General features: G+C 43.9%; 2 protein-coding genes across 4 annotated transcripts in view; both read left to right on the top strand.

Moving 5' to 3' along the window:
• Window positions 1-15,042: 15,042 nt before the first annotated feature.
• Window positions 15,043-41,939, top strand: ppp2r3a (protein phosphatase 2, regulatory subunit B'', alpha). 3 transcript variants are annotated; one of them, XM_084381638.1, is made up of 12 exons: window positions 15,043-18,607; window positions 33,897-34,181; window positions 34,620-34,723; window positions 34,838-34,940; window positions 35,855-35,929; window positions 36,801-37,044; window positions 37,485-37,533; window positions 37,646-37,735; window positions 37,832-38,007; window positions 38,120-38,238; window positions 38,911-39,017; window positions 39,178-41,939. In XM_084381638.1, exons 1-12 carry the CDS (start codon window positions 15,836-15,838, stop codon window positions 39,272-39,274), a joined length of 4,221 nt encoding a protein of 1,406 aa, XP_084237764.1. In that variant the 5' UTR covers window positions 15,043-15,835; the 3' UTR covers window positions 39,275-41,939. The 3 variants fall into 3 exon arrangements, with proteins under 3 accessions (XP_084237764.1, XP_084237766.1, XP_084237765.1); XM_084381640.1 differs by lacking the exon at window positions 15,043-18,607 and adding an exon at window positions 31,534-31,782; XM_084381639.1 differs by lacking the exon at window positions 15,043-18,607 and adding an exon at window positions 31,534-32,140.
• Window positions 41,940-51,748: 9,809 nt separating this feature from the next.
• Window positions 51,749-72,089, top strand: part of fndc3ba (fibronectin type III domain containing 3Ba) — a 96,344-nt gene continuing 76,003 nt past the window's right edge. The window contains exon 1 of the mRNA XM_084381819.1: window positions 51,749-51,838. The gene's annotated coding sequence lies outside the window, so the exon portion shown is untranslated. The remainder of the gene's footprint in view (window positions 51,839-72,089) is intronic.

Raw genomic sequence — 72,089 nt, 5'->3', positions numbered from 1 at the left:
CTTGGAATTTAAGTCTATAATAGTTATGATATACCTTGTAACAAAATAATCTAAGCTCAGTGGTCTTTCTAGCTTTTTGAGCTTTTTGGAGTCTTCATTCAGCAACTGGATCGTACGATGACACCTGAACAAGCTCCATTTGGTGAATAAAGGTCTTGAAATGTGATTGAAAAGATCTGAGAGCTCGCCAGGACCTCTAATCTAAGATTATTCTGTTATATAAAGGTCAAAAATGAACTTCCGTGCTCAAATGCAAGTTTTCTTGGCTCCCTCTGGCTCCTCGTCAAATTCTGAATTCAGTTGAAAGTTCTTGTTCTCTCTGTCAGAGCTCTGCATGGCAGGGGGCTGCCTCCTACAGTATGTTACTGAGTTACCACAGCTCCGTTATCACAAGTACAACACTTATGTCCTCTGAGCAGGGCTTGCTTGATGTATTTCTGCAGACTTGAAACCATAAGTCTGGAGCTCAGTTGTGTTCCCATGGTTGCATTATGTCATGTGGTCTCACTTTAAAGGCTCTATACTATCTATTAAATGTACTATATATAAATAACATGACCTTCCGAGCTTTGGTTTCGTGACTTCACATGGTCCATTACTGAGGATCCTGTAATAGTCCGAGAACTGACGTCACTGTTGGCCAGTTAGGATTAGCGTGCGTGACTTGCCAGGCTATCGGTCAGTGTGTTAGTATGATAAAAAGTGACAGTAGTCAGTGTGATGGTCCAGGCTTGTAGCCAGTTATACTCATAGTAACAGCACCGCGTTCCCACTCCGCCTTTGAACTGCTGCTATGCTGCTATAATGAGGGAATGTTCTTTTCTAAGCCTAACCCAGGGGAGGTTGTTTGTGTGTGTGTGTGTGTGTGTGTGTGTCTTTGTAGCAATGGTGAGTCATATGTGCTGCGGCCATTGTCTTTGTACTCTTGACATGCTGGCCTGTAACCAGAGGCCTCGCTGTGTTCCTCCTCCAGGTGACAGAAACAAACCCGGAGAAAGTGTGTGTCCGTGAGCGCGCATGTGTGTGAATATACGCCGCCCGAGGGTAGATACTTTCCTTATACATGTAGTCTCATATGAGATCACGGTTTTCGTTCCACTTTGCAAGATTTGGCCGACGACGCCGGGCGGCCTGTCAAGAATCTCGGCGTGTGTATTTGCGCAAACGTGTGTGTCTGTGTGTGTGTGATGACAGCAGAGACAGGTAGCCCCCCCCCCCAGCTCTCAGTTAAGTCCTGGTTTGACATTATTGGAGTCTAATAAGCCATACGCGAGTCAGCTCATGTAGTAAATCTTTGCCATTGTGCTTCCATATTACAAACAGATGTGCACACTCACACACACACTGTAGACACACGTAAATACAGCCCGCAGCTATATTTGGAAGCCAGAAAAAACAGACTCTCTCCCTCAATCTCTCCGTCCTGTCTTATGTTTGCTTTGAATCTCTGTTGAGGACAAACCCAGTTTTCTAACCTGGTTGAACAAACAAGCTCTTTTCATTATGTCGGATTATATTATGCTCATTCTTTTTTTTTTTTTCATCCAACCACCATCATCGTTTTACTTGTGTTTTGTTCTGCGTGCCAATGTCCTTTTGTTCACGCTGTCTTTACTTTTGCTTCCCTTCTTCGCCTTTTATTTCAACTGTCAACTGCGTCTTGATTTTAACCAGAGTTTCCCGACCTTTTTTGTTGAGGATGAAGAAGCAAAAAAATTTTTTGTTTTTGTTTCTTTATTTCTTCCTTGTACTCACCTGGCTCTGGTTTCACAAGCTATTCTGAAATAGAGTCCCCTCTAAGTACTCTGCAGGATCGTTTCTAACAAGTGGTGTACTAAATCTGGTTGCTCCATTAAAACCTAAGAAATGTTTTAATTATAAACATCTAATCGAAAAAATTATTGCCAAGATCCAATTGTAGCTCCGTCCAATCAAAAGAATCAACAGTGTAAACAGGAAGTCACTGTAGCACAGCTTCAGTATTAGGGAGGCAAACACTAAATTAAACTTAACTGCCAATGTTTTGTTTTTGCTTTATGTTATTAAGATCTGTATGAGCACACTTGAACAAGTATGTGTGTCAGAGTTGTATTAATGCCGTTGGAAATATCTGATCATGTTGACCTGCCTAACGTTATCAGCATAGTGTCCCAAAATTCATCATTATTCATTAATTAATATTATTTTATCAAGTATCACTCAGATGTGTCAACAATATTAGCAAGCTAAAGTTGGTCGGCTCAGTTGGTTAGCTAGCTATGTAACAGAGCTACCTGGCATTTACTCACTGTGAATATTTAGTAAAAAATAACGTCTATATTAGAAGTAGTTTGTGTGGAACGATGGGTTTTAATGCATCGAGAAACAGATGACCACTTTAGTTTAAACTCGGCTAAGTTTGAACTGGTGCGACCAGCTTCTGGCCAGATGTTTTACGCTGAGATTAACCCAGTTGAAGCACAGATCTGAGGTTTTGTCTCCGTTGCTATTTATGTTTATTTTTCTGCACATTTGCACGGATCCATAAGGATTCATGTACCGTATGTAATATCCCAGACTTCCACTGCTGCGTGCTGTGCGAGAGGGCTGCTTCTCATTAGTAAAGTCTAGACCTAAACCCTGGGCTTATAGTGGCAGAGCCACAGCCACATGCTCAGCTAAAACCCACATCCCAGGCCTGCACTTGGCATACACTGAGGGTTTATGGGTGAGGGAATGAAAAAAGCCCTGCTGGTGCGCGATGATGTCTCAAACAGATTAAATGAATTGTCAAGGAAAGCACCAGGAAAACATGAGTACACAAAGGAGGAGAGGAGAGAAACTGTCTGTTTTTATCTTTCAGGCTCCTGAGGGGGGTTGAGATTCACAGAGTGGATATAACTAAATAGATGCTGATTAAGAGATGAAAGATGGAAGAAGAGGCGGATTTCTCTGGAAGTAGACAGTAGAAGAAACTCTGAGTGGATGTAGTAGGCAGGTGTTGGGAGGTAAAAGCAAGGTATCAGAGGGACAGTTTTGGGGGTGATGGGCCAGAAGGTGTTAACGTGACCCCGTCTCTGTGGATCAGGTTGTGTGTGACGCACTCAGAGACAGCGAGACTCACAAACATGTGCACACGTTCGTTCCCTGGGATGAAAAGGCAGCCGGACATTTGACCGTGAGCAGCGACGGGGGTCACCAACACAACTCCAAGAATAGACTCTAAACACTAGGGAAGAAAATAACCCAGTAACAGAGGATGTGACATGTGTGTGAGGGAGCGAGAGAGGCAGATTTCTGTGAGTTTAGAAGTGTGTTTGTGCCGTGTATTTGTTTGTAGGGTTAACTGAGCTTATAAATGAGCAATCCAGTTACTTTTTCAAAGTCTCGCTTTCATCTCCTCGCTGTAATGAATCCCATAAGACGTTTAATATCAATTAAATCGTCATGTTGTGCCCTAACTGCTTGTTCCCACTAATTTTCCCTCAGTTGAGGTTGTGCACAGCCGCAAGTTTAAAAGATGGGAGGGAAGAGAGTTGAGGGAGAGGTGAGGGGAGTCCAGTTTTATAGTCTTGTTTGTATGACGGGTTGTAAATACCCCCCTAACAGGCTTAAAGTGGCAGCTGGTCCCACATACTATCATAGCTGGTGTGTTGTACTGTATAGTAAAAGCATTTTGAAACTAGGCCAGTGGATTTTGGGGGCTCTTTGAGGAGGCGGGTCATTCTTCAAATTCAAAAATATACATGACATACGGTTTTCAGTAAAGACTTGAAACCCACAATGCCTCACGTGCCTCTTCATGAATAATATGTAAAGTACAACAAGAACCAGACACTGAGTCAGGGTCCTAGAGGTAGATGAAATCCACTAATAGTAGGATATGATTTAGGCTACCAACATGCATCATGGAAACCCTGATTACAGGGTTGGACAGGCACGGTGGTCAGCAAAAATTAGCTGCATGAGGTGTTCAGAAATGGCTTTAACAGCCTTCTCAACATGCGAAGCGGTGACGTTTTGATCTTCAACTATGCGTGCAGTATGTGGAAGGTAAAAAAATTGTGCAAATCAGAAAAAGAGGTTGCAGTCACTGCCACATTTTGGGGGAGGGGGGTGGTGAGAAGAAGTAAAGAATGAATGAGCTTTTAGTTCTTTGCATTTTGTTTGATTACCTTTAATTAACTGAATATTCATAATCATGCTACTTTTTTAATACTTTTTCACGCTTTTTGAACACATAAGATACATTGGTCAATCATTTTGCAGCTAGGTCTCTTGCAGGGGTGGAGGAGGGCTTGACTCGCCTTAATTAAGGACTCGACTTGATTTACTTAACCTGTGACTTGACTCGCCCTCGAAAAAATGACTTGGACCAAAGGACTTGAGTCACACGTCTGATGTATAAATACACTGGTGTTGCACTGGGGAACAGTCTCCCATTAAATATGAAGTTGAAATAAACAAGAGGGACCTTAAGAGGTCAGGTCAGAGCCATTTGGGGAATAAAGTGACATGTTGTTAATGAAATAGTAATCAAGCTGTAAACCATTTTTTGTATGTATTGTTGCTTTAGTTTGCACTGATGTATGACTGTAGTCTTAAGATACCTTACATCTTGGGACCCTTTTGGAAGTAATTGATTCAGTATCAATGATGAAAATATTGATTAGTTGCAGTTAGGGCTGACCTGAATGCTTATTATTATTGATCAGTATTAGTATTTTGTTTGTTTGAAGAGGAAACAGAAACAGGCTGTGGGGGGGCGGGCATGAGGTGGACAGTAGTTGATCTCTCCCCTCCTGTCATTGCCTCTCATTACACTCATAATTACAATAATAGCAAAGTATATAAGTAAGTAATGACGGCTGGTTTCAGGAAAGTATGATTGCTTGCGTAACCACCCACAGTTGCAACCCTAATTTGGCCGATGGCATTCACCTGCTCCGGCTGAACTCATGTGATTGGTCGAGATGCCGAGGCTGCAGAAGGGATGACGAACATGCGAGACCACAAAGTCCTGATTTAGATGTGGTTTTTGTGTGTGTGTGTGTGTGCGTATTTGTGTGCACGGCGGCGAGATAAGGCGGCGTGAGTCAGTGGCGGTTCGGAACACGATGACTCCCCTTGCCTCCTCTGTGACGACGGGCTATGGCGACAGGGGTTTGCGGTTAGAAACCCTATTCTGCTCCTCATATGACCCTCTGACGGACAGGGACAGCAGTCAACTCACACATATACACACACTTAGACACACACACACACACGCACAGACAGCCCCTCAGACTAGTTAGTCTAGCTTCGGCTCTCCAGTCTAAACATGCTCTTATATGGATTTCTGTTAAAATCTGGACATCTCTACTCTTTCTTTCACTATAAACACACAGTGCTGCTGCCTACATGTAACTGCCCGTTGAGCACAAACACGTCTGAAAGACATCCAGAAGACATTTTTAGGGGAGTGAGAATAAATGTTTTTTTATACATCGTCCTGTGACACTGTATAAACTGAACGTCATTGATGAGGCGTCTTTAAGATGTTAGTTTTGGACCTTCAAACCTTCATTTCCAGGGAGGCCAGAAGTGTTGAAAGCGTGAACTCAGAACAACTTTAAGACTTATTGAGGAGAGTCAACAGTATTTTATATCTAGTATAACATCTTTTACCTCTTTTTTTTTTTGTACATCTTCAGAAAAAAAATGAAGAAAAATAGGAAAATCACTTGTTCTCTTAGAAGGCTGTGGCAGATTGCAGCTTTGATTTGGGCCTCTGTTGCATCCGATAAACTGAACGTCACTGATGAGACGTCTTTAAGATGTTAGTTTTGGACCTTCAAACCTTCATTTCCAGGGAGGCCAGAAGTGTTTAAAGTGTGAACTCGGGACAACTTTAAGACTTCTTGAAGAGAGTCAATACCATTTTATACCTTTTATAACATCTTATACTCTTTTTTTAGTCCATCCTCGTAAAAAAAATGAAGAAAAATAGGAAAATCACTTGTTCTCTTAGAAGGCTGTGGCAGATTGCAGCTTTGATTTGGGCCTCTGTTGCATCCGATTGCGTCAATAACTGAGAAAGTGATCGGATATCATGTAACGGAGCAACTGTCTGCTCGATCTTTCTCTCGTCTGCTCCTTTGACGCTCCCTCTCTTGTGTCTGACTCACCCTTGGTAGTCTGTGTGTGTGTGTGTGTGTGTGTCTGGGTGTGTTTGTGTACAAAAATTATGCTGTAATTTCACAATCTGTTGTGCCACACCTGCCCACTAGGCACACACATACATTTAGACTTAAATGGTGGCAGCAGTGATGCCACCCATGATCCTCTTGTCAGGTTACTGCTTTACTACCTTGGTTGTAAGTGTTGCGTGAGTGTGTGAGTGAAACCCTGTATTGCAGTTTTTTGACTGGACGTTACTCTTTGACTGATGTCTGCTAGTGTAACGGCTCTGTGGTATCTGGGGAATGTCTGAGTCCATAACATTTTTTGGAACAAGCCATTCAGTTCTTACCAGAAGTGGGTCTGGAACTTGGTCTGGTTCTGGCTCCTTGTTGTCTAGTTTTGGTCTACTTCTTTTCCTTTTCGGGCTCCAAGTGTGCCTGAACACTCAACAGCTCATAGTTAATTGTGTTCACCCTTTTTTACTGCTCTGTGATATATCGTTACTAGATTACACTATAGGATCAAACGCAAGGATAAATATATGTACTGTGTTGTAGGAAACCATAATAATTAGTTAAGACTCCATAAAAGAGCTGCTGTACTGTAGAGGAATGTGATTTTCTGCTGTTATATATAATCTAAATGGGATTGACTTTGCTAGTGTGTTCTTCACATCTGTCAGCAGAATGATAAGAAGATTATCCCAGCATTTGAGCTTCCCACCCTGAGCGTGACGTCCTGAGAATATTGTTTATTGTGGGTAACGTAGGTTGCCAGGTTTTGATAAGAAAGAAGAATACATGGAATAAAAAAAGACGATATCTCTGGTTTGGATGCATGAGTCTGATCTGTGACAATGTGATAGGAGTGCAACGCTAAATTGATGGGATGCTCTTTTAAAGGACGATGGAAATCGAGGCAAAAAACTGACTTAGAGTTCCTGATGTTATATTGAATATTAAAGTTTTATAGTCGTACAAATCAAAATCAAGTGAAGCAGCCTAATAATAGTCCAGACACATTATTCAGCCAGAGCTGCTGACCATTTGGAAAAAAAATTGGTCAGCAGCCAATTAAAAAGTTAATCTGTATGTGATGATTATTTATTTTTCTAAATTCTTAAACGAACAGCGTGTAAATATTTCTCTTCATCCATTGAATTGTACTCTGATGAACCAACTGATGCGTCACTGATCTGTTAAAATAGACTCGGTAGCAATGATGTTTACGGCTGAATCATTCTTTGGCTCATTAATTCTCCACCGCTCCAAACACAGAACCGTTGCCTCTCTGCTGTATTTCCTCGTGTTCACGTATGATATTGGATGTGGTTGATGTAAGCTGGTCGCCTTCGGGTCTGGATTGTAGGTGGTAGCAGGAATAAACTGTTGACTGGCTGAATCCAGGTCAGCTGTCTTTGCGCATTACATTAGATTTATTTGTGTGTCCTTTGTCTTCTGTGCCAGCGTGCGCTCATGTGCGTGTGCGGCATGTCTGATCTGTGTGTCTCCATGTGCATGAGCACAACACGGCCAGTAGCATGACATCACCCAAAATTTAAATTAGCAGCAAATGCAGAGATCGGGTCATAGTGAGCTTCAGGCAAGGCAGCATGGACAGATGTGTGTGTGTGTGTGTGTGTGTGTGTGTGTGTGTGTGAGAGAGAGAGACTATGTTTGTTGTTTATGTGCAGTTATGCGCTTATGTATCTTTGCATTCATGTGCATGTTTGTGTCTGTATGAATGTGGTGCAGAGGTATATTTTACTGTGTACGCATCTGCAAATGAATACTGCAGGTTTGGATGTTTTGAAGTAGATACCAGCTTTCATCATCGTTGCCTCCTGTGGCCTGCAGTGTTGCGTATTTACAGCAGGTTTTTTTTTTCTCCCGCCCTTTGCAGTGGAACAGCAGGATCTGTGTTTGTCTCTGTGCGTGCGTGTATGTGTGTGTGTGTGTGTGTGTGTGTGTGTGTGTGTGTGTGTGTGTGTGTGTGTGTGTGTGACCCACACTGTGTGCTGGCCTTATAAGGCCAACCAGGAAACATTTAAGGATAAGAAAAGATGTGAGTCACTGTTTTCCCTCATCTGCTCAGAAGCACAAAAACATCCTCTTCTCTGCCCTCGGTGACTCCCCTGAGGGGATTTATAAATATATATATATATATATATTTATGTGCGTGTGTGTCCTGTAGTCCTCTGGGTTACTGTCTTGTTCCTAATGAGGTGCCGAGCTATTCACACAGCCCGCTTTCCCAAGAGATGTGAAGAGCGCCAGGGGAACAGCTGGTACAGCACTGGAGGTGTAGAACTGTGGAGGGATGCCTGTGCTATCTCGGCCTGTAAAGTAGGAGCGTGCGGCCAGATAAAGAAGAGGAGGAATGAATTAATTAAAGGAGGGAGGGAGATAATGAGAAGAGGACGGAGTATGAGGAGAATAAGAAGAGGGAAGCAGCAGAAAGGCGAGAAGACTCTTCACCTCGTTCATTGTACATATTGGTGGCTATTAAGCTATTGTCATCCGTGCTGAAGCCTCTAAAGCACACTCTCGTCTTCTGTACTGGCCTGCGGAGACCACTGACTTTGCTGCCTTGTAGACAAAAGTAATAGAAAACAAATGAATCACCTTCTGTCATAACATTAAGATGAATACCGACTATACAAATATAAATCAATACTGTCTTTGTCCTGTGTTTCCTGTCCCTGTTTACATTAAAATGCCTTCACAGTGAGTGTCCCTATAGGCCCGGACCTGCCCGCACGCGGCTTAGTCCTGCTCAGCCCCGACTGCTGTTCTGACCTATAAAGACCAGTGTTTTTATTCTGGGGCGTGCTCTATCAGGCCTGCAGACGGGGTTTCATCATGAGCAGCTGTGTGTATGTGTGAGTGTGTGTGTGTCTCCGGAGTGCTGTGATTTGTGCTCTCAACGGCCTGGGTCTCATCCAGACAATAAGTTTGGCAGACATAACTAGAGAACCCCCGAGTCTCAGCGCCAGACACACACAAACGCACACACACACACACACCTACAGACACACACAAACACACACACACACGCGCACACATGTTAATTCATGTCCCTTTTGGTGACTTCACATAGACTTACATTTATTTCCTGGAGTCATACCCTAACTACTACCTCCCTTAACCAATATTGCCTCAACCTAACCTCATTTTTTGTATCTTGTCCTGTCCCTCGTCTTTTTTTCCCCTAACCCTTACCTTATTTAACCTGTACGGAAGAGGATTTGGGTCACTGAAAATGAAAATCTGTTTGACTTTTTTCCTCTTCTGTTGTTTAACCCTAACCTGACTTACTGTATCTTCAATTGTCCCTCACCTCTTTTCCAAACCTTAATCTTTTTTTTGCCTAAACCTTACCTTTATTATAATTTTAATTTGCCCCTAGCCTTTTTGCCCGTAACCTTGACCCTTCCAACTTACATTGCCTAAATTAACCCTTATTTCTGCCATTTTAACCTGCCCTTAGCCTCTTTCCCTCAGCTTAACCTTTCAGTTTAAGTGTATCTTTACATCGATATTTTCCTTCCGGTTTTTTTTCTTCTTTTATTATGTTTTATTACTCATTTCTTCTCTTTTTGGGCCTGAGTATATCAGGGAGTGCCTGTGCAGATTCATCACTCCCTAAGTGTTGATTGTTGGTACAATAAAAGAATTTTGGTTAAAAAACATTCAAGAATTCAGTAAATCAACAACAGAACGATGTTATGATGTCTATGTATTGTGTTGCAATGTTTAGCATGTGTGAAAACAAAAGAAAATTAACTGTAGGAACGCACGTTTGTGTGTGTGGGTTTGTAAGCACACCTGCGTTGTTGTCATCTCTCATTTTAGTGATATTCCTCATCCATAGATGTAAGAAAATGGTTTTGCTTTCCACCGTTAGTGAAATCTAAACAAACCTTAACCGTCCATTAATCCTTAATTGTGTCAGATATCCCCTCTGATCCTTCTCCAGCCTGTGTTTTGGCTCGTGTACAGACGTCTGGTTTGCATAGCAGCTCCCTGCTCATCTCTGTGTGGGACCTGGCAGGGCTTTTCTAGTTTTTTTTTTTTTTTTTTTTTTTTGCAGTCCAGACCTCCAAAAACTCCAGTGGTCCTCCTCAAGAAAGACTGATAGCCTTGTGCATCTGGCATAGTCAACAGAAACCTCCTGCTGTGTTTTAAATGTCACATATTTAACTTGCTGAATTTTAGGGGATTTTCTGCCTTATCAGACAAAAGACTGGGAAGAGGGAAATGATTTTGGTATTCAGGCCTAGAGGTTTTTAGTCTGTTGGGTCTGCAGAACTCTCTGTAAATAGTCTGATGCTGATTTAATATTTAAAGAGACAAAACAAACAGTAAATTCCCTGCTGTAGTTTGCTGTTGCTATCTAAGTTTTTTTGCCTGCACAAGTAGGACAATAGTTCTTCTTCTTCCCATTGTAGACGATCTGATTGCAAGCCAGGCCGACTTTCTCCCCGTTTCTCTCAGTCTGACTTTCTCTGCAGCTGTAGCCGACGTAGAAAAGGATGATGATGATTGTGAAAGCGTGGCCTCGGTCTGACGAGGACAGAGCTGTCTGCCAGAATATCTTCTTATCTGTCTGCACCTCCGTCTCAAAATGACAGCCAGACAGTTGATTGATGCACAGCTGATGAACCACCGACGCTTCAGAATAAGTTTGACTCTAATTTTCAAGAGAATACGACTGTGAGGTCCGTGTGTGCTTGTGCCTGTGTGCGGAGGCAACAGGCACTTAAAATTCAGAGTAAATAATTCATGCGAGGATTACAGAAAGGAGCAAAGAAGTGGGTCAGAACTGCAGTTAGGTCTTTCGGACATTTGTAAAGATCAGAGTGTGGGAGAGGGGGAAAAGCATCGGTCGATGAAAGAAAGAAAATCGCATTTTTAAACAGCTGATCAATGCTTTTGTAGTGACTGAGCATGAAAACTGCACACTCTTGCACAGTTTTTTTCATGTTTGTGTGCTTTTGCTTATGGTTATGCGTGTTTATGCTTCTCAGAGGAGAACAACATTATATAAAGCCCTCTTTAATCCCTCTTTCGTAGCCTCTGTTGTCCCCCATTGTAGGGCAGAAGTCACAAACCACAGAGCCTCTAGTATCTCTCTCTCTTGGTTCGTCTGTTTAGTATGTGCATGGCGTAGCAGAGCTCTCTGCTTTTCTGTGTGATCTCAGTAGCAACACTGAAGTTGTGCATCAAACTGTGTGTGTGTGTGTGTGTGTGTGTGTGTGTACAGTGAAAGGGCTAGTATAGACCTGTCCTCCTTCCCTGGGGGGATGTTTAGGGTTCCTATTTGGGCCTTCTTCTTCACAAAGACTCACTTCCCCTGGGAGGCTCCCCCCGGCCCCTTGCTTTATACGCATTAACACACACACACGCTCAAACAAACATGCAGGCATTAACGAGTGCAAAGCACACAGCCTCCTTTCGTGCACGTTTGCTCTAACATACTTTTAGCGGCTGGTTTTAGAGGTTGTGACAGAAGCGGCCTCCGGTGATTAAGTGCTTCCTGGTGAAGGTCAGGTTGAAGGGAAGACTGTTTTAGTCGGAGGAGAGGATGGGAAGGAGAGAGGAGGGTTGTTGCAAATAACCACAGGGAAACTAAATGAGCACAACCAACCCATCTACCTCCTCCTCTGTTCTCTTCTCGTTCTGCTTTTGAATCCATTCACTCAGAACGAGAGTGCAATAAATCCTGTGAAACGAAATACAAAGTGGAAGAAGCAAAGGATAAAGGAGACCGCAAATTGCATTATGAGGCCCTTTTTTAAAGCATCGAGAAGAATCCTTCACAATCAATAGCATGAAATTTTTTCTCAATTGAGTTTTTTCTCATCTTAGCAAAGCGATAACACATTAATAGCTCATGAGCGCAAACAAGCAAACGATCATGTTTTGTTTATTTCCTTGCAAGATTTCTTAAAAATAAACCCACATTTTTCATCTCTAAAGACATTCCTGATTTCAGCTGTAAGCTTTGGCTTGTTGACGTTAAACTGAAAGCTGATACGTCCACACATTCTCAGCTAAGTCGCCCATAAAGTATTTCCAAAAAAAAAATCCCCCAACACTTTGCTACCACTAAATCATCGCAAGGCTCGTGTGTGTGTCTGTGTGTGTGTGTGTGTGTGTGTGTGTGTTCGCTAGTGAATCATCTTTTTTCTCCAATGTGTGTCAGTGAGGCATGTGTAGGCATTCATGAGTGGGTGTATGCACGTGCATGTGTGTAGAGCTCAGTGTTATAAACACCAGTGGAGTTTGTTTACATGCTCAGTATCACTTTGGGAAGCTGTCCTTTAGCAGGATATACACACAGATACTAAGAGTGTGTGCAGCCACAAGGAAGGGTATGTTTGTGTGCATGTGTGCGCGTGATCATTATCCTGTAATAGTCTATTTCTAACTGTCTGTCCAGATTTCAAGTGCATCTTGCCAGGAAGTGTAATTTCCTGCTCGAGAGACTGATTCAGCAGCATCCAGCTGTTGTGTTTGTGTGGATAGAAAGGGAGACCGTAAGATGAGGTGACCGTCTGTTTTTTCCATACAACTCCTTAATAGTTGTTTTTCCAGGTGCCACAACCCCCCTCCAACCCCTCCTTGCCAGCCACTCTCCCCCACCCACAAGCCCACCAATCATTCCTCCCACTCTCCCCAAAGTTAGGGTCTTTTTCGCACTTTTAAGCAGGGAACTCCGGCTCCATAATTCCCACGAGAACCCACTAAAGATCATATATCCGTGCTCTCAGACTTAGTTGTAATCACCTTGAAATGTTGTTCTTTCTTCCTGTGGTTATTCTGAACATCCTGCATCCCACACGTATGAACTCATGTAAACTCAGCTTTTTGGTCTGCGTTGGCAGGGTGTTAATGAATGCTTATAAAACCTGAAAAATTCTCAAAATCAATTATTTGAGTACACGACCTTGGCTTCGCCAAAATCTTACTTTTCGGTCTTCTTTTTTAATCCTTTATAGATTCAAATTTGCACAGTCAAAAAGTCTTACATCAGATATCCTGACAGTTTCAGTGGATTTACAGTCTGTATAGTTTGGATTCAGCTTGAGGTTAGATTGCATGTGTGTGGTTGTGGTAATAGTAATGCCGTCTCACCGCAGTACAGTAAATGTACGGTATATGTATGTATGTATAAATGGTACGAGCGGGCATGCATGTGTACAAGGAGAACAGCTCTGAGGAATGCTTCGTCCTTGTAGAGGGGGAGGGAAAACAGAGCGAGAGACGGGAAAAAATGGTGCAAGACAAAAACTGAGGCAAGAAGGCATTTAAAAGTAATTGATTGAGGGGGAGAGAGATGTAGAGAATGTCAGAGAAATGTAAAAGGGAGGGCGAGAGTGAACTGGATCCTTACGGGTCGAATCTTTTCTCTCCTTTAGAAGGACTTTAAAGGTGACATATCACACATAAAAGTGACATTTTAATGTTCGTATTTTTATTTTGGGTTCCCTCTAGAATAGGTTAACATGCTTTAGTGCTCCGAAAACACATCACTTTTCTCTTACTGTGCAGTGCTGCAGCTCTGTATTCCCCCTCTGCTCTGTTTCAGCTCTTGTTTCTTTAAGGCCCCCCCTCCCAAATACCCACCCTCATCTGATTGGTCAGCTCACACATGCCTGAGCCAGCACTGCCAGAAACAACAGAGCAACTGTGCTAAATCAATTCTTACTTGCTAAACTAGCTGCAGTGTTTTCTGTGGGAGAGAGGAGCTTCTGTTGGTGCTGTATTTGGCCTTTTTAACTTTCAAGATCTTTTACCTGCACAAGAATCTATATAACACACTGAAGAAAAGTAAAAACGGAAAAGGCATTATAAGTCTTATTTAAATCACTTTTCCGATCAGTCTTGCTTGCATGTTTACTGCACAATGTGTTTACCCTTTTGCTCGGTTACTTCCTGGTTTGTGGCATGTTACTGGTTTATTGCCTGACTTATTTTCCTGTACGGAGCTGTCTCTCCTATGTGAATCAAAGTCCAAACAAAAATGATAAAAATCTGTTGGTGCTTAAATTCTTGAACATGTTTCACTGTTAGCTTTCAGTTGTAAAAAAAATAACTTTTAGAGCACCTGTAGGTTTAAAAGTCAGACTTTATAGCCCTGTGAGGAGTAACTGATTTATAAAGGCTTATAATAAAAGGAGCGCTGATTGTTGTCTTAGTTGGCAACACATTTGTGTATGTAATTCAGGTCACACTGTAACCCAATTTCACAACTTTTGTTGCGTCTGGCAGTGCGTTTCTGTCTGTGCGTTATCTGCTTCAATCTTTTTGTTTCTTCTGAAGCACTAGGAGTTGAATAAAATGAAATAGAATAGAATAAAAAAAGTAGAACAGAAAAGTACCTTTCAAACATACAAACATAGGATCTGCACTAGAGCACAATGAATGTGAAAGCGACAGGTGTTTTCTCCTTCCAACTACTGAGTCATGATTCCTCAGCAGGGTTAAAGAAAACTCTTTGTAGCCGTGCTGTGAGGAGAGAGGGAGTCACATCTTTTTTCTCTCCCCTGCCTGTTTAACCTTCCACGCTTCAGTCTACCTTCCTCCCCTCCTTTTGATCTGTGTGTGTATTGAGGTTAATGTGGTAGGAAGTTATGTGCGGTTTTGCAGGTTTTTTGATGATAACAAAGCTAAACCCTCATATCAGCTGTCATCTGGATGATAGCTGGAAGGAAAAGTGTCTTACTCATAAACAACTCCATATGTGTGCACTCTCATGCACTCAGATTCACAAGAACCCACTTCTTGATAACTGTCTTAATGATTTACTTTCTCCTCCTCTGTTTTCCCCTTCCCTCCTTCTCACCCTCTCTCCTCCCTCCCCCTCTCCCTCCCCTCCCTCTGTGCTGACTTGCAGGTGGTGTCCTCCTGTCAGAAACACACACTTCCTCTGACACATGGCTGACAGCAGGAGACGGAAGGGGTGAGAGAGACTACGGGATTGACACACACACACCGAAAGAAAGAGGCAGTCGGCCATCTGCGGTCGGTCCCCTGCTATTCTGCAGCTGTGTTGGAGTCGGTGTACAGTTCTCAGCTCCGTAAGGACTTCAGAAACAACAGAGTGAGTTAAGGGGGTTCTTCCAACATCTCTTTGCCCAGGGGATGAGCCGAGGTTGGGCCAATGTTGAGGCCTCGCTGGCCTTGGATTAGGCCCCTGGGGCTGCTTCTTTGGAGGGACGGGTGATATCCCAGCTGGGTCTTCTGCTGTCGCCATCCTCCACGGCTGTCATTAGTGGCTAATGAGCTGCTGCTAGAGAGGAAACGGAGAAGGTGCCTGTGGAGAGAGGAGGAACCGTACAGCTGTTATTAAGAGGCCCAGAGATCTCAGACAAGGAATTTTTCTGCCTCTGCAAGAGAGTGGAAACCCTTAAAAGCTCTTTTGGATGCAAGCATGAAAGGATATTGACTTTGGAAGTTGTTGTTGTAGACATTTACTTACGGGTATTTGCTACAGCATTGTGTCTTTGGAAACTGGCACCATGGATTTAAAAGTGGGATGATTCAGTATTTAGATTGTTTTTGTCCCTAAACTGAAGGAGTTTCAGCAAAACATTATCAGCCAGAAGGATTTTTTAAAAGATATTTTGTTTTTCATTTACACTTTCAATATTTTTTGACCTTCCTATGCCCTGAAGGAATTGGTCACCATGGCAGCAGCCTATCGTGTAGTGGTGAGCAGTGTGAGCTGCTACAACAGTGTGGTAGTGGACCGGCGCACTCACTCTCATGCTGTGCACTACTGCTCAGGGCCATGTGGGGCGCTGTCCCAAGGACTGGACTGTACTGTTGCACACCGCGGCACGTGCTCCGAGCTGCTTATTGCACCTGACCCCACATACCCTGACCCAAACAGCTCACTCATACACTCCCACAACATTATCACTCAGCAACTTCCTAACCATGGTAAAATAAGTGTGACCATGGATACTAGTTATAACGGTGGTCTAGAGAGGGCAGGCAGCAGTGGCAATTTGTCTTTGGGGGAGGACAGCCCTACATGGCGTGGTAAAAAGACTCCCAGTGTTGTAGGATCGACTGGGAACTTGATTTCCTCTGGCAGTTTGAAGGACATTACTGAAGAAGCCATCAACCTGGCCAGTGGTAAGCTCAAAGAGTTCTCTTTTGACAAGCTCCGCCTCTCCTCCTCCAGCCACGTCACTTTCAGGAAAGGTCGTAAGGTCCGTCCTGACTCTTTCAGCCGTCGCTCGACCGACCTTGAGATTATCTATGGCCAATTCAGCTCCCAGATCACCACGAACGGAACTACTAATGGCATTACAAATGGCATGGCTACTTCCAATGACGAGAACCTGCCACCATTTGTGCCAGGGAAAGGAACAGGCCTGGAAGAGACAAAGCTAAAGGGAAGCACAAGCACCTTGGCAGCCATCACCAAAATAGGTGGTGGATCAACAAGCAGTCTATCGAGTATTGGGTCTTTGGACCAAAGTCTGAACACAGTGGCCTCCCTGTACCTCAACACCCTGGGAGAGGAGAACCTGATCGCCCGTTTGTTGGAGAAGACACGAGCAGAGGCGGTCGCTGGGGGAGCAGGTGGGGAAGACATTCGTGCCTGCCTTGACATCCTGCTTAAATGTTCTGAAGACCTAAAAAAATGCACTGACATCATCAAGCAGTGTATTAGACGCAAGGCTGGTGGAGGGCCAGAGGATGGAGGAGCCAGTCCTGACAGTGTGTATCGGGCCATGATGACCCGACTCAGCTCCTATTTGAAGAGACTACCTCTGGAGCTGGAGGGAATTGGAAGTTTGGGAGGCAGTGTGCAGGGTGGTCAGGGTGGGCCTGGAAGCGGGCACAGCGATCTGGCTGAGCTTGTCAACACTCTTCACTCCATCCAACAGGGGCCATTCTCTCCAATATTTGGCAATGAGCAACCTCCTCGCTATGAGGATGTGGTGCAGTCACCGCCTATCCCGAAGACTGTTCCTCATTCTGCATCTTCTACTCCCTCTTCTGTTTTATCCTCCTCAGACTCTATCAATACCAAACCAGTCCAAAGCTCCCCGTCCAGAGCCACGCCACTTACCAATGGACTACAACATCTGCATCCTTCTTCTATTACACAAAACACACTCTCTCCCCCATCTGTCACTCTCTCTCCATCCAGAACCTCTCCAACACACTCCCCCTCACCTCTTCGTACCTCCCCAACACCACCGTACACACAAACTCCTCCAGCATCCCCCATGGAGGCTCTTTATATTGAGGAGGAGGAAGCAGATGTGGACACCACACCAGAACAAATCTCACAACAGACACACACTCCTACCAGAGGGGTGAACACTACCCAGAACATAAACGGGATAACACTGGGTCAACACATACACCTTTCCCATCCACATACACGCCATAACTCTTCAAATACTTTGTCGACCAGCTCTGGCTACAGCCCCTCTTGGCCTTCCTCTGCCTCCCAAACAGTCTCAGCACCCAAAGCTGTCTCGCACAGGAATGATGATATTGACAAGCTGCTGATGGACTTAGAGAATCTGTCTCAGAGTATGAGCCATCCCAGAAGCACTGAGCCTCCACTTCCAGCCAAAACCAGGAAGAGAGAAGGAGGCAGGGGAATCACTTCTAGTGAAGCCCTCACTCAGTCCAAAATGGCCCAATTCCAAGTCCAGAAGCCAGACAACCACCTAACCATGAATGGCCCCACTTCCAGGACTCCCCAGAGTCTCACTCCTCCCCAGATAGAGAACAATGAATCTGTGGTGGGAGAGGAGGAGGATGGGGCACTGCTGCTGAGAATCCTGGAGAGCATTGAGAGTTTTGCCCAGGAGCTGGTGGATTCTGGCGCAGGGAGCACAGGGAGTGCTGAGAGGAAGTGTGGGAAGGAGCGGGAGGTGATGAGGCTCCTACAGGATACACTGGCCACCACCGGCCGGGCTGACACCCCTCTGGAGAGCCCGATTCCTCCAGCTCCTCCCTCTATTCCATCCATGCACTCAAATGCAGTCCCAGCAATACCGCCAAAACAATCCCCGGCAAATATAACTACAGTTTTAGCTGCACCGGCATCTATAACTGCAGTACCTGAAGTTGTGGTGTGCGAACCAGCACCTAAACCTACACCTGATACTGCCCCCAAGCCTCTGCCTATACCTATACCTATACCTGAACCTATAACTGAGGATACAAATATAGTTTCAGAAGCCTCTGCAGGTGAGACTGATCCAAAATCCATCCCTGCCCCTGGAATACCTGCACCTGCAAGCTTGCATCCCTCCACGCAATCACCTGAACCTACACCTGTGGTTGCCCCTGAAGCTCCAGCACCTGTTGCCATCTCAGTTGTGGTAGCGACAAGAGATGATGCCATTGCCGTTGGTGACCCTGCTGCTGTGAGGGACACTGGTGCAACACTCCTCATCCAGCAGACTCCAGAAGTGATCAGAGTAAGTGAAAGACACACTTACACATGCACAAGCTAATGGACAGCCAGACATTCATTCATTACAATGTCACACTATTACAGCTGTATGATTACCCAAGTATCAACACATCATTTGAGATTTTATTGTGCACAGTCGGCTTTTAAATTTAAAGCTCGTCTGGGAAATAGAGGAATAGGAATTTCAAGAACTTTAATTATAGTTATAAATTGCACATCTCAGAGCTGAATTATTTTTCCTTTTGACTGGTTATAAAAAAGTCATTATTGAGTCCAACTTTCTCTGGATGAAACACCAGCTGACTGCTTTGAAGAAGACAATGTCTGGTATTTGGAGTATGGTACTGCACAAATCTGTAGCAAAATCAGCGTCTCATTCAAGGCGGATATCAGCAGAGGACAATTTGCATTTTGTGATTTTTGGAGGATATTTGCATGCTTTGATTTAACTCACTGTGGTTGCACATGATCAATAAAGCAGCATCGTATTAGTATGTATTTTGATTGGTAGTCTTGCAATGTATTAAGAAGTGATTGACAGCATTAGACTGGGAACGTACAATCTGAAAGAAAGCCTTGCTTTCAATACATGTCACATAAACACCCCGGGCGAGAACATTATCGCTGTGACACAACGGGGTTGATGCCATTGTAATTGATGGTCCGTGATGAATAGTACTCATTAACTGCGATGAACACGCTGATACAGTTTCCCCATCTGGGCTTGAATAAAAAGGCTGGCGCTCTGAATCGTGGAAAAGAACAGCTCATTGTGTTAGGAGTGGCCCTTTGTTGACTTTTCCCTGGCTTCTAACCTGTGTTTTGAACCGTCAGTGTGTATATGTGAGTTTTTGTGCGCAGACGTGTGTGTGTGTGTTGGCTCTCCTTCCCACCCCGGGGAATATTTAAAGGTAATTTAGGGTTGTGCTACAGAGGGAGAGAGATGCAATTGGAGCTTGTGTTTCTCTGTGTGTGTGTGAATTGGTGTGCATAAGGCAATGGCACTGCAGTAAATAAACTTAGAAGGGGGGAGTTACCTCAGCTTGTATCTGTTGTGGGTGTTCAACATCACATTGTAGATTTAGGTAATTACATTTGACAGACAAACACACATTAACGCCTACACAGAGTATCAAGTCATTACTGTTGTCAGTATTTCCTGTCTCTCTCCCTCGCTCACTTTGATTTTTTGCTCTCAGTAATTTGCTTATTTTACTCAGCTCTCCCATCATCCCTCCTTCTCCTCACCAGCCTCCCGCTGCTGATTGTGTGTGTGTGTGTGTGTTTATTTACTGAGCTGTGTAACCTTATGCCCTAAAGATATGTAGGGCACCTATTTATGAGGTTACCATGGTAGCTGCCACAGTCAGAACAGAACAGCCAGCACCCGAACACATCATTACGCGTTCTCATTCCTCCTCCGTCCTCTGTCTGCCTAGCCATCCCTCCCTTCTCTCTGTTTTTGTTTTTTTTTTTCTGCTCCTCTGCCTCCACATTTCTTGTTATCTCTTGACATTCTTTCTCTCTACTTTTCCCTTTCTTTCCTGCCTCCGTGTCCCTTTTGTTTTTCTTCTTAGTGTCCCTCTTTCACCTGCAGTCAAAGAGTCGGTCCACGTTGACCGCCGCTTCTTTTCCCTGCCCTGCGATTGGCCGCTGTGTTATTTTGGGAGCGGTGAATAACAGTTGTTGCTGTGTGGAGGGCAGAGCAGCCCAATGAGAGGTGCTGATTGGAGCACAGCAGGAGTGGGGGTGAGGGCGCGGTGAGGTGAGGTGGGGCAGGGTGTGGGGGGCATCTGTTGGCACACTGAGTGTTAACGGTATCGTTACCCTCCAACCCTCTCTACCCCTGGCAGAGCTAGGTGTGAGGGAGGCCTAAATCTGTCCGCCCCTTGGTACTATGGCATCCCGCTAACAGACTCACTGTCGCCACAGTGTAAATGGATCTGCATATGTGTGTGTGGGGGTGTGACGGTGTCCATGTTTGTTTGTGTGATGTGCATGCATCCTAGCTTTCTTACACATCAAGATGTTCGTGTATGCGTGTGCATTTACATGTGTTCATGCATGTGCATACGCATACAGGTGTATTCATATGAATCCCATGTGGTGAATGTGAGTGTGATCGAGCATATGTGTGTGTGTGTGTGTGTGTGTGTGTCTGTTTGTTGGCCCGAAGGTAAATTGACCCAGTGCTACTGTGGGTCACAGCTGAGTTTCGGAATAGCTCCCCGACACCCAATACCAACTCTGGCACTCTGGGAATTATGCTAATATTCCTCAGCGCCAACCCCGCCTCCTGCCTCAGTCGCACATTAAACTGCCAATCAAACTGTAAACAAGACAAGTCCACTCACACACAAGTGAGAAAATGCCCTTGCACTCTCACGCACAGTGTCTTTCACACCTCACCTTGGAGATTTGTAGCTGTGTTTCCTTTGGCACTGCCGTGGCTTTGATGGGAAGCTGTGCTAAGCCCTCCGGGATGACAGTGGCCTCAGGCAGTAGCATCCTCATCTGCGCGTGCGTGCGTGTATCTGCACACGTGTTTATTGTTGATTCTGCTGCTGACAGACTAATACAGGGCTTTCTGCACCTGTCAGAGCCGACCCATTAATCTCCATGGAGACAAGGAAGCCAGCTGATATAAATCAGCAGGGAGACGTGGCAGCAGTGATGCTGCGGGTAGAGTTGGATAAATCTGTTAGTGGTACTTCAGGTCAGTGGCCTTCCACTGGCTTCCAGTCAGTCTTTCTCTTCCTCTGTCGTTTCCCTGCACCTAAATTTGACCTGTATGTTTTTGTCTCAGTACAGCCAACGGTGACATGATTTACAGACACACGTACACCCATGGCTGTATCCAGAGCTGCCATTCTGATGGCTTAATTATCAAGCTGCTGATTTGAGTGTTTTTGCCAACTGCTGTGGACATGTTGCTAGGAGAGAAGCGGGCATACAGTTTGGAGTTGGACATGTGGGAGGGGTTTCCTTTTGGAAATGTGTGAGGAGCTGCTAGAGCTTTACTTCACACGTTGTCCATACCTGGATCTTGACCATAATCCTCTGCTGAAAATGTTATATTTTTTTGTCCATTGCCAAATAGCAGCATATGACACTGTGTTGATACATTTATTTTTCAGTCAGAAAACAAAGTAACATACTGTCTCCTAGTAACAGGTACTTTTCTCAGCTCCTGTTGAGCCCCATTAAAGTTGCATGTGGAAATGTGCAGAAACACAGACAACCCAGAACCAAGAATGAATAATAAGTCTGTACCTGTAGCTGTGCAATCGTCCCGCTGGATATATATCTGTGCTCCACAGTCATAGTTACCTTCCGCCAAGAGGTCATGTTTTCACTCATGTCCATTTTTGTGTTTATTGCTTGGTTGGATTGTCAGCAGGATTACAGAAAAACTACTGACAGGATTTCCACAAAACTTGGATGGAGGTTCGGTCTCGGCCCAGAACAGACCCCATTAACTTTTGGTGCAGAACTGGATAAAGTGATGGATCCAGGAAATTTTTGCGGGATCTGCCGGTTTTCAACAATTTTGTTAATTCCTCAGGGAATAATACACGCATCTTGATGAAAATAATCAGTCATATTCAGGTGGCTGGTAACTATAAGTATAATTTGATGCCATCAGTGTGCAGCTGAGGACCTTGGCAGTGGTATATACTGTACCGAGTGCCATTCTAGTTCAGCATATCCTCATCTGTAAATAACAGGCCTCTTCTGTGAGTCACTTTTCCCTTTTTTTTACTTTATTAGCCAGTTGAGGAAAGAAACTGTTGACCTTTTTAGATCTGTGAAGTTTGAGGCTTGATAAAAGGATGAAAAAAGAGTGATAAAGAAAAGTGTGGAGATAGAAAGGAAAAAAAACAGGAAGACAGGAAAGCCATATGAATGAATGAATGTCAGTGACAGCAGGGGTGAGGGAGGTTTTTTTGTTATCTGAGAAGTTGACTTAGAGAAAAGAGGAATTCATAGGGAGTTAAAGGAAGAAAGAAAGAGGAAAGAGGCTCATGGTACTGGGGGAAGGGGATGGAGTTAGCGAGTGGGGGGGCTGAAGCATACAGTTGTTGACTCTGGGTTGGCGGAGGGTGACATCATTCCTCGGCTGCTTCCACAGGAAATAAGGTCACAGCAGGAACCTCGGCCAAGCGGGGAAGGACGCCTGCTTCAACCTAGGTGCACAAGCACGCAGATGAATGCATTCATTTACACACACACACACACACACACATACTCACACACACATACTCACACACACAATGCACTCCCAGACTGGGGGCTGTTGCTATGTGTGAGAGGACTTTTCCAATACAGTTCATACCATCCAAGGTTAGCCTGGACAATGAAATATTCACAACCCAGCCCTTCGACACACACACACACACACACACACACACACACACAGAAGTGGTGCTGTTCATTAACTTCACACATTTGGCTGGGAGATATTCACGCACACACACAAACACAGCGCTGACATCATGATTCACCACTCCCAGCAGTGCGCTCTGTCGGAGTGTGCAAACTAAGCCAGACTTTTTTTTTTTTTTTTTTTTACGCAAGCCACTTTTTCATCTGAAAAGTTTTATCTCAGTGGGAGGCGTTGCTTCGTAACTCTTTGCGCCTCCCGTGTGTCTCCATGGAAACCACCACAACATGTTTATAAGCAGTAGGTAGCTGGTGGGACTCCCCTACCCCAGAATATCCTTTGTGCAATCTGATTGGGGGCTCCCTTGCAGAGATCAAGTATAAAGGCTGGATTTGTTAAAGGTTTATTTCAGAATAGTGACTGTGTTCATGTGGGTGTGGCCAGCTGTGTGTACGTGTCTGTGTTTGTGCATGTGTGCGTGTGTGTGTGTGTGTGTGTGTGTGTGTGTGTGTGTGTGTGTGTGCTTGTTTCCATGTTTGCAAATGTTCCAGAACATCATGAGTCCGTAAAAGCTTGTGTGTCACCCCCACCCACCCCCCTCACCCATCTACTTTCAGTCTCCCTCTCCCTTTGATCTCCCCCTTCACCCAGCTCCACCTAAGCTGGGCCGGGGGTTTCCTCCGCCAGTTAATGGAGACGCACATGTTGGGATTCAGTCTCTGAGAACATTTTCAGGCCTTTGTCCTAAATTTTAATGCACAAAAGCATCAGCAGACTTTATATTATATTACTTATATTAAGAGCTTCCCCTCTTTGGTGATCTATGAATATGTAGCTTTCATCCTACGAAACTCTTACACCATCATCGGAGGTGATTTCATGTATTTTTAGCCTTATATAACATGAGATGAGGGATCAAAGGGAGCATCTTCTGTCAGATGAGGCTTGGGTGTTGGACAGTTCAGACAGAGTAACAAGCAGAGAGCTGCTACCCTCTAGTGACTCTCAGCCCCTACTGTACCACAGGGAACTGTGTGAGCTTGCAGGCCAGCCTCACCTCTGTGTTTTAATGTGAAGAGGATCTGTAGCTCCATCTACAGGATGATCTGAGAACTAACACAGATGTTTTGGTGTTATTACTCAAGTATGCATACACATGTTCTTCTTTTAGATAAGCTGCTTTCGATGCTTTTAACTGATTTATTTAGATAAATTAAAGGAATTGGCACAATCTATGAAATGAATGTAATATGACTAAGTTAGTTTGCTGGGAAAATGTTGCTCAAGATGCATGGCAGATGTTGGGATATTAAAGGAGAAGTTCATCCAAAAATGCAAATTCAGTCACTATCTGCTCACCCCCATGCCGTTGGGAAGTCAGATGAAGTTTCGTAGTCCACAAAACAGTTCTGGAGCTTCACAGCTAAACAGAGTCGCAGCATTCTCCTAAACAACTGAAGTAGATCAGGACTTGTCATAAAACAAAACAACGGAAAGAAAACGTAAACCAAGTCTGTGAGAGCGTCAAGATGCCAAATTGATTTAAAAAGAAGTTGTTTGCGCACTTTTTCAAGCCGACATCTTCACTGTAGCTGCTAGGTTAAAGGTGTAAGCGTCTCCCCCCCGTCTGAAGTGGGAGTATGAGATCAGCCACACATTGTAAAACAAATAAATATTGTCTTTTCAAATCAATTTGTGAGACTTCTGGGGACCTGGATTATACTGGATGAGCAGTTTTTTGTGTTTTGTTTTAAAACAAGTCCCAAGTTGTTTTGTTAAATGCTTCAATGCTCTTTTGCTGTTAAGCTCCAGAAAGTTTTTATAGACTACAGACCCTTTTTGTGTCTTTCCCTCGGTATGGAGGTGAGCAGATAATGACTGAATTATCATTTTTGGGTGAACTTATCTTTTATGGTAGTTCATTTGTTCCATCTTAATGGTCTGCAGGGTAGGATCATGACTTATGCAACATATTTATGTGCATTCTCCGGTGTTATTGGACCATCTCCTAAGATTTGTTAATAGCGCAGGGCTGCATCTGAATAGGTAATGGCTTATGCAGTAGCTACTTCTTAATTCTCCCTCTTAACATTCCTGTCTATCTTTACTCTTCTCTCTGAAAAAGAGAGGTAACGGGAGCTCATCTGCTCCGCCATTGGCTGTGTGAAGTCCCTCACTGCACTCTAGTGACAGCTCTGTCACTGCAGCCCCAGGCTGAGCCCCATCACCACTGCTGATGTAGGATTAGCTCACTTACTCTAACTCTTAAGATAGCCATGGGAAGGTAATGCAAAACTTGCCCCGATAGCTGTGTGTATAAATATAAAAAGCCGCGCTGGCCAATGAAGTCCTGCAGTTTGTTGTGATTAAAGATTACTTGATGACAGGCTGCTGTTCCTGCAGAGAGAGGTGATTTACTGGGCAGTTTTTTGGTGATGTAGCTGGGCAACCCTCCCAGAAATAGGCAGTAAAGTAACACATTAAGTAAAGAAATCCATAAATCGTTTCAAAGCATGAAGCCTTTTCCCCCTGTGATTACCGAGGCAGCTCTATTACCTAAAACTTCTGGGTTATTTTTATGATTTTGTGTGATGCAATTATTCAGAGTGATGTACTGGGAATGTGAGTGTAGAACCAATCCTGATGTTTATTTACAATAGCTTTCAGGTAGAAAAACCTACATCACGCACTCAACTTGGAGACCTAATTTACCTGTTGGGCCACGGACTAAAGAAAGTGACGGCTCGAGTTTTCCCCAAACTAGCAGTTAGTCCGAGATGTCGCTGTTGGTTAGATATCAAAGATGCTAACAAAGCAACACAGAACATTAAATAAGGAAAGCAGAAACAGCTCAGATCATCGTCTTTTACTTAAAAAGTAACAGTAACGGCTGAAAATGACCACAGAAATCAACAAGTTTGCCGATTTTACATAACTTTACATAACTAACACTGTTGTTGTTAGGGGGACATTATTTTGTATTTATTATTGACAGGTTTATGTTCATCAAACTGTCACTTACCTCAGTTCAAGTTTGTTCTAGCTCCTTTTAGAAATATGGAATAGAAGAGAAATTCAGATGATCCTTACTGTACTACTATCTTGTTATTTACTGTGTTGTTTACCTGTAGAATATATTTACTCAAACATATATTTTCTCCTGCAATCACGATGCAGGAGAGTTTCACTTACACTATCGCTAGGAAGAAACAAAGTATCAACAGTGAAAGAACAGTATTAATGCAGTATTTCTGATTATGATTCTAGATATGAGTCTTAAAGGAACTGTTTGGTATTTTGGAAAATATGCTTGTATTTTTCATGTCTCAATAGCATCTACAGCCGGCAGCTGGTTAGCTTAGCTTAGCATTAAGACTTGAAACAGAGAAAAACTCTCTAAAGCTCACTACTTAACACGTTCTCATTTTTTTAATCCATACAAAAACTCAAATGTTTTACACGAGGGTTTTCTGCCAGACTACCACTTAGCTTGGAGCAGTAACCTCCTGGAGTTTCTCCTTGGCAACTGCTCAGAAACAATAAATAGTCTGGCATATAAATCCCCGCAAAACGGTTAACTGTTGTTTTTTACAAAGTAGAATCCAGGGGATCAAATAAAGAAGATATAATGCGGGCTTCTGGATGTTGCCTTTGATATGATGGAGAGCGAGTGCTACAGGGCGATTGTAATTTAGACTAGACACTGCATACTTTTTAGATACTGGGACGATGGTCCCTGTCTTGAAGTATAGGGGATAGTCACCTGTGAGAGTCATATGTTAAAAACGTCAGTAATTATTACAGTAAGTAGCTGATGGCACATGTTTTAGTGCACAGCCAGGGGTGTTATCAGGCCCAGCAGCTTTAATCATATTCACTCTCGGCAGGATTTTCGTCACATCCACTGTGTATACAGACAGTGGCTGGTCCTCTCGAGGCGGAGGAGACTTTACAGCTGACACTTTGCTGAGGAAATCAAATTGAGCTTAAACTGTGTTTGTCTGTTCTCTTGCTTTTGTAGCCTGTGATGTTTTGAATCTCCTCCAACATATTTTTAGTGCTGTTTGTGTCTCCGCTTTGCCACCCTGATACTTCGTCTTACTTACTTCCTTGTCACCTGAGCGTTATTATATAGAAAGAATATCACCAGATATATATTTTTTCAAAACAGGGCTGTTCGCTGCTGTGTTACTTGAGCTCGTGATGTTTATTAGGGACAGCCTCTGCTCCCAGACAGCTCAAGCAGCTGTGTCTTTAACGGTTCCCATGTTGTCCTCCTCTGATTCGGATGTGAGCTAGACCGTGGCCAGCGCTGATTCACTTCATCTATCACGGAAGCAGCACTTGAACTCGGTTCATTCTCTGCAGTTTAGGGAGGAGGTTCCCGAGGCAACTTTGCGTGTGTGTCTATGTTTATCTCTGTGTGTGTCCTTCTTGAGAGGAAGTGAGACCGGGAATAAAGAACAGGGCAGCGGCGATGTGAACCGCGTTTCCTGCTGTTGGCACCGTAACCCTGGGAGCATTCCACCCGCCACTCAATCCAGGGAAAGGGTTATCGCCATAGAGATGGCATTTGGCAGGCATGGTCTAAAGTGAGTGCGCGTATAATCGCAGCGACGGGGGAGGGGGGGAGTCGCCTATTTCATGTGAGATCAGGTTCAAGTTTAAACTTTATTTGTCCCAGTGGGCAGTTAGTTTCAGTGCAAGTATTAAAAATAACATTACATAAAAATATAATGCATTTCAGCCTTATGTTTTTATGTAATGTTATTTTTAATACTTTCAGTGCAAGTATTAAAAATAACATTATATAAAAATAAAAGGCTGACGTGCATTATAACATGCACTTGCCAGTGCAGTAATCATCTTCTTATTAAAAAATAGTTAGTAGTTAATAGTAAAATATATGTAACAATAATTTAAGAATTTTAACATTTAACTTGTTTAAAGGGTCCAAAACTTTTTTTAATAACTTCATATCATAGTAATTGGTTTACTGTGATTGAGCAGTCCAATTAAAAACCTGATCATAACTCCAGCAAGGTAACAGCAAAACAGCCTGAAAACAAAATGATGTTTTCAGGCTTTCACAACCTTAAGCAAGGGTGTGTTTTGCCACGTGTTCATCCACGTCTGAAGTCTGCCTGGTGCCTGAGGCAGGAATAAACATGAAATCAGCTGCTATATTTACACAGATAATTTTACGCCCCGCAGACAGCCACTTTTACTGAGCAGGTGTGTGTGTGTGTGTGTGTGTGTGTGTGTGTGTGTGTGTGTGTTTAGGAAGTTGTTATGTTCACACTATTCAACTTCTCTGGAAGCCTGGAAGAAGCAGTTCCTGTTAGTCAAATCCATTGAGGCATGGGGGCACACCCAGAAACACTCACGCAAATGATATGCCTGACAAATTAGACACATGTGTCTGTGCTTGTGTGCTAATTAAACCCTAAGGAGGCCATTTGTGCACGTCCACTGTGTATTTAACAGTTGGGCGAAGGTGACAGTTGTTGTTGTTGGACAGCTGATCCTTTGCTTCTGTCCCCCCCGCTTTCCCCATCGTGCACGTATTTGATCAATGCCGCGAAGGCTGCTAACTCACCTGTTCTGGTAGCAGTGGGGTTGGATTAGGTTTATGTGGTGGGTGGAGGAAAGCACTTGCAGACGCAACACACACTTACTGTACACACACCTGTTGCCGTGTCCTAGTCCCCACTTAAACAGCATTTTAAAGGAATACATTTATTTTCTGGAGCTTATGCAGTTTGTCGATCAACTAACTATTCAAAAGATGAGAACGCCAGGCAACACGTATTGAACGGTGGACTAAATAGTCTTTCACATCCAGAAATGGGTTGGTCCTGCATAAAATAATCTGGTTAAATGATTAAAATTATCATTCAGGTTTTTTTTATGCTTCTTGGATTGGTGAGGCGGGCCACATGAACTGGTGAGATGGCATGGAAAGACCCGTAACATATTAAGAAATAAGGCATTGAGGTAAATTAAGTCGTTATGCATTAAGCTGTCCTCAGAACTGACCCACACATCACCGTGACCTTATGTATCCCTCCCATTGGGAACAGATTGTCCCACAGGTTGCGCTCATGTCACCTGAGCAGACTGCAGCGACTCGCCCACATACTATAGTGGAGCGTCTCAGAATCTTTAAAGGAGTTGGCGCCGGCACCATCCACTCATGTCTTGGTAAAATAGCCTTTTTATTCATTTAGCCTCCACGCCAGCTCAAGTGAGAGATATTTTAAAAGCCGGAGAGAAGTTTAACACTCGAGAACGAGAGGCTGGTTTTAGGACCGAGCGGAGACTTTGACCGAGGGCAGAGTTACACCGACTGTCAGCCAGACAGGAAAAGAGCACACAGCTGCCCAATGGCATCTGCTCTGGCTCCCTTTACACACACTCATATTTACATGCACACACGAATCTCTTTATACAGAGATTTATGATTTCACAAGTGCATCGCCGCAGAGGAAGTGGTGGGAACTAACTTTCAGTGATCAGCCTGAGCAGGGGAGAGAGAGAGGGGAACAGAAAGGGAGGGTGGTGGGGGCATGAAAGGCTGGTGAGATGGCAGCCCTCGCTCGGATCGTGCCCATTTGTTGATAGACGCGAGATAGTGATTGTATAATGTTTCCCCCTGCAGCACTGAGGTGAGAAGTGGCCAGGGAAGAGACAATGTGTGTCAGAGTGTGTGTGTGTGTGTGTGTGTGTGTGTGTGTGTGGGAGATCGGTATGTGACCTTGGCTTTAGTACAGAGTCCAGTTGTTCCAAAGAATTCAGTAGGGCGTACAGGGAGCTGAGAGGAGTTACCCTAAAACCCAAGGTGACTCACTTATTTCTGTGGAAAAACAGCTCACGCACATGGACACATTCTGACCATTAGATCATGTTGAGTGTGGGAAAGACTCATCTGTTACTCACGCGGCGTGTTGTCAATGCTGCAGAGATGTTTTGCAAAGTGATGAAATACACTGAAAAACAAAGACAGCGAGAAGAGGGACTCGGGCTGTCTTGGGGAAAAAAACTTGTTTTTCTGGAAGTAGACCACTTCAGCTGGAAAATCGTTTACGCGGTTCCTCAAAAGATCTCATCCATCAGCAGTGATGTATGTCACCTAAATATATCCCTCTGTTGCATGCTTTACCAAACTCAAAGAGCCCCGTTTAGCACTAGAGGGCGCTAGACTCCCCATCTGTGCAGCTCTGAAACACAACCGCAGTGAAATCTGTGTTTATTGCGCCAACAGATTCTGAGAAATCGGTTTCCTTTTTCTTTGACAGTCAACGGCAAGCATTGATATGCATGCTAAAGCAAACAGTTATATGGCAGACATTTAATGTAGCGTCTTCATCTTGGAGGGATTTATAGTTGGGCAAGTTTGAAATAGATCACGCCCGTCTCTCCTGAGGGATCCCCTCTTGGACGTTCGGGCTTCAGATGGTGTGGCACCGGCCTGATCTGGCATCGCCGAGTGAAAGAGCAGACTCTCCCTGGCGGACGGAGGATTTTGGATTGCCATTTTATACACTTCTGTATTTACGCTGTCTATTAATTAGCTGTTACCATATATGCAAATGTACCAAAGGGTAGTAGAGCAAAATACATTTCTATTTTGCATCTTCATATCAGAAGCATCACTAAAGACACCCAGATACCTCTGACGGCTTATGAGGTTTGAGATAGGTGTGAATCAAAAGTAAAGCTAAAATGATTAGGTGATTAATTGATTAGTCAGATGAAGGGAAATTAATTAGCAATAATTTTGATCTTGCCTGGTTTCTGCCTTTTCAAACATGAGGACCTGCTTCATTTCTTCCTTGACATCATTGTTTTTTTGGTAATTAACTGCAGAGCTGACATGATTAGTTAATTTATCAATCAGTCAATCGACAGAATATTAAACAGCAAGTAGACTGTAATGAGTTTTTTTTTTTTATCATTTTCTAACATTTTCTAGGCCAGTAGCTCAATCACTTATCAAAAATATAATCAATAAAAATAATAAGTATAAGGTTGAACTCTAACCAAGAGTGACTCTTCATACACGCGTGGATTTTGACGCTCTTAATGTTCAAGCAAAAGGGAATGCTGCTTTAAGTATCGGAGCACGTCCACTGGAATAACTGTAAGTCAACAGATATAACAACAGGTGCTCGCCTGCTGATTCATCACTCCATCCCAAACCGCCTGTGTGAGAATATTTCAGGTTACTCGTCCTCTCCGCTCTACACTGAAGCTCCGACCTAAGATTCAAGTCTGCGGTAAAATTTATTTCCCTCCGAGTTGTTACTTCCCACTTGCTAACTTTAGTTGAATGCGGTGACTGACGAGGGCTCAGATCCTGCAAAACACTATGCACAGATATGCAACATGTCTGAACCCCCTCCACCCCCTCCACCACCCCCACCCCAATGCTCAGGACAGCCGGTTTGCTGTGTGTGTATGTGTGTGTGTGTGTGTGTGTGTGTGTTGCCAGACCCTGGCATGGCTCATGTTTCTCAGTGCAGTTTGTCAGAGCCCAGCTTGGAGCAGGCAGGCACCAGTGAGACTACACCAAATACATACATCCAGAGCTGACGGGGGGACACCAGAGCTTTTCTAACCCGGAGAGGAAGCCGCTGTTTTGGGGCCATAAAGCAGCCCAGTGCCATGGTTCTGCCTCCCAGCCTGCACATTAGCACGAGAGTCTTGAGGAACATCTCTTTGCACAGATACACTGCTGGATTACTGCTTTGGGAGCGTGTGCACACGAGTAGAGCCTGGAGGAGAGAAATTTTGTGAGTGATTGCCAAAGGGGCGTTTCGCCTGAAATCACACACATGCTTTCCTGAGGTGTTTGGCTATTTTTTTTGGTTACGGGATATCTGAGCTGTTAGGTGGACACCTTTACCACAGTCCACTCGATTTCCTCGTTTTGCTTCCCGGGCAAGCCGGCCTGTCGCCGTGTCAGTAGCCGCACCGGTGGCCGTTTCTGGTGGGGGGTTGCGTGTCTCGGCCCCCACCATGATGATCAAGGAGACGTCGTTACGCCGGGACCCTGACCTGAGGGGGGAGCTGGCCTTTCTGGCCAGGGGGTGTGACTTTGTCCTCCCCTCGCGCTTCAAGAAGAGACTCAAGTCCTTCCAGCAGCAGCAGGTCAGTCGGTGCAATAAGCGGGATGGAGAGGGTGCCAGTTTGGACATGCATAATGCAAACTAACGAAAAATCATCTAATTTTCATCTTATTTTTCATCTCATTCATTCTTTTTCTCTTCCTTTCTCGACTTACATGAGCAGATGTTCGTATCTTTATAAACACTAACATACAGTTAATTCATCTTGTTGCTCACACAGAGTGACATGCCAGGGACACCAACACTATTCTGAGGCAGATACCAGCAAGTTATTAATAGTGTAGGAGGTGCAGGAATAGAGTGATAGAATGAACTCTGTGAAGGAGAGCGGGCGGGGGAGGACCGCTACAGCTGTCCTGCTCAGTACACACAGTGTGCCTCTGAGGAGATGCACACCAAACACACTGGGAGCCCCCCCCGCCCCCCACCTGAACACACTGAGTATTTTTGATTCAAGCAGTGCTCATTGAATATCTCGCTTCAGGTCTTGAACTTGAGCGATCATTATCTCACCTTGTTGTCGTGCGATTTAGATCATTGAGAATAAAATAATTGTGTTCAGAGCTCCTCCTGAGGACAGTCCACCATGTTTTTGGCTGCATTTTTCACGTCTCTGAGCTCTTACGTTAGATCTCAAATAGAGAACGCAGTCACACTTTATAATATCCATCATTAATGTATAGTAAATAGTAATTATTAGTAAGTAAGCGGTAATTAAACATTAGTTAATAGTTAATTTACTATTAACAAACAATACAATTCTTTAAAAACTATTGTAAAGATTTATAAACATCAGTCACAACTTTATAATGGACAGCTGTTTATAGATGAGCTACACAGTATTTATTAACCATTTTCTAAAGCATGTCATTGTTTGTTAGCAGTTAACTATTAACTAAAGTTTAATTAACTATACATTTACCATTTATCAATGATAGATACTTTTGAGGACTCCTTGTCTCAACCAGTTCTTCTCTGTCTGAGACGCAGTTTGGTATTTTTTTCCTTCATGCATCACTGCAAACCTTTTTTTGTAATCCACTCTGTGGTCCAATTCGGGTATTTGTGGAGCGCTCATGTAAATTCTTGCATGTGCATATCTTGTTCACAAAGGCTTCATTGAACCATCATAAATTCAGTAGTACTCCTGCCTTTTATTGTTTGGGTTCCAGAAATTAGGATAAATGGAGATAGACCCAACAAAACCTTTTGCCACCTGGAGCTTTGTTTTTCCAGCCATTTAAGTCTGTCTAAGGTGCCGACTGTAAAACAAGTCTCTTGTTGTTTGTACCTATGTTTATGACTCACTGGGAGTTTCCACCACATCCCTTACATTGGCTCTTTATCCTCATAAAGTGAAGTAGTGTCTTGTCTGCAATCCTAGGGAAAGTACTCAGTTCCTTCAGTCGGTTACTCCCCATAAAAAGAAGGTAATTCATGCGCTCAGGTCAGAATCATGCAGCAGTGTGACGGCAGCTGATATTTAAAATGCAATGCAACAGTGAAGATCCGATGTGGGACAATAAGCATCATCAGGCATACCTAGTCTCTGGTTTTATTTGCATGTTGTGTACTTTTTTCTACATTTTTGATTTATGATTTGATCCACAAACCATATGGAAAAACACATCAAATTAACAATGTTCTCATTTTGACTTCAAAGTTATTAAAGGTGAGAAGAATTGCAATTACGAGGTGCAAAATTGCCATGACAGGAAATCACCCCAAGCATGCCTCTCTCTCCATTCCCACACATGATCTACCCTCTCCCTTTTCAGGTCCAGTCCAAACCAGAGAAGAAACCCGGCACACCCCCTCCAGCCCCCACACTGGCCACAGCCTCACCGACCCCCACACCGCGCTCACCCAGCCCTCCTCCGGCTCCGGTGATAGTCACCCCTCCTCCGCCTGCCATCAACATTCCCAGGTTCTACTACCCCCGTGGGCTCCCTGCCATGGGCCCGGTCACCAACCACGACGCAGCCATTACTGCCATTGAGGCGGCCTTCGCTGAGTTTGAGGAGGAGAAGGCCGACATATATGAAATGGGCAAGATTGCGAAGGTCAGCAGCTGCAACACCAAACATTTTATACTTTACTCGTGTTAAGTTTTAACCTGGAGTAAAAAATCAGCCGCAACATTAACCTGCAGTGCTAAAATAAACACGGACATTATTATTTTTGATTGTTTTCTTTACACTATTCTGTGCACAAAAGACATGTTCTCACCTGTAGTGTCTCCCTTTTGACATCCGTGTTTTCATGTTTCATCTTGAAGCTACCGCACTGATTTATTCCATAAAGAGTCTCTGGAAAGCTGTCATTTCCCCAGAAATCATTACTCACACAGTAGCCTGGTTGATACTGTGCTGTTTTTGTGCCGCCACTCCCTTCTCAGCAGGGTGATCACCGATTCTAGGAAACAAACACTGCGGTGAGGTGCAGTACGTGATTGTTTTGAATGGTAAGGTAATGGTAGTGCTGCTTGTGTTTCACTGCAGGCATGCGGGTGTCCACTTTACTGGAAGGCGCCCATGTTTTACTCAGCAGGTGGCGAGAGGACGGGCTTTGTCTCTGTTCACTCCTTCGTTGCAACCTGGAGGAAGTAAGACAGACCTCATTGACCTCTTTGTTTATCCAAGTCTTAGAAAAATGACATACAGTAATTATGATCAGGTTATGATATGAAACCTCTCCTCTCTACTCTACTCTACTGCAGGTTGTTGCACGGTTGCCACGATGATTCATCGAGGTTTATTTCCCTGCTAGCCAAACCGGGCTGTAACTACCTGGAGCAGGAGGACTTCATCCCTCTATTGCAGGTGAGCGCCTCATCAAGGTGGATCAATCGGATGAGTAACACAAATTTTACACAATCTCGGAAATGGACCTCCTTTCAATCTTCCCTCCTACTTGCAAAGACAGTGTTGCAACATGGCTACTGCTAACAGCCTGGCTACTGTCCAGAACCAAAAACAACTGTAAGAATCCCGATCCGACCCTGAAACCTTGATCTCAGTGCCGTGAAAAAGCAGATTAAAACATTCGGTTGGGTTAATAAGCAGGCAGGTTTTGGAATTTTCTGAGATAATAGAAAGAGGATCTTCATCTTTTGCAGTGTAGAGGTTCCCAGTTCTCCTAACATCACCTGGGGATAACAACCGGGGAAAACAATGCCTCTGTCTGTTTTGGTTTGCGCAATGGCACACACGCTTCCTTTGTGCCGTAATTCAACTTTAATTTGTACGGGAAAATCCAGCTCGACAGCAGACCGAATAGCATAGTCAAAGCAAAGTTTATAGGGAAGCGATCCAATACAGGGATGGTGTCATTTTTCAACAGCCATTACACTGTGCAATCAGTATTTATTTCAGAATGACAAGTTAAAGCAAAAAAGCTGTTTATTGCCAGATTACGTACAAATTTAAGGTACTCGTACTTTCCTTTTCATGCCACTTTCTTAATCATACAAAGAGCTTATAAAATATGTTTTCTTATAAATAGTGCTTGTGTTTAATTCACTGGTTGAACAAAACAAATATTCTGAAGGCGTCTCTTTTTTTCCAGCTATAAACTAAAACATTTTCCTGATTATACTTACATACCTTTAGTTGTAATAGACTATTTTTACAATGTGGCGTTAGTATTTTTATTCAAGTACAGGATGCAAATACTTCCTCTTCTCTGCGAACTTGCATAAATGTTTTTTTCTGTTTCTTCCTGTTTGTCCCTGTAGGACATAGTGGATACACACCCAGGGCTCACATTTCTGAAGGATGCACCTGAGTTCCATTCCCGCTACATAACAACGGTAAATGGCCTGAAAAATAATATCAGATATCCTTCTCAGTGTATTATAGTATACCAATAGTGTATTCAATAGTGTAATGTCTTCCAAAGCTGCACTGAACGAAGCATTAAATAGTCAAAAACATCACAATCAGATCAGTATTAAATATCAGTGACCTCTCAGAATTGTCCTACATTGTCAGCAAAACTGCTTGTGAGCATCTAGTAACTTTAGCAGCAGACTGTGTGTGTGTGTGTGTGTGTGTGTGTGTGATCTTGACAGCTGCAACACGTGCTTTCGAAGTCGAGGCTTCGCTGCATACAAGTGCAGAGATGCGGAGAAGTGACGTCACGGAAACACTGACGCCCCCTACAGCTCGCTGCTGCAGAGGCCCCCTGACCCTCCACATGCCCATATTAAGACACTTCCTTCAGTTTAGGCCAGCTGACCCACTACTGTATGAGACATTAGTAGCCCTGGGAGGTCCATGTACCAGGAAATGGGTGCTAATCCGCTCCTTACTAAGCCTAAGTGTTGTGTTTCAGGGACAGGGCCCGGATCTCATTATTTCCATTGTATGCTAAAGACCTGCTCGCTCATATCATGAATGAGGACAAAAATATCAGCTGAGGATGTGTTAGGTCTCCCTCCTGGTACGATGAGGAAAATGCTTAATTAGTCCTGATGACAGGGCTACACAACAGGCAATGTATTTTCATAGACTGAGAGCAGGCATTTCAGACCCTCTTCCATCTCTGAACTTCACTCTGGGAAGGTGACATATACCACTTATACCAATTCAGGACCAGGACCACTTTGGTACAACCTGCCCTAGTGTAAAACATAATCAATCATGCTGATCAGTACTGTGTGGATACTCTCATTGCTCCAGGTGATCCAGCGGATATTCTACGTGGTGAACCGTTCGTGGACGGGTCGTATCACCATGATGGAGCTGCGCCGGAGCAACTTCCTACAGACCTTGGCCCTGCTGGAGGAGGAGGACGACATCAACCAGATCACCGACTACTTCTCCTACGAACACTTCTATGTCATCTACTGCAAGTTCTGGGAGTTGGACACCGACCACGACCTCTACATTGACTCCAAAGACTTGGCGAGATACAACGACCACGGTAGGGACAACTTAAAGAGCGGAGGGTTTATTTTTCCCAACTGACACCATACCAGACACATGGGGATTATTCTACAAACACAGAGAGTATATCAGGAATTAATTCAGGCAAAAACAAATACTATTTCAAAATAAAAAAACAGAAAATTTATGGTCATTCATGTCACGAAGCATCTAAGGACATCAGAAAAGGAAAATTCAACTGTATTTGTATGCTTCCCCCACTAGCTAGCGCAAAACACAACAGCTGTTTCTCTGAGGCTCAACACATTCGTGCTGTCTGATGAGAACAGCATTACACTGTTGACTTCATTTCATGACCACTTAGCCAAACTTAATCCACTACTTACGCAAGCAACTCTACTGTATACGCAATAGTTTACAACAGTATCCATTTGTTTCTCTGTCTTTGCTTATTTTTCTCATTCTCTCCTCTGACAGCGTCCTCAAACAGGATCATTGAAAGATTATTTTCGGGGGCTGTTACTCGGTAAGTGGAAACATAAACATATACGCACACATAAACAAACACACAGAGGAGCTGATTTTTCACCATAATGGCAGTTGTGAATGTGAATGGGCTCCGTCACTCTTGTTTCCAGGGGAAGCGCCGTGCAGAGAGAAGGCAGGATAAGCTACGCCGAGTTCGTCTGGTTCCTCATATCTGAAGAAGACAAGAAAAATCCCACCAGGTAGAAGCAGTTGCTTGGTTCAGTGTGTCTACTAAATATGTTGCATCTCAGCCAGATGTGTCTGTAACTCTCTGCGTTTGTCATTTCTCTCTCCAGTATAGAGTACTGGTTCCGCTGCATGGACACAGATGGCGACGGTGTTCTGTCCATGTTCGAGTTGGAGTATTTCTACGAGGAGCAGTGTGAGAGGATGGAACGGATGGGCATCGAACCTCTGCCCTTTCAGGATTTGCTTTGCCAGATGCTCGACCTGGTCAAACCTGAGAGCCAAGGTTTTCTTTTATTTCTCTTTTTTATTAGACAGGCACACCCCGCCACCATCTGTTTTACCTCGCCGTCTGAATCTCACACATGCGTGTGTTTGCTTATTTGTTGTTTTCTCAGGTAAGATAACCCTCAGTGATTTGAAGCACTGCCGGATGGCCCACATATTCTTCGACACCTTCTTCAACCTGGAGAAGTACCTGGACCATGAACAGAGAGACCCATTTGCTGTGCAAAAGGTGTGAATTTACATCTCTTGTAACAGATGTGATAGTCAGCTATATAAGAGGTGTTGAGTCAAAATTCAAACATAATGTGCAAGTGTGAAGCAGAACAGATGATACGTGATTGGAAAATCTGTCTCACAACTGATGAAATGTATTTTCCGATAACACTTTATATTACAGCCCACGATTCATAGTGTTACGTTCCAAAAAATACCGTGTTATTTTGCTTAACTTACTGTGTAATTTCCTCGTATGAATCAGTACATGTAAAATACTTAAATTTAGGTACAGGAGAGAAGTAACAGTTGGGAATTTTAGAGGAGAGGAGAAATAAATTATACTGTGAGTATTTTTAAAGGACTGGAAACTGTATGGGGTATTTTAGAGGAAATACCCTGTAGGTACCCAGTACCAGTAGTAGTAGTTGGGCAGTGTCTACTGAATTAATCATATTGTCTGGGGTCTGAATATTAATATGACAATTTACTCCACACATAATTCCTCCATTACCACTAGAAAAATGGGCTTCAGGGTTGTGATACATCTTTCTGTATAGATTCCGAGCTGCCTTCCTTTCAGTGCCTTATTTTATCCTGTATAAATGTATGAAACTTTACTATTTTTTGTTTTTGTCAATACCTGAACCAATACCAGATTAAAATGTTGATGTTTGGCATGTTCCAGGACATTGATAGTGAAGGTCCAGAGCCATCCGACTGGGATAAATATGCCTCAGAAGAGTATGAGATACTGGTGGCGGAGGAGACTGCCAATGAACAGCTACATGAAGGGTATGACACACACACAATCACACCTGAGTTCTCTGCAGCTCTCTGTGTATTTTAAAAAACACACACACCCTTTTATTGACTGATTAGATCGATTGTCAAGACAGTTAAAGGTGTTTACAGCAAAAATTAATCAGTTCTACAACGTGTGTTCTGTCTCTAGGTCATTTGATGATGACTACGAATCCGAGGATCTTCAAGTCCCCGGAGAGATCGGGAATAAAATGGAAAAACTGGTCATATCAGACCTGTCGGCATAAAAACTCCAGCCCTGGAACACTTTGGATGGACGCATCCAAAAATACATGGATTAAAAGAAAGAGAGAGAGCAAACGATCACGCTGTCTGTTTTTTCGACGACTCTGGAGTCTCGCTCATAACGGAGTCATCCGCTTTTGTGTGTGTGACTGTAAACCAGCACTGTCCTGCGTCTGGTGCAATAACACATCTGTATTAATACAGAAGACAGTGTCACTGCCTCCGGCTCTTCGCTCCGTCTGAAGGCAGCAAAGCCAACGACGGGTAGAGAAGTGTACAATAAGCTCTAAAAAGGAAACAAGGAACAATAAAACTGTAAAATAATTGTGAATTCTCTACTGACAATCCTGCCAGAAGACAATCACCTGAATTTTTAATCGTCACTGTGCTAAAGGTCGACAGACAGGCAGACTGTCAGTTACGCAAATAGAAACAGGGAGACAGAAACAGATAATTATAGATAGTCACTGCCACAGTCACCAAACAGTCAGCTGCTCTATTATGATACATACAGACAGACACTGCCATCAGAAACCTGCTGCCTGTGCAGCTTGTCACTGTGTTCCTTGTAAAGGAAGTAGTTAAACCTCCGGTCCCTTCAGGGAGGAATCATGTAACAGTTTATGTTGTTGTAACAGCACCTCTCTGTGGCCAGTCCGTGCTACTGCAAGCCATTACAGGGTGCATAATGGCTGGTCACCGTTTCCAAAAGGGAGTTTAGTTCACTGCACAGTCTGAGCTGCTCTATTATTAGCACAGCATTATCAGAGCTGCACCTCTGGACTCTCCGGGAATAAAAAAAAAAGTCTACATTAGCCATTCATTTCATTGCTTTAATTCTCAATCAGGTCACACTGAGACGTATGCACATAAAATGATGCATGTTGAGAAGCATATCAAACTCTCTGGTAGAGTTGCCCGCACATTTCCACCCATAACATTTGTAACGCCGCAATAGATACATATGAGAACTGTGAGTCTGACGCAGTTATCCAGCACATCCCGCTGTATGTTTTACTCACATCCTTGTTGATTGTGTACAGTCTGGTGATTTACTGTCGATCTGTTTTTGTCATTTATGCCAAAAAAATGTCGTTTTTTCTGCGTAGAATTCTCATCGTATTATCATTTGTTTATGAAACTCTGTGGCGTCCATTTCCCTGTAACACACATGCCAAACCTGCTACTAACGATGCCTCTTAAAGGGTCAGTTCACCCTCAGTCTAACATAAATTCTCATACTTCTAGTGGTATCTAGCCTGCAGGAAGTGTTGCCCAAGTTTTTTTTTTTTTAACATTACAAAGGAACTGAAGTCTTTATGTAAACTCCTCACAGTAAATTCTGTGAATTATGCACAGTGACAGGGACACTGTTACTTTTGAAATGTAATTTTTCCTTTCACCTTTATTGTAATCTGATCTCAGACGGATATCTTACAACCTGGGCAAAACAAATCCAAACTATTTGCACAGATCGAAACCTTAAGTGAGATTTTGTCTTCATTTTTGGGTGAACTCATCCTTTAACTCCATTATTTACTGTGCTGCGCCCACAGGGACAGGTGCGAGTGTGTACACTGCCCTTCCTGTAATAGCTCGGAGTGTGTGTTTGCTTATAAATCACTGATAGAGGGTTGTGTTTTAGGAGCGTGTGATGGGTAGCTCTCGGTTTCGGGGGCTGTTTATATGTCATAGTTGTTGCCATAGGGACGTGTTCCCAGAGTCAGTGTGTGCGCCGATTGTATAACTCTTTAATTAGGAAAAGGGACAGCTCTTGTCCTCACTGAGCTCAAATCCACTTGCGTATACCTCCTTTACCTGCACTTACTGTACACACACACACTACACTATATTTGCTATTGAAAGAGAGAAAGAAAGCGAGAGGATGCTGTAAGGCCTTGACGACCTTGAGTTTCTTGTGCTCTACAGCCATTGTAAATGTGCCTGACTGTGTATTAAACTCTATTATTATAATAATAACAGTAATGATAAGCCATTATAAAAATAACGGCTGTGATTTTTCATGTATTTTAATGGTTTGTATTTGCTGTGCCACTGTGTGGCTCGGGATAGGGGGGTAAATTATGTTAGGCGTGTGTATGTTTGTGTGTTAGATGCACAGTGGATTTTCATCAGCAGAGGAAGAGGGATCCTCTGGCGGACTGATCTGACAATCACAGAAATACGAGATAAATCCCTGACGGAGACCCTCCGAGACTGATGTTTCACTGCTGTGGTCACACACACCTCACACGCTCTCAAGGAGACCTGCTCATCCGGACAGTATTTAAGAAGAACTGTTGAGGGCAACAGGACGTCTCCAGCTGATGACTTTGTGGCTCTGTGTACAGTGCCCTCGTTGTTCACGTAAAGCAGGAGGCAAGGAGAAAAGCCATGCAAGACTTTTATTTTGAAATTACATCTCTACTGTGAGAGGTAGAGAAAAGAGAGGACTTTTACTTTGACATCCTCAGTGCCGTGGAGACTGGCCGAGATGTGTTCAATCCTGATGGTTATTGTATTGGCATGGTTTTACTTTCCGTCCATCAATTTCTTTCTTTCTTTCTTTCTTTCTTTCTTTCTTTCTTTCTCTCTCTCTACCTTGTCTCTGTTATTTGTTGCTTTTGTCTGAAGTTTAAAAGTTTAAATAAAGATGTTTCAACAGTATTAATTCCCCTTGCAGATTCTTTACGGCTGCTCTCTCACACACACACCCTCCTCCTATCCCCTCAGACACACAAACATCTCTTTCACACGCCAACGTTCGTCATCACTCCCTCCTTGTGTACACACACTGTGTACTGTAAGTGTGTTTGTCTGGACTGGTGCTCAGTAGAGAGTACTTTACAGTCTTTTGAACTGACGAGTGCTCTGACCTTTTTACCTGGAGGCAAATTTTTTCCCGACATTCCTACTTTTTCTGCTCATGTGCTGAACATGTGTGTTATAACATGTCTCTAATCAGCATTAAGCAAAACTTCAAACTCGAATAAGAACTTTTTTTTTTATCTGCAGTTCTTTGCACAACTTGTTTGTTTTTTCCTCAAGTGCAGGAAATGTTTTGATGCCAGTTCACTTCATTAAGGGTGGTCAGACCCACTTGGCTTGGACTGCTGGCATATGTGACGTAAGCAGCTCTGTACTGAATCACTGTCACTGGCTGCTGGCGTCACTGTTGTCATGACAAACAGGGACCAAAACAGGAAGCGTTTGGTGAGTGTGGCACATTGTGGATTGTTCTTTTGGCAGAAAACATTCAGGAGATTCCCAGGCTAACCACAGCTGATGATCTCAAGTTGACTGTGAATCCCAGTCACTGGATTTATCTACTCCCATCATCAGATATCATAGTGCAGCTCATGTTGTAAGTTCAAGTGTGTAACTTTCCACATCTGTGCGCATGCACACTTAAACTGGGTCAAACCAAGTTCAAGTGGTTACCTCTCTCTCATCTCTAATGGCCTAATGACCCTCTCCATCCAGCTTGCAGTGACATCTCTGCTGGTGTTTGCCAGCCGTATTGCCTGGGTATCAGCACTGTTAGTCCTACTTAGGAGCAGTTGCCATTGGATACCTCTCACCCGCTACTTGCTACCAGTAAGCTTACTGGGCAGTGTTGTATGCCCAAACCCACCAGGAGCAAGCGCGCTAAGTGGTACCATCTGGCCTGACTGATCTCCTCTGTAGGACCATTGTTAGCTCTTTGTCATTTTTGTCCTGATGGCAAGGATACGACATGGTGGGCAAATACTAGAGTCTTTTGATCAAAAAGGGCATCTGACGTAATCAATACCGACTGAAAAAATGGAGCATGGCTTCTGTGTTTGACCTTTTATCAAGCCTCTTACTTATGATCACTTGTGAGGACTTTTCCGACTTAAGACTTGAAGAAGTCAAAACTCCAGCCGCACTTGTAGTACGTATATTCGCACAACTTTGTTGTAAGACCAGCTCCAGCTCATGAAACACGTTAGGCACAACATTTAAAGCAACATTATGTAGAAATTGACATTTTGTATGATTTAGCGCCCCCCTACATTTTTTGACACCCCTGTTGTAACTACAAATCCCAGGTCCGTAACAATTTGTCAGACCTAATGTTGGTGTTGTGGGTGCCAGCTATGTCTCGCAGTTACCGCTCTGCGTTCATGTGGTGACATAGCGAGGAGGGAGGGGATTGCTAACTGCAAAATGGACAGGAAGGTGGCAAAAACGAGGACAACTCTTACAGCAGCTTTAACGGCCATCTATCCAGTCCAGCCAAAGAATGTCAACTAGTGGGACTAGAAAACAAGTCAGTAGGCTTCATCCTCTGGGGACTATGAGTTTTTGTACAAAATAGTACAATAGTTGTTCAGCTAGTTACTGACATTCAAACCATGCAGCTAGCATGGCTACAAAGTAGCTGTTGACGTCTAAAATAGTTGTACTTTTTATGCTGATATTTGATGGGCGAATTTCATGTAGCATAGGTTACTTTAACTAATTTGTGGACAAAGCCATCACATGTTCTGGTTCCCATACTTCAGTCCAAAAAATGTGGAGTCACTCATCGTCCCACAACAAATGAATTTGTTTACAAAGGACTGAAAAGGACTTTGAATACATCTTTTCTCAGGGATGTAATTCATGGCAAACCAATCGTGATTGTAGGCAGCAGTTCCTACTGGGGGTTTATTGTTCTGAATAAAAGGATTGTCCTGGGACTGGTGTAATAGTTGGCATGCCACCATGTTGTGATTTGTACATGAACAATTTGCCTCCCATCGAAGGTCAGAGTTGACTGGTCATTGTTTGAAATGGCACTCTGCTTGTTTTCCACAAATGTCAGGGACAAAGCAATTACCCAACCAGATGGCAGTCCCACCTCTTTGAGTCATGTAGGCATTCCACTGCCATAATTGCCACCACCCACCACCCTATGGTGGTGTGACCCGGTCGGCGTGTGATGTCATGACTGGAAGGTGTTCTGTAAGTAGGAACACATGACATGATTGGCAGAGCTGGAACAAACACCGATCTCCTCTGAACATGGTTCTTTAGAGGCAACTGGAACCAATTCATCTTATTAAAGGCAGAAAGATGGAGACAGAGAGATGTGTCCAGATACTCAAGGGTCTTGAATCAGGCGGAGAGTCGTGCTTGTTATAGACATACCAGCGATGCCAGAAACATGAGCTTCCCATAAAGCTGCATGGAAAAGTCCTGAAAAGAAGCGAGGAGGCAACTGGAAGCAATTCGTCTTATCAAAGAAAGACAGGGAGATGAACTCGGGCACTGACGGAACATGAATTAGATGTCCTGCTTGTTCCAGACATACCATATTTAAAGTGCTAAACATTTAAAGCTACCTTATGTGGATATTTAAGCCATACTAGCAGCATGGCTTAGGCAGTCAGTCTGTTGGTCTGTCAACCAGTTCAGACCAGCCTCTGGCCAAAATGTTTGTACCAACCTTCATGGTGCCCAGAGGAAACATCCAGATGTTCTTCACCTCCTGATTCAGAATGAAATGCCTCCATTTAAGTACAGACATGTGTCCCCCTCAGGATGAAACTTCCCATTGCCCCATCATCAGGTAAAGCTTTTAATGTATCCATTTTTTGCCTGCAAATACCTGCAAAACTAATCACATCAGCTGTACTTTGTCTTTAGTAAAAGTGAGCACACTAACATGCCAAGCTAAGATGTTGAACATGGTAAACGTTACCTTCCAACTTGACAATGCACTATGATGTTAACATTCAAAGCATTGCCGTGCATATGCAGCCTTGCAGAGCCGCAAACGTGACTGTGCATGCTGTTTAAAGTGCCTTTTAACTGATTGCATAAGTTTGAGATGAAACAGTTGTGGTGAGAATTCTCGCATTCTCTCTGTTACACGTTTATCTCAGGCTGCATCTTAATGTCTGGACTTCACCACCCTTGCAGACTGGCAGACTTTTGTGCAGAGTCTGAGAGTGCTGAGGGCTGTTCACACAACGGCCCTCAAGCGGACTTTCTGCAGACTTCCAGAGTCTATTTTACAGAAGTACGTTAGGCCCTACCGGCAGCTTAAACTGCCCTTGCAGTCTCGCACCCTTGCTGACTTGACGTGATGACGGTGAACACGTCAAAGTGCGCACGACTGAAGTCTGAGAGGGTGGACATTTGGATTCAGCCTCGGTATAAGTGGGTCTTCCGATGATGTTAAAGGTGCACGCCACCTAGCAAGCACATGTGGCTTTAACTAAGAATAACATCACACATATATCATAATTTACCTCAATTTCTTTTTTTGTATATTCAGCATTAATGATATATGTGACCTTTTTGTCATTTGCAACTCACTCTAGCTCACTGACGCACACAGTGATCCATTATGTGTATTCCCAGATCATTAAAGCTATAAAAAATGGGTAAGTAGTGCCTCAAAAATCTGCTGTTGCACAAGAAGTGGTACATCGCACATTTTAACATCCCAAATCTGCCACATGCCACTGATTAACAAAAGCAAGGCTGCAAGGCAAAGAAAAGATTTCTCCTTCGAGAAAATATATTATTCTTCTGTATCAATACAGTTTGTCTTTGCACACATGTTAGCACAAGAGCGCACAAAGGAAACGTATTTGTCCCTCATAACTTTCAACGTATTTGTCATTTAAAGAGGAGTGTCATGTGATGTAATGCGACATGTGTCTCATGCAATAAGATGTGACGCAAGTGATCACATCATTAATCACATCCTGCTTCCTTTTCTGTTTTTTTCCGGGCACATGTACACACACACATATACAGTAAGCCCCTATCTACTTCAATGAAATACATACCCTCACCACAGAAATAGGTGAAGTCGGTGTTTGATGGTCCAACCAGCTGCCTTGCAGAATTCTCTGAATATGAGGGGGTTGGAGAGGTAGAGAGAGGTCGACGAAGACAGAGGGAGAGAGAGAGAGAGAGAGACAGGCATGTCTGCTCTTGTTGGTGTGCAGAGGGCTTTGGGTTGACTCCTTTGAACTCATGATGAGCCAAATTCCATCCTCACATCTATGGGAGGAAGCATCTCACATGCACACACACACACACACACACACACACACACACACACACACACACACACACACACACACACAAACGCATGCACGCTCCATCATGCCCCATCCCACAGTCCCTCTCTGCTGCCAGACGCCCGTTATCATCACTTGTAGTCTCAAAACTAACGTTTCAGCCAACCTATGCAGACACACGCTCATGTAGACACAACATACACACATAAATACATACATAAACACACACACACACGCATATGAGAGCGAGAGCGAGGGCATAACTAACATGTAGAAAACCGCACCGAAGAGCTGGCGGCGGACCAGCAATCTCTTTTCCCGCTTTCTCCGCTTTGCTTTCTCTGTGCTATAAGAATATACAGTACATACTATCATATGGCTGGACACATTCCACCTACTTCAAAGACCTCTGGTGAACTGAGTGTGCATGATTACAGGGAGGGCTTGCTTTAAAGAGCCTCAGAGAGAGAAAAAAATCTGAGAGGCAGAGACGAGGAAGAGAAGGGGAGCGAGAGAAAGCAGCTGGGTTGGTGGTAAACATCTGGTGGTTGTGGAGGCCTGGCCCTGACATACAAGGGAAATAGCTGCATCTCTGTTCCAAGATCTGCTCCCTTCAGTCTTTCCTCATCCAGTCAACTCGACAGAGCTAATCGAAAGTGACTGGTTCTCTATAAAGTTCCAAATGTGTCACCGAGGTTGCCCCACTTTGGCTTATGTTAACAGATTTATTTGAATCAATGTAATTTCTGTTAATTCTCACTGACGATACACGACTCCCAAATGTACAATGTCTCCACCGAACAAAACTCATGAGAGCATCCTCCTGATGTTGAGTTACAACCCTTGTTGCACAAGTGTTCGCTTCTAACTTGTTTAAAAGATGTTTTCAAGCCCTTCCCCGACGCATCTGCTTCTTTTTCTGTGATCTACAGCTTCTCCTTTGTGATTAAAGGATAAATTCACCCAAAAACGAGCATTTTGTCATGACCTGCTCACCCTCGTGCCAGTGGAAAGTCGGGTGCAATTACGTAGTCCACAAAACAAGTTCTGGGGCTTCACAGTAAAACAGCGTCGCAGCATTCTTCTGAACAACTGATAGAAGTAGATGGGGACTTGTTTTAAAACTTAAAAATAAAAAATAATATGGCTCCATACAGGTCATCCGGTGTAATTGAAGTCTCCGGAAGCCCTAAGATTCCAAATAGATTTGAAAAGTCTTTATTTTTACCCTTTTTTAAAGCCGCAATCTTCACCGTAGCTGCTACGTTAAAAGTGTCTGAAGTGGGTGCACGAGCTCAGCCGCGTGGCAAGGGAGTAAATAATGTCTTTTCACATCAAACTGGGATCTGAAGGCTTCTGGAGACTTGAATTACGCCAGACCAGCTATATGGATCCGTTTTATGTTTTTCCGTCCCCATCTACTTTTTTGCGTTTGCTGTGAAGTTCCAGAAATGTTTTGTGGACTTTACCTCATCCGACTTCCATGACTGACGTTTTATTTTTGGGTAAACTCATCCTTTAATACTTATTTTATAGAGAAGGAATACAGTCTTTAACATATAATGTTATGCATTAAACAGATATAAATGTTATTATGTCAACTTTTATACCAACAGGAACAAGAAGTCCTTAAAAATCTCAGAAAAAAGGAGAGCTGAACATCTGTTTTTCTATATCAACGTAAAGGCTTGTATTTTAAATGGAAAGCTCATATAGCGGTTATGGTCAGTAAACAAGGGAATATCATTGCTACTTCCTCTAATCTTTGAAGGAATGTGACCAGAATCTTGGAATAAACTACAACAATATCAACGATTTGAGGTATGTCTGAATATTTTCTGTCAGCCTCACTCATGCTGCCACTTTGTCCACATGCAAACATCCATCATTTGTATGTATTTGCGTCCAACTATTCATTTAATTATTAAGACAACTAAAGAAAAATGCAAAAACGAAACAGTTCATCGTGGCCATAAAGCGTGGAAATGGTGGAGACACTGACTCAAAGCTAAAACAACATGAGGTCCATAAGTTTAAGAGCATTATCCATCAACCTGATGATATTTCCAGTTGAACCACTGAGGGCGATATTGCATTTCAACATGCAACACTGATTCTTCATTTTTGATTTTTGATATTTTCAAAAATGTGATGTCGTACCTTGGTTTGGATTATTTAATTCAGATTTAACTGTATATGCGTTCTTTTTCTTTATAAGGTCCATTGTTCTTTGGCTAATTCACTAGAATATACAAAATGGACTCACATCTAGTTAAACAGTTTATCAACAGAAGTTGCATGGATGCTGATGATTTGATGGACACTTTATGATGGCGCCAGGCTAAAAAACTAAACGCTCTTACACGCCGAAGACAATTTGACAGACACGAGTGCATTTCACTCCCCTGTGCTGTACGATAAGAAAATAAATTAAAAGAATATTTGTTATCAGCATATACAGTACGTCCATATTGACCTTTCTGGAACATAAAGCACCTTGTGGTCGCTCTCAGCCAGTAGAGAAGAATTTAAATCACGACCAAGAGAATAACCTTAAACATCAATGAGCTCATGTTGAAGACAAAAGCTGGAAGTAACCCAGATATCTCAGGTGGTATCATACTCTATCTCTGCAGTTAGGGGGCTCCACAGTCTGCCTGTGCCCACTGTATACAACCTGAGATGTGTTTTTGGATGGTGAGGATGATTCTTCTGCCTGCCACATCAATTGCCCCTCCTCGAGGATGACTAGCGTTTATCGAATTGAACTGAATTTAATTTAATTCCTTACAGGCACACTGTCCTGATCCAGGGCCTTTTTTTTTCTTCTTCTTCTTCTGCTGGCTTAGAATTACAGCAGTGGCTGTTTTCTTAGTGCAGTTGCTGGAATGTGTGTGTGTGTGTGTGTGTGTGTGTGTGTGTGTGTGTGTGTGTGTGTGTGTGTGTGTGTGTGCCAGCAGAGAGCAATCTAGAACTCAGGGGCAATGGGTGTATTTGGCTCGGAGTCTGCTTGCTTGAAAATACAGAAAGAAAGAAAGAAAGAAAGAGGTCGATTGCTGTCGGAGACAAACGCGTACATGACCGACGGAAACCCCGTTGTTAGTTTATCAGCTTGTTTTTCTGTCGTTCGCCCCCCTTCGTTTAGCTTGTTGTTGTGTTATTGTTAGAACAAAACAACCAAACTGGCCAGTCTGGGGTCCAAATCTGAGAATTTCTTGCTGTCAGTGAGCCTAACGAGGGGAAAAATGTACTCGATCGACAGCATTTTTAAATCATACGGCATCTGTTCTGTTTTAGCGCTAAAAAATGCACCGTGAATCAATTCCTAAAAAGCAGCTGGTTATTTCATCATATGGTGGATATGTGGGCTTGTAATGAAACTATTCTGATTGGGCACCAAGGTGCTTGGCAGGTTTAGTGCTCTGATCCTGACATGCACTCGGTGGCATTAATGTTTTGATTTCAAGCACCAACACGCCCAAATAACCTCCTCTACAAGTCCAACTACTCTGTGTATACATGCGACTGTGCTGTAATGCATCCAGCCAAAGGAAGCTGGATGACTATGCTGTGGCCACGTGAGGCCTTGTAGTCCTTGTCAACACATCTGTGCACCAAACTCCATGCAGATTTTGCAGATTTTTACTTTTTTGTATTATGTTTCTATTATAAGCACCCAGACCCCTTGGACATGTCAACTGAGGGATGCTGGATTTCACCGGGGGGACTTTGGCCCGTTGTTATAGCTGTTTTAAGAAGCACCAGGACGATGCTTTGACCCACGAGACACGCTCAAAATATATCATGTCTGTAGGAAATTATTGCAATTGTCAATCTTGTTTTGGTGTTGTAAGAGTGCATGAATTGTGGGTGACCACTGGGGGCATGGTGACACAGGTCAGTGCAGGCTGATTGCTTTGCTATGAAGCTTTTCTGTGTCATAATGAAAGATAAATGTAGAAACCAGCCCAGACTGGATCCAGCTTGCTTTTATTTGCAGGAGAGTTCACCCACCTTCCTGGGCTGACATGACCCCTCAGGACAGGAATTCTTTTCGGACACATTCACTGATAGCCCCATGCAGTACATGCAGATGTTTTAAGGTACTTCAGGTAGCCCAGGAGTGGTGTTCGGGATGTCAACATGGATTTTTGTTGCGGCCTCGTTATTGTGTTCTACCTCTACCTGATCACCAGACAATAAAACGGTAACGCACAATTTGTTTTGTGATAAATATTTGTTAAAACAGCTCCAAGCTTTTAGTCTGAGGGCACAGGAGACGTTTGATTATCAACCCTTTCAAAAAAGAAGTTTTATCTACTGATGTACTTATCAGAGATATACTTAACAAGGTTATGCTTAAGCATCTTTGGTTTATACTGACAGGTATACAGACAAGTATAAGTATATTTGGCTTGTACTTATACCTAATGTAATATACCTAAATATTCTTGCCTGTTTCTTACCCTACAGACTGTATTCATGTATTCATACTGACTTTGTTTTATAAGCTCATGACTAAGCTTTATATTAAAGTCTTTGCAATAAGTGTTAGTTATTAACTAATAAGACCCTTAAGTCCTATATATAAGATAATTATCAATATTAATAAGTATATATAAATGTTAATAAAAGTGTATTGTTGGATAATAAGACATTTTTGAGAACGTATTGGAAACTTGTAAACAGTTTATAGACTGCTAAAGAACACATTATCAGTTTGTCTTTATTGTTCATAAAAGCGTTAAACAAGTTTATCGAGTTTAACTTGAACTTACACTTTATGCCATTGTTAGAGCTTTACCAAGGTTTCCTGTTGCTTTAGTAGTACACTGTTTGCAGCTATAGAAATAATCTTTTGCAAAACTGTTAATTTGTTTGTTTAAATGGCCTTTTTTCTCAATGTGTTTGTAAAACAGTTGTAAGAAACTCATAAGGCTTTTATTGATCATATTAAAAACGTAAACTTCAAGGTTCATATCATACTTTCTTATAAATACCTCCTATATGTCATTATTTAACAATGTTATATAGTCTTTTTAATTATAATAAGCATCTTGTGAAGACTTATGAAGCACTTTATCCTGGTTATTACAGGTATTTCTATATAAAGTATCACCGTTCTTATATTTTGCCACCCAATGCAACATTTGTTTGAAAACTGTGATGCTAAGGAATCATAAACTGGATTGTGAAACAACCAAAATCCTTGTTTTTTGTTGCTTTGCTCGCAAAGTTCCTGTGAAATGACGGCAAACAACCTGCTGGCCTCCTGACGCACAGGTGAGGGGAGCTGCTCTGCCTTTTCTGTTTTGGCTTTTTGCGCGCGCAGCGGCCGTGCAATTACGGTAACGAAAAAAGGGGGCGGGCTCTGGCCCACATGTGCGTAGCGTTTGATTGACATGGCGGAGTCTCGCAGTACGCGTCGCGCCGCGCCAGCAGACAGTCAGGACAGAGCCGACCCTGGGAATAAAAAAACGCGCAGCCCCGTCTGTTTGAAGATTATTTTATTGCAGCGAGGTGAGTTGTTTTACACTTCTTCCACGGCACCAGCCGGCCCGCTGAGAAGGCGAATGGAGGCCGATGGAGTCGATGTTGAAAAAGTTTTAGAAGTGCGTGTCTTGTGCGAGTGTGTGTGTGAGTTTGGAGAGCCGAGCGCTGACGCCGGCAGTCTGGGCCACTTGGCCAGCGCAAAGGAAAAAGGAAAACTGCTTCACTGACTGCTGCTGTGGAGGAGGAGAAGGAGGAGGAGAGGGGGGCTTGATTAGAAAACTTTTGGGCAAAAATCACCCGTTTCTTTTGTAACAACAAGGGGAAAAAAGCAAAGCAGCGGGGGGGATTATCGCGTTAGTTTATCGAGCGGACGCGTCGCTGGAGCCTGCTCTTTGTGGTCCTCCCGATTTCTCCGCTTTCGCGAAAGAATGTGTTTTTGTCTCCGAGGACTTCAGATGGAGTGAGTGCGCAACAGGAGAGAAAAAAAACCTTCTCTCCGGCTCCTTTCTGCAACAAATCGCAGTTTGTTGCGCCTCGAGTGGCATTGCGGAGACGCTCGGTCGTGTTTGTAGCGGCTCAAAATCAGGAAATGGGCACTTTTTTTTCTTTTTTTAATGGCTGGAAAATAAAGTTGGAGTGGAAGATGCTGAGGCAGTCAGATTTGACAGAGAGGGGGGTTGGCGAGGGGGGTTGCGAAATCATTCAATTGGCTCTATAGGGGGTTATTTTTTGCAGTGGATAACTTGTGGAGGAGTGTTAAGAGGAGCGACTTTCCGTGGAGTTTGTGTGCGGTTGCAGAATGCAGGAAAAAGGGCTTTGGAGAGGGAAAAAAAAAAAAAATCTCAACTCCAGCATATCCTAGCATTCCTTCCAGCCAGTCTCTCCCTCTCTCTCTCTCTCTCTCTCTCTCCCCCTCTCCCTCTCTCCCTCTCAGAAACGACTACGTGTCTGTCTGTTTGTGCAGGGAAGACAAATCTCCCCCTCTCTCTCTCCCTCTCTCTCTCTCTCAGCCTCTCTGATGCAGACGTGGAAATCAAACATTGGTCTCCTGCGTAAAACGATCGATTATCTGCCCTCCACGTACCCACATGAGGAGAAAAAAAAAAAGGGAAAAAAAGACGGCGCGCCGATGGTGCCAAATAAAAGCGCTTGGACTCATCTGTTGAGAGGAGGCGAGCTATGTGGCATCCATAGGTTCGCAAAATTTAAGATGCAAACCAAAAAAAAAAAAGGAACCCCCCCCTCCTTTTCTTTAATTTAATAACAGGACGGAGCGGTTAATTGTCATGCTGTCATAATTAGCGGTGGATGAGGGGGGTGGGGGGGTTATAATTGGGGCTCGCCTGTCCTCTCCTGCTGTGCGCTCTGGATCCAGTGGGCACGTTGGAGAGTATAGGTCTGCGAGGGGGGAAAAAATAACCTAACACATCAAGCGCACGCACGCACGCATACGCACGCGCCAACACGCACGCTTTTTTTTCAGGGGAGAGAGAGAAAGAAGGAGAAATCCGATCCCAAATACATGACGTCAGATGACATTCCTTTGGTGAAAGGCTGATGTGGCCATGTAACTTTTTTTTTTTTTCTGAGAAAAAGTGATAGTCGACTTTTTTTGGGGGGGGGTGGGGGGATGGAAAGGTGTGTTTAGGCTTTAGGTGAGAGAGCAAAGGAATTCTCTCCGTGGTGCATGAATGGGCAATTTATTTTGCTTCCACAAGTCAGAGGCATCAAAGAGTCTTAGCATCAAAAAGTTTGGGGCTGCAGACAGTCAGCCAAGGTAAGGATGGACAGCAGGAAGTCAAGATGGAGACGTAATTTCCCTCTGGTTTGTCTCTTAAGGTCTTTCAGGACTTCACAATCTGGCCTCAACATTTACTTAGCCCTCTTCACACTCCGCAGCCCCGGGATGTGTTTTTCTTTTTGTTTCTTACGCTTCAGTCGAGGTTGTTTATCAAGGCCTGCAGCTCCCGTTGTGTTGCAAGTGAAACCAGCGCTGAAGGGGCTGCAGGATTTTTCCACCGGTCGTGGAAATGAAGGACTTCTGGTGAAGAAGTCGTGTAGGTCCGAAGTTCAAACTGCTGAGCTGATGGCGAAGTGGGCCTGCAGCTAACTTTAAATTAAAGGAAGAGTTTGCTCCAAAATGATAATTCAGTCATTATCTCCTCATCTCCATAGAAAGTCTGTTTAAGTTTCTCAAAACATCCTTCAAAACATCCACAGACAGTGTTGCAGCCATCTCAAACAACTTGAAGTAGACAGGGACATAAAATGCAAATTGCAAGTCTCCGGAAGCCCAGAGATCCCGAATTGATTTGAAGATGTTATCTGCACCTTTTCAAAGCCAAAACCTTCACTGTAGACAGCTAAAAGCATTAGCATGCACCCTGCTTGGTAAAGGTGCACAAGCTCGACTGTGCTACTCTTTCTTTGAAGAGTCTTGGAGTACATCGGACAGGTTGCATGGAGCAATTTTACTTTTAAAAAAAAAAAAAAGTTAAAACAAGTCTCCAGCTCCTGCAGCGCTGTTTTGCCATGGAGCTCCAGAAAAATGTTTTGTTGATTATGACTTTTTTGGGTGAACTTTTCCTTTAAAGCTACACTGTGCAGCTCTCTGGAGAAAGACAGTTGATCGTTGAGTCTCACAGTCTTGGTGGCTCAAAGCATCGGGATTTGACGAACGGGGGATGAGACACACCAATCAGCTGTCGCTCTCCAGAAAGTTACGTGTTGTAGCTTTAATCGATGAAACTCTGAGGTTATAAAATGTCAAGAACTGGTGAAAAATGCTCAAACTGACGTCGTCAGATTGCGTCTTCTCAAGGACAAAGAAAAGCAGCAGACCCTTGTATTTAAGTTTGTTTGGCATCTTTGCTTCGACAATGACCGAAAAGATTAATGAAGCTCATTGGGGATAAGTGCAATCCATATTTTCAAAGCAGAAACTGTGTTTTCATGGGTTAAGCGCTACACCCATATCCCTCTTAACACAAGCAGAATGAGGTTTATATCGCCGAACACTGTTCTCTCAGAGTTAAGCCTCTTTGGCTTCAACATTTATACACAATAAGAATGTAAACAAAGCTCATTGGTCGGCATTTGAAAAGTTATGAAAGCCCTCTTAGGTTGTTCGTGTTTTTGTAACAAATTCAATAAGAGCTTTGGATGAAAACTGATTTCAGCGCTTTGAGTTTTTTTAAGCTTTTTTTCTTCTTCTTCTTTTTTTTTAATTCTTCATATTTGTGTTTAGTCGGCTGTTCGGAGAGCCAGGAATGCGGTGCTAGAGGATGTTCAACAGGATAATGTAAGCAGGGATTTTCACTCAAACTGATGCAACAGCAAGCAAGTGAATTTCCTCCCCCGGTTTAAGTCTGCCACTTGTAAAATAACCCCCCCCCCCTTTTTTTTTTTTTTTTCTCTCCTGTGTGCTTTCTTAAATCAAACGCACTGCAATTATATAACAGAACAGAAAGAACAGTGTTTAGACTGGAGCCAGGTTGAAGGAGGGTAGCCATTGTTGCCGTGGCCTTTCTCTGTCTCTCACATGAATAGGCACAGGGTTGAATGACGCTTTATATAAGTTAATGACCTGTGCTGTGTAACCATTGCGGCTCAGTCACACAGGTGCAACAGGTACAACAACATCACAAAGTCCACTTGTTGTGCTTTCTTTTACAGATGTGTTTGCTCGACAAGTTTTCCTTCTTCCAGTGACGCAGATTTGACGGACTGGTTTTGTTTTAGTGAAAAGTGGAAGATGTTCAGCCTCTAATATCCTCAGACAGGTTATTCTAAGAGCAATGAGGAAGTTTCATGTGGGACTCGTGATGCCAACAGCATCTGTCTCCATCTAACCTCCGGCCCGATCTGGCTTCTCCGCTTTCTACCCGTGAGGGCTCGCGGCTCGCTGTTGGCCCAATAAAAGCTTCAGGTGTGCCTGGTCGAAATGGGGTCAGGGAAGGGCCGGGGTTGATGCTAGCCATTGTGCGAGTGTGCATGTGTGACTGACTGGTAACCTAGAACATGTTATCCGAGGGTTAGTGTTACCGTGCAGTGCTTGTGTATCAGGGACAGTAGCTGGAGCGGCTATAGAGTTACCCAGACGAGACAATGCAGCTGTGGAAAGTGTGTGAGGGCATGTGAAAGAGAGGTGAGGAACAAGAGGAGAGCTTCACATGAACCTCCTCACTGTTTGTTTCTTTTTAGGTGGCTTTTTCCAGGCGTTAAAGCTCGTATAACGCTATCGTGGAGGCTATAGCTGCTAAACCTTTGTCCGTTAACATGTGCTGTACATTTCTGAAGGCACTGATTGATATTTGTGAGAGGAAAAAAAAAAGCTTTGTGCCATTGATTGAGAAAAATGAAATGAACCATGAAAATAGCTCTAAAAAAGATGTGTGGAGAACTAGTTGCAGCATCCAAATGTGAAGATTTGCTGCTTGCCCTTGTTTGTTTTGTTGTTTTTGCAATAATGAACTGAAACTTCAGGTTTTGGATCATTTCGGCGCCACGGCGAGCTGCATTTCTTTTGTCGCTGCTTTCAGACGTTTTCTACACTAAAAGTCATCAATTAATCCAGAAAATAATTGTCAGATTAATCGATAATGAAAATTGTTGGTTGCAGCCCCAGTGGTGATATAGCTAATTGTACAGGTGCATAAAACCCTGGAGCTTTAGATATTCAGCATCCATTTATCATCTGCAATTTTGGCTATGTCTGCCAATACATCTATAATTACCCTTTTCAATATACTGATAATGATCGTCCAAAATGATCCACGTGGCTCTGAGCAGCTTCTCGTATTAGTTGGACGCCGCTCCTGTGTACATTACTAAACTATGTCTGCAGTCTGTAGAAGGTCTGCTATCAGCTGGACCATCTGTTTCTCCAAATGCAACAGGTGTGTTTCCCAGAAAGATTGCTGCCTTCGCTCCACTGTTACTGTAGCGGAGGTGCGGTCTGGTCAACCCGTTTCCTGCTTCCTTCTTTTCGGAATCGTGGAGGCGTTCCCGTTCGCTGAGGTCAAGGGTTCGACACCTGGAGAGTTTCTGCAGTTTCTCTTCCTCTCGTGTCCTGCTAACCCCTCTGTCCTGATGGTGCACAGTAAAGCACACAGGATCTCCCTGTGGTGGAGCAACCCGTCAATGTTGCGGCCCGCTGGGACGTATGATGGAGTGCAGAGGAGCTCTCTCTCCCTCCACTTACGTGACCCAGTGTTTCATTTACATTAAAAACAAGTGCTGCAATAAATTCACGCAAGAAATGAATTATTCATTATTAGGGCTGCAAATAACAATGACTTTCACTGCTGATAAATCTGCTGTATTTTATTAAAGCTTAAGAAAATAGTGTAAAAAAGGTCCGTTTAAATGTCCCAAAGACTTTGAAAATGCAAATGTGGATCCAATCAACAGTCCAAAACTTGAAGCTATTCAATTTACAGTCATAAGTGACAAAGAAAACAAGCATATCCTCACATTAAAGAAACCAAACCTTGAATTTTTGCTTGAAAAACATTACAAGCAACTTTTTAAGAAAGTAAAACAACAAAACAGTCGAAGAAATACACTGAGCTTTATTCAGAAGTTTCCTACTGTTTGTATTGATCAGTGAATAATGTTAAAATGATGCTGCTCCTCTTACAATCAATAGGGCTGGCTGTTCAACCAAACACACACATAGTGGACGGTATCATCCAGACAGAGCAGTAAAAACACTGTTGGATGTTGTTGTACAACGAGCAGGTTGAGAGTCCTTGGTTTGTTTTGTCTGATCCTGGTCATTTTATATGTGCATGAGTGAACAATGTGTGATGCATTTGCGGTCACTGTTTGACTTTAATTTGTAATCGATACCTCTAAGGTTAAATTCTGGTCAGCCACAGCTCTTTGTTATATCAAACAGAAACCTAATAAGAGCTGTATGTAGGTGCGAAGTCCAAAAACAGAAACCAGCTTTATGTCTTAGCTTGTGACAGCAGCTGGTTATCTGCTGCTCGATGCTTTCACTTTCTATTTCCCAGCTTTTTCCTCTGCTGCTTGTCAGACTCTCTCTGTCTCTCTCTCTCTCTGTCTCTCTCTCTGTCTCTCTCTCTCTGTCTCGCTCTCTCTGTCTCGCTCGCTCTCTGTTTCTCGCCGTCTCTTTCTCTCCCATATGAACGGCGGCCTTTTTGTTGAAGTATCCCAGCATCTCATGTTTGCTTGGCACGGAGCTGTAATGTTTACCCTCCTCCTCTCTTTCTTTCCGCCTCCCTCCCTTCTACCTCCTTCCCTTCCTCTCCCGTTCTCCGGAGCCCCTTTTTTTTTGTCTCCCTTGATAATTTCCTGCATTGTTGACAGTTGATTTAGAAGAAGATAAAAGAAGCCTTTCAACTTCTCTGCTCCCTCCCCTCTCCTTTCTCATTGCCCTCTCCTCTCCTCTCCTCTCTTATAACATAATGTGTAACGGCAAACAATCTCAGCCATGTTTATCTGTGGTTTTTTTTACAAGTTTCAGTGGAGAAACGTGATACCTCCTCTGACTGACGATCATTGCTGGCATTAAATCTCCCCGAGGACTGTTGTTGAAGGTCACCGAAGTTCTCAGCTATCCTAAACTTTGTGCCGACAAAAAAGCAACAGTCTAGGAGGCATGATTAGATTTCAACCGAGCAGCTTCACAACAAGTCATTACTTCATTTAATGGCTTATATGATAATAATAATTTGGTGTGGGGCCGCAGCTAATGATTATTTTCACCGTTGATTAATCTGTTGATCATTTTTTTGTGATTGTTAAGTCTCCGTCACAACTTCCCAAAGCTAAAGCTGTCCTCAAAAGTCTTGTGATGTCTGACTAACAGTCCAAAGATGCAGCATGTTTCATGCATGGTGGCAACTCAAGGTGCTTCTATACAAAGTAACACAAAAAAGGAAATGTAAAAAGTAGATTGATATATGAATATTGGATGCGATAATTGATCGACCTGTAGTATATACATACTGTACATTTACATACATGTAAATATTGTTATAATTTACCCTTACTTGTACTTTTGATAAGTTAATTTAATATCGGATACTTTAAGATTTTTACTCAAGTGCTATTTTTACGAGTGCCTTAAAAATACATGTCTAGTAACACTGCTCAAAGGTGAGAATTTTTGTTATTTTCCGTGTCATATGAGAGCAGATCAAACGACTGTTGGTTGGACAAAGATAAAAAATGAAAGACATCCCCTTGAGCTAGAAAACACTGCTTTAGGTGTATTATGATTACACTGTTTTATGGTGCTTAATAGACCAAACATTTAGTAATGCAGACGCAATTCTGTGGATTAAATGATGATGAAAACAATCATTAGTTGGAGCATTAATTCTGTGCAACAACAACAAAAAGTTAAAAGATCTATCATTGAACATTATTTATATATTAAAACAGTGTTTTAGATGGACACAGTACAGTGAAACAGCGGCAAGCGCCATGGACTTTTTGTGCAAATCTGAGCACTGTTAGCGCTGGTTTGATACGTTAGAATACACAACATTGTGTGCACATGATGCAACGCGTGACTTTCACTTCTCCAGCTGGTGATTTGAGTCGTTGCTCATCACTCGGTGTCTTTGGAAAGGTCACAGCTGTGTGGCTGCAGTAGAGACGACAGCGAGAGGGAAAGGCTGAGTGACGCTGGAGGAAGGGAGCAGACGATGGAATAAAAGGATCGCGACAAAGAGATAAAATGTTTGGATTCCATAAGTTAGGCTGCCGAGTTTCTCATCAAGTTCTCGTGAGTTGGTCAAGTTTTGTGGATGTGTCGTGCGCGCAGAAAATCTGAAGTGATTCAGTTCATAGAAATAGCTTGTTGAAGAGCTGCCTCTGGTGTGAGTCTGTGTGTGTGTTTGTGTGCGTGGTCAGCTGGCTAAAGGGATCAAGTGTGCACCTGTACACACACACACACCACCGACTTAACACATATGCATGAAACATACACACACACGCAGAGTTAACTTTACGTGCCTGCATTAGCATGCCAGGCGTGTTGGTGTTGCTAGTTGGCAGGCCCATGGAAAGTTCCGCCGGTCGTTAATGGCTGCTTTTATGCCTCACTGTGAGCGTTATGAGCGTGTATCTCGAGGGTCTGCGCTGGAAAAGGGGTCCGAGTGTGTGTGTGTGTGTGTGTGTGTGTGTGTGTGTGTGTGTTGGAGTGAGGAACTGAATCTGTAACTGCTTATATTTCTGATTATTATGTGGCTGGAGCTGGAAGTGTTACATGCACACGCCTTAAAGTATGCTTCCTTCTGTGTGTGTGTGTGTGTGTGTGTGTGTGTGTGTGTGTATGCTGTCACATGCTCATGCCGTCGCGTGTTGGTGGGTTTGCAGGGCCACAGTTGATGGTTCTGCTGAAGGAGGAAGTAGGTGTTTTTTAATGCAAAGCCACATGTTTTATTGCTTTCCCTTGTTAAACCACCCTCCTTCTCCTCTTCCTCCTCCTCCTCCTCTGCCCCCCCCCCCCCCCCCCCCTCAAGGCAATGCAGACACACTCCGACCCCTCCCTTCCCTTCCCGTCCTCTCACCCCGTCTTCCCCCACCCGTCCCAGCTCCGCATACCTGCTATTTCTCCTTTTTTGCTCTTTTGCCACGAGGTAGTTTTCAAAAAGTTTCTTCCACATTGAAATTCATATCCCGGGGCACAGTGGGAAAATAGCCAGATTATCTATTTCACACTCACCCAACTCTGTTATGTCGTCAAAGTCATATGTCTAATAAAACAAAATGATAAGGTGATTTGATCACAGCCCATAAACAGTCTACAAAAACAAACAGCAATGTGTGCGCCGCTTGACTGAGATATCGATCGAATCGCGACTTCATGCGTGCAAAATCACATAAACAGAAAAACATAAATACAGTTTAATGGCGACAACACCTGTGTTGTGTTATCGGCTGTACCCACTTTCAAAATAAGGGCGCCTAATTGTGTTTACGCAGGCGTTATTATGTCGGAAAAAAGCTTTACTCACATCAGGGAGAGTTAAAAAAGCTAATTTGTAGGTTTAAAGGTTGCATTGCTGTTGATGTGGGCTCCCTTATTTTCCTTCATTTCGGCCCTCCTTGCCCTTAAGCCGGACCCCCCACAAATCACCGAAACATCCCAAACACACATCCACCCACACACCCACACACACACAGAGGCAAGCAGGCACAAACACACACACTGCCACACATCCCTGAACCAGTGTGTGAAATCCTGAGGCTGATTGAGGAGGAGGAATGTGACCTTGTGACCCCAGGCTGTGGGGAGGGGTGTTATAAGTGTGTGTGTGTGTGTGTGTGTGTATGTGTGTGTGTGAGAGTGTGTGTGTGTTTGATGTTAGGGAGCAAGTGATTGTATGTACACTTTCCATTGGCCTGCTATTCCCAGAAGTGTCCTCTCTCATTTTTCAGTTTTCTTCTAATGGATTAAACAGTGCTGCCTGCTCTGTAGACACACACACACACACACACACACACACACACACACACACACACACACACACACACACACACACACACACACACACAGGCACAGGCACATTCATAAACACAACTATGAGTTAGTCATGGAATTAGGCATGTAAAGAGCCATTCATTCATGATTTGCTTGCTTCTGTGTGTGTGTGAGAGAAAGGGAACGAAATCGTGTGTGTGTGTGTGTGTGTGTGTGTGTGTGTGTGTGTGTGTGTGTGTGTGCATCCCTCAGACTCAGTTGTTGTCTTGTCTGTGAGAGAGGAGACAGGTTTCTCATGTAGGTGTGACTAAATAGTCTTTCTCTCTCAGCACCCACACACTCACACACACTCACACACACACACACACACACCACCCACCGAGCGAGCTTTTTCATGGCCCATAAAACTGATGATCTGAATGTCTCTCGGTGGTTTGTCTGCGTCTCCACGCTCGTCCATCCGAGAATGCGAGTCTGTTCATTTGTCTGTATCTGTGTGTGTGTGTGTGTGTGTGAATTCACTTCTTGACTTGGCATAGCTGTCTTAATTAAGACTCATGGCATGCAGCCCCGATGGAGCTCGGCATTAGTGGCAGAGGCATGCTGTGTGTGCAGGCCTGGACGGCAGCAGGTCTGCTGGCAGTGAATGCGGGCTTATTGTCTGGACTCTGCAGTTGTCCTCCTTCGCTCCTCTTTACTGGCCGCCTGTAATGTAGAGCTGATTAGGATGATTGTAGGTCATTGCATTGAAATACATGGTAGCGCGGTGGTCCGTGAGCCAGAGAGCAGTCTGCAATTTTGATAAAACTTTATTAATTGTTCAGCTCCGATTCAAAACACCACACATGTACTTAATGTCTGCTGCAAAGTGCACAAACACCTTTTTTTTTTTTTTTTTTGCAAGAAATGAGATCTAATGTAAGATAAGTGCTAAAGCTAACACTTCCCCAAGCAAATGACTTGTGCATACACACACACACAAACACACACGTACGTGTGCATCATGCTCAGTGTCTGATCCCTCTCTGTGGTATGAGGGTTTTGGGGTTTGACTCCAGGCACCCAGTCGCTGAGATGTTTATTGTGCATTGTACAGTAAAAGTTTCACTTTTTCCTCCTCAGTTTTACCAGAAGCCAAATCACACAGCACATATGCTGAGTGTGCATGTGAAGTCCTCCTCCATGAGGAACTATACATTAAGTAATCTTCCGCCCTGTGGTGTTGCGGTGTGGAGGGCTCAGCTGTAAGTTTACTGGCACAAGCGCAAGACTGAAAGTATTGTCTGATGTTTGCCAGGGTGTACAATCCACAATGTGCGGTGTTGTACGTGTGTTTACGCATGTGTGTGTGCGCATGCTTGTTTTTGTGCAACGGAGTTCAACCATGCCTGTGCACCCCATCGGTGTGTGTTTATGTGGGTGTGTGCCCGCCTGTGTCTGTGTGCCGATGTGCGCAGTGAGGAGGAAGTGGCTGTGTTTGTTTAAACTAAGCACGCTCAGCCATGTGGGACAATTTAGCGGGAATGAGAACCCTGCCCCCCCCCAACTCAACCCTCCCCTCACCCTTCCCCAAGCCTGCAACGCTCCCCCCCCTCACCTCACCCCACCCTACCCCAAAACCGTCTGAATGGGCGGCTTTCTTTTGAAGGCTGAGGGGTTGTTTGGGAAGTAGGTCCAATAGTGTGGGGGGGGGGGTTGAGGGCAGGGAGGTGGGAAGCATGTGAGGAAGAGGGAGGGCAGGGGAGTGCTCAGACAGGTTAAAGTGGGACAGGAGAGGAGTAGAGGAGGAGATGAGGGAGTAGAGGGAGAGGAGGGAGGCTGAGAGGAGGGGTGAGGAGCGCTGGTGCATAGAAATGGGAAAAAAGTGTAACTAATGTTCATTGGCCAATGGGCCTTTCTTGGGAAAACCGTGCAACCACCAAAGTCAGACACAACACGCATGCTGCCTTATCTGAGCCGCCACTTGAAAAGGATCCGGCTCTGCAGGCAGAGCCTTGTATTTACGCTAAAGGGCTGTATTACATGGAACCAACTGCATTTCATAGCAATAAAGGAAGGACTTAGAAGAGTCGGTGGGAGGAGCTAATGCAGAGCTGGTGCTGTGTGACCTGCCTTTACCCACTAAGCCTTTATGTCCACATTACAGATGACCATTCTCAAAAAGCTCACTGTGTTAATATTTCGTAAAAGTACCAACAGTCAGTATATCACAATATTATTTCCGGGCCACATCACGTTTTCGGAAGGTTACTTTGGGAATGTAATAGGTTACAGATTACAAGTAAATGCAGGTACAGCTCCTTGTAAGCCGTCCTACCCTTGATGGTGTTTAACTTGAATTTGTCCTGACAGCTTCGTTCGCCCGCATTGTTCAGAAATATGCCAAAAAAGTCTGTATGGTGAAAAGACGCAAAGCAACAGACTGAAAGTGTTATTCTATATATAAGCTTATTAGAGAGATGAGATGAGATGAGATGTTATGGATTACAATTCAATTTATTTAACACCAACACTGATCATATAATAAGAAAACAGATAGTGTTGGTGAGCGTCTGATGCATGCGTACGTCCTCCTGTGAGCCCACAGTGTGCATCCCTTTGTGATTGTAAGTGTGTGTATGTGAGGAAGAGAAAAAGCCAGACAAAGACAGATTGTTTGAACCTGAGCTGAGTTCATTCTGTCTTCATATCTCCATGGTGACAAGAGGAGAAATGACTTTGAGATAACTTAGTATAAAAAAAATTAACTCCACGGCAGTCTAACTTTTTCTTCTACTGTTTTCCTGTCTTTGTGCTTTCTATGAGTTTTTCTACCTTTATTTTCAGCGACTTGTTTGTATCCGTCTGCCTTTGTGCTTGACTATCACTGGAAGTTCAATAAAACACAACCTTCATTTTCTTTTTCAAATTAAACTGCACTAGCAGTTCAGACACGAGCACACCTGGAGGAATGCGCATCTTTCGCATTCGGTCCGCGGGTTAAAGATCAGAAGTTCAGTGGTGCTGCAAAAAATGGTGCTCGGGGCTACAGGTTTCGAGAATTGGTGGAGGTATGCGCTCTACCGAGTTCCACTGTAGTTGCATATCATATCCTTAATGCAAATATTGAACAATGTTAATGCACATTGCTGATTTTCCTCATTTCATGCAGGCCTAGCTGTTAGCTGTGATAGGCTCCAAACTGGACGACCCCGGCTCTTATGTAACATTATTAGCACGTTAGCCTTGCCAAGCCAGCACCCAGATGGCTTGTGTGTGCATCTCCGCAGCCTGTCATATTACCCACCCGACAGTCAGCCCAACTCAGCCTTTTAGTCTCCTGGCTTGGGGAACCAGCCTCCATGTGTGTGGCCAGACTGAGCCTTGGAGATCCAAGGTGTTAGGGAGGGGTTTGCTGTGAGCTCTCCTCAGGCTGAGCGCTCCTCTCTGGGCTGCACAGCGCTCAGCCCTCAGCCTTTCTGGATCTGATGGAGAAAAGTCTGAACTGTGGTGAAGCAGGAGGAGGGGGGGAGGCAGGGAGGGCGGGATTAGAGGGAGAAGGAGAGAGAGAGAGAGGGAGAGAGAGAGGGAGACAGGGAGGAGGGGGAGAAAAAAAGGACAAAAGGAGAAGAAAAATCTGGGAAGCTCTGCCATGAAGAAGAGTGAGTCATGTTCATGTGCTTGTGGGAGAATAGCCACTTCCTCTGTATTAAACACACACAAACACCAACAAAGTACAGCGTTTTCTTAAGGCAGTCTGGCGTATTGACAGGAAGAAATGTGGATGGCAACAGTGCCAGTCGTGAGGATGTCGGAGATGTTGGAGCCATCGACGATGCCGATGGAAGTCGTGAAGACACCCGTTTTAATGATGATGATTAGGGCGGGGTGGCTTCATGTTTTTGCCAGCCTGTAAACAATTTAGGCGTGTGTGTGGTCACCGGTTTTGTGGGACCAGGCCTCGAACATCTGTAAGTCAAAGGAGCTCTCAGTCGGAGGAAAAGAGCGAGAGTCTGGCGGTCCCCGGCTGATGTAATTGGTGGAAACGTCAGTGTCTGTGACTGGGATAAACGCGATCACAAAGTCACTTTGTCTCCGCGCGTTTGACTGTTTGCGTCGCCTCTGTTTATACTCTCACTCCCACACAATGACCCACATTATTTCACTCGATTATTTCCTCCCTTCTGCTCGCGTCTTCTTCTCACACACAGGAGACATCGAGAAGATATACATCTCCCTTTTCCTCTCCTCTTCTCTGGAGTTACGTCGCTGCTACGTGGCTACGTGGCAAGCATTGGACTGTCAGGGCCTCTACTGTGGGTTTACTGCCTGCTGGCCCCCAGCCCAACCACACACACACACACACACACACACACACACACACACACACACACAAAATAACACGCACACACATAGACACACAGCCAGCCCACAGCCTTACAGCTGCAGGAGGGAGGGCTCGCTGGCAGATGCACACATCTGCTCGAGCTAGCTGCGCTGTCCTCATGTGAAGCTAACGGCTAACGCAGAACTCCCAGTGCAACACACAGAGCTGATTGTAGACGAGCGGGCCGGGGGAAAAAAAAAAAAAAAAAAAGAAGTGTAGGGCATGTTTCAAACTCTCTTAGCTTGACTCTTTATTTGCCGGACTCATTGAATTATCTCTGCACTCGCACACACACACTCACACACTCACTGCCTGCTGTCTGTGGTATGACAGGCAGGACTAATGTTTGTTCTGGAGCAATAACACAATTAGGATTCCACACATTTCTCTCTCCACACACACTCGGCCCCCTCGTCCCCCTCCTCCCCTATTCACTCCCTTCTCCTCTTTCCTCTCCTCCTCCCATCTTTCCTCCCTGCCCTTCTCTCAGTTAACAGATCGCTGTCAATTCCGCCTTGCGCAGACGGACAACAGATAATATTGATTCGATAACACCGAGTTGCTTTGTTTTTGATAAAACTACAGGGCTGTGTCGGTCACGTGTGTGTGTGTGTGTGTGTGTGTGTGTGGATGTACTTTATTCCTGGCACTGCTCTTCTATTCGGTCCACTGCTCTTCCGCTTAGGGTTTGATGCAGGTGATCTTCCGCCGTACACCAATTAACCTTTCTCTCTCTGTCTCACACACACTGGAACGACTCTCCCACAGCTCCTGACTTGACTATAAAACAGCCATTTCCTCTTCATTTTGTTCACAAGGAAAACTGATGCCTCACCGACCCCTCCTTTCCTCCCTCCATCTCTTCCTCCCCCCTCTTCCTTTCAACTTCTCTCCTCCTTTTCTTACGCCGCCCTCCCTCTACTGTCTCCTCACCTTTTCTTTTCTGACCCTATTTTGTGTTCTGCTGTGTGTTGAGGGTGTTGTCTTGATCCTGTGTGAGTGTGTGTGTCACAGTTATGTAAGTCTAGTCTCTCCCTGGGAATGGACCGCTCGCTTCTTTGAGTTCCTCTTCGACTTCCTCCCGCCCACTGCCCCGGCAGCAGCCTATAAAGGGGGCCGGTGGCTTCCCGTCAGCCAGTGGGAGAGGGGAGCTGTGTTTTGACAGGGTGGTGGAATGCGAGGAGGGCGGGGTCTTTCCAGGAAGTGGATGGCAATAGAGTCAAATCCTGAACTCTTTGGCTGAGCTACTTTCTTTGGCGCCCGGGAAAAGGATTGAAAGTCAGTGGCAATTACAAACTCAAGCTGATCAAAGCTGTTGGAGTTTTGTTTTTGCAGTGTGCACAAGATCATGAGTCAAAGAAGAAGAGAAGGAGAAGAAAGTGTCTGGATTCATTTAAAGTTTTTATTGTGTATGTTAACAAAGTGAGCATTAACTTAGGCTGAGCAGGAGAGAAGGGGAGAGGGAGGGAGAGGCTCGACTTGAAGTCACTGGGTCATCTGTTTCTGGCCCGTGTTCCTGGAAACTAGGGCCTGATGAGAGGACTGGATGGGTGGGTAGATGGAGAGATGGGAGGATGACAGGGGAGAAAGGCTTTGCCCAGGGTGCTCATTTTCTGTGTGTGTTTGGAGGGTGAGGGATGGACGGGGGAGAGAAGTGCTGAGCCTGTCGTTTACAAGGCTGAGTCCTGACTTGTCGGCGCTCCGGCTGCACGCAATGATCTGCAGAATGCCTGGCATTTAGAGGAAACTGAAAAAAGAGCAGAGACGAGAAAAGACAGGGAAAATAAGAGGAACAAGTAGTTTCTTGGAAAGAAGTAATCCAGGAAAAAAAAAAAAGAATACCCACAATGTTTTTTATCCCGTCTAATCTGGGATCAATTAAATTAAGCGTGACAGTTCGGGATTTCATCAGATGCCGACATCGAGATGAGAGGTGTTCATGCATTTCCGAGGCACCGACTGCAGATTTTTTAATACCTCCTCATCTTGCTTTGATTTATGTGTGAGATGCAGGCGACCGACCGCAGCATAACCTTGGAGACTCATTTGCATTCTGTAAAAGTTGAGAAACGCTCGCTCATGCAGGGAACGGGGGACGTGGCAATGACAGAAAGCTGCAACATTGTTGTGATAACAGAAAGCAGAGTTTGGGAGAAAAAGGGCCCTTTTTGTGCTGCCAGTTTGAATCCTAAAATTTCTGGGGGAGATTGGCTTGGTCTGACTATATGTTTAAAAATGGCTGCTGGTCAGATGCATTGCATTGTTCAGCTCTACCCATCCATCAAAAATCATGAAAATAACATGACAGCCAGGGAGTTTTTCAACTTTTCAAGACGTTTCAACTTGCAGGATTATTTTCTGCTATTTTTGAAGTTCTGGGCACTTTTAGTGACATGCGTCTGGAATCTCCGCAAGAACTTCTTTCAGATACTTTCATCATCAACCAAAGAAATGGCAACTAGAAGGTTATCAGACTAAATGGAAAAGGTTAACTAGTCTCTGAGCTTCATGTCAGAGGAACTAAGCAAGGTGGCACACCAACAGGTTGGCCTACTGCGACAACTGAAGAAAACTATTCATCCATTGATTTATCGATCGGATGCAGATACGCCTGGTTCGATAGATTGCCTTGCAACCATACAGTCACAAGTTCCTCTTCTTATGAAGGCCCAGACACACCAAGCAGACATCAAATATGCCTGACTATGGCTTTGTTTTGATGGTATAACACACCAATAACACTACAGGTAAAGACCAACTGGCTTGTACGTTCTACGACTGCGAATGGCGGAATAACTCGTCATACCACCTTGAACATGTTTTTTACACCGCTCTCACTTCTAACTGAGAATATATCTGGTCAAAGTTGAAATGGCTCTAGTGTTGTCAGACTTTTGGTTGTGAAATCACAGATACTACAGCGACAGGCTCACGGGGCTTTCCCTTTCTTCTCGGTTTCCCTTCTGGGTTCCCCTTAACAAGCGTTCCAACAAAACGCACAATGAACTTTGATAATAAAGGGTGTTTTTGGCATTTAAAGCAACGTTATCTTCAAGGGAAGACGTTTTCTTAGTAATGTCTTTTGCCCGACCTTGAGGAATTGAGTTGTTAGGGAGACCAGAGTAGCAGCATTTAACAGCTATTGGCTATCCAAATGAACAATAAGCCAGGGTTTTTCTCCATGATGATATGAAAGGGAAAAGACAACATTGTTTAGCAGTGTAGTAGAGGCAGAGTAGGGGTTTTCCGGCACAGTTTGCCTTCTTCCAAGAAACATGGAAAAAGGAACATCTGAAGAGGTCAAAACTCCACAAATGCTTATTGTAACTGGCTTTTTGTATTGGCTCTTTCAAGGATCAATGCATGGCCTTCATCGGGGTCATGACCCTGATGAAGGCCATCAGTAAAGTTGTTCTATACTCTACAAGTGTTGGTGGCGTTTTGACCTCTTTAGACTTGAATTAGTCCTAAATAAAGACCTGTTGAAGTGAATTGAAGGCCATAAGCAGCTGCTGGTCAACTGAGGCTTTCGTTCACCATCAGATGTGGCTTCTTGAGGTGCTGGATCTCATCTGTTTGGGGGTCAAAGATAAAAAAAGTGCTGCGAAGGCCTCAGTCAGAGGGGTTCAGAGAGGAGCTTGTTCGTACACGGTCTGGAAGTCGAACGTGCGTGTGCGCCCGTATGTGTCCGTTGCATTCCACTCCACCCGCTCCGAGCTCGTCTTCGTGGATGACATATCATTACCGCAATTACAGGGCAAGAGGACTTCGACCATAGACGCACACACACACGCACAGAGGCGTGCACACATAAAGGGTGCTGTGCAAATGTATGCGCACACATATGCGAGCCAAATGCATGAAGGCAAATTGAAGAGCGAGCCGAAAACTCTCTGAATTTTGTTTCAGACACTTTGCCTGTGTCCCTCTCTTTCAGCCTTTCAATGCACACCCTCTTTCTCCCCCCCTTCTCTCTCACACACACACACACACACACTGACTGCATATGTGCAGAAAGCTGCCAGCCGACGTGGGAACCCGAAGAGGTTCCATCTTTTATAAATCCCCCCTCTGTCTCTCTCATATGTGTGTGTGTGTGTGTGTGTGTGTGTGTGTGTGTGTGTTCACGCTCCCCTCAGAGTAAGCACAAGCACAGCATTCCTCGTTGCCTCCCTCTCCACCCTTCTTTCCCTCCTCCCCCCTCCCTCCTTTTTCTGCATCTCCCCCCTTCTCCACTCCACCCTCTCTCTCTCTCTCTCTCTCTCTCTGGTAAAAAGGTACCCACTCAATCTGTGTGTGTGTGTGTGTGTGTGTGTGTGTGTGTGCATTAGAAAGAGGGTGAGTGAGAAAGAGAGAGCAGGTCTCTCCTAGACTGAATACCTTTTGTAAAAGGAGCTGGGGTTGAATGGGAGTGGTGTTGGTGGCAGTTTCCCACCATATTTAGAAGCCACCCCCCTTTCTCCAAACACACACACACACACACACACACACACACACACACACACACACACACACACACACACACACACACAAGCACGAACACACGAACACACATCAACGCGTCTGTGTGTATTAAATGCCAGCACAGATTAAAGTTGTCAGTTGATAAGATGGGTTTTAAAAGGACTTGGAGTCGTTTTTGGCGTGTACTGTGTTTGTGTGCATTTGTGTGTATTTGTGTGTGTGTGTGTGTGTGTGTGTGTGTGTGCTCCAGTGAATAGATAGTCATTCAGTCCGGAGCGCTGACACCTGAGAGCATTCCTCACTGCTTAACACACCCAGGATGAGGAAAAGGATACCTACACTTACGTGTCTCTGTTATCTCCCTCCTTCTGTGTCGCTACATCTACATGCACATTACAAATCAGATCCGCCGGTGTTCATTTAGGAAACGCATGCCCGATGAGTGTTTGCTGGGCGTTCGTGCAGCCTGTGTTTGTCACTCATGACTGTTAAACCACAGAATTACAGAGAATTAATAATATAAAGTTCAGTTTCGGTTCCAGCTCTCACTTGTTTCTCTTCTCTGTAGGCTCCGATTCACCAAAAGAAATTCCCACCCCTGATTGAAACATTAGAAATAGGAAGTTGCTGCGCTGCGTTCAGCCCAAGTCACTATGTTGGTTAAATCCCCCGTACCTTTTCTGATTCAGCTGTTAATGTGAATATAAATGTCTAATTGAGTTTCTCTTCTTCCCCCTTTTGTCTTCCTGTCAGTACCTCTCAGATCTGCTGACTGTCTCTTTCCCCTAACTGCTTTAATTCTCACTATTAAAGCTCAGAGAAACTCCAGAAACCTTTTTGGGGGATTTGCAGAAATTTTTGTCACGTAGAGAGCCAACAATTGGTCCGTTAATGGATTAGTTGGTCAAAAGAAAATTAATTGCTCTATTATTTTGATAATCTATTAACCGTTTAAGTCATTTTCCAAGCAAAAATGTCAAACATTTGCTGGTTTCAGCGTCTTAAATGTGACGATTTGCTTCTTTTCTTTGTCATTTATGATCGTAAATGAAGAGGCCTTGGGTTTTGGACTGTTGGTTGGACAAAAGAAGCATTTTGAAGACGTCACATTGGGCTCTGGGACAATTTTTTGACATTACGTAGACCAAGCCGTTAATTGATACATGAAGAAAATAATCCCATTAAGTGCATATTTTCCCAGTTTGCTTTCCTCAGTGAATATCGGGCAAAATAGGAGAATTTGATAGGCAACGTGTGATGGTTAGGTTAAACTTTTATACAGTCTTGCTTCTCTTTTATTTACCGCGTTCTGTTAGAGTCTTGCAAAGCTCGTGTCTGACTATTCAGCAAAGTTCAGTCGTCCAAACTCCAGTACACCCCAGTACTTCGCAGCCCAATGAAAACTAGTACCTTGGTTTGTGGGGCAGTTTTCCTGGAAAAGTCGGTGTTCTGGATAAAAGGACTGTCTCTGCTGGATATTAGTACAGTAGCTGGTTATGGTTTCTGAACTAAGCTGTTGTCCAGGGCAGGAAACAGTGGTTCCTTTTGGAGTACTTACCACCGCTTGACTGTGGTCAAGCTTCTCATGAAACCGTGTTTGTTTTAACTGAGATGTAGTGTTCTGACATAACATGTTTCTGTCGCTGTTCTGCATATCAGTGTGTTTGTGCATGTCGGTTTAATATCAACACGTGCATAGTTCTGCGACGGCATATTAATCTTCCGTTAATCCAAATATGAAAATGACCCGAGAGAAAGGCTAAACATTTGACAAACACGCCACGTTCTAACAGAAGAAAGGGCCCAGACACGCTACAGTATATGTATCGTAGCATTGATAGAAAAGCAACTATCTCGCCCGTTGGGAACTCAGACGGACACATTCCTCACAAAAACTAGCTGCTACCAACTCTTCTTGCAGATTAGGTCTGTGTGGCTCTCAAAGTTCAACCTGCTCTCTGTCCAAGTTTCTGGACTTTTATAGA

This window comes from Pagrus pagrus, assembly GCF_965226575.1.
Source record: "Pagrus pagrus genome assembly, chromosome: 18".
NCBI classification, from domain to species: Eukaryota; Metazoa; Chordata; class Actinopteri; order Spariformes; family Sparidae; genus Pagrus; species Pagrus pagrus.
Note: the sequence above shows the minus strand (reverse complement) of the source record. Positions and strands in the feature narration are given on the sequence as shown.

Coding starts and splice junctions, on each gene's coding strand:
- ppp2r3a (XM_084381638.1), top strand. CDS start 15,836: ATGGCAGCAGCCTATCGTGTAGTGGTGAGCAGTGTGAGCTGCTACAAC. Junction 37,534..37,645: donor TTTTCGGGGGCTGTTACTCG/GTAAGTGGAAAC, acceptor TCTTGTTTCCAG/GGGAAGCGCCGTGCAGAGAG. Junction 37,736..37,831: donor GACAAGAAAAATCCCACCAG/GTAGAAGCAGTT, acceptor TTCTCTCTCCAG/TATAGAGTACTGGTTCCGCT.